This window comes from Indicator indicator, chromosome 2 (genome assembly GCF_027791375.1).
Source record: "Indicator indicator isolate 239-I01 chromosome 2, UM_Iind_1.1, whole genome shotgun sequence".
Classification (NCBI taxonomy): Eukaryota; Metazoa; Chordata; class Aves; order Piciformes; family Indicatoridae; genus Indicator; species Indicator indicator.
The window spans coordinates 59,506,599-59,571,018 of record NC_072011.1 but is presented as its reverse complement, the minus strand read 5'-3'; the positions used below and the strand labels follow the sequence as shown (position 1 = coordinate 59,571,018).

Here is a 64,420-nt window from a genome sequence, read left to right as displayed (position 1 = left end):
TACAAACAGAAGGAAAAAAAAAATGATGTTCCCAGTGCTCCCGTGTGAGGGCAACAGATGGCTATCATGGATGGCTGTGATCCACCACATTCAGATGTGCTACAGCTGGAGGACTTCAGCCTTTTGGGGCACTTTTAGCCTGTAACACTTTAAACCAAACTTTCCCCTGGCTGCCGTGGAGCAGCAGACCTCAAAGATTATCCAGTCCAACCCTTAACCCAGCACTGAAGGGTCAACACTAAACCATGTCCCTAGGCATCAGGTCCACAGGCTGCTTAAACACCTCCAGGGATGGTGACTCCACCACTGCCCTGGGCAGACCATTCCAATGCTTGAGAACCCTCTCTGTGAAGAAATATTTCCTAACATCCAGCCTGAACCTCCATTGGCACAACTTGAAACCGTTTCCTCTGGTCCTGTTGCTTGCCACCAAGGAGAAGAGGCTGCCCCCTCCTCGCTCCAACCTCCTTTCAGGTAGTTGTAGAGAGCAAGGAGGTCTCCCCTCAACCTCCTCTTCTCCAGACTGAACTACTCCATGATCTTTGCCTCAAAACCAGGCTGGGAGCTTAGAAGAGCTGGAGAGCAGTTGCTGTGAGGGGATGGCAGGGTCACGTCCCCAGCTCCCTCCAGAATGGAAGAAGAAACCCAAAGGTGTGAAGCCAATCCCTCCTCGCTATCATCCCTTTCATCTCTCTGCTGAATGCAGGCGATTAAAATGAAAGGTGAAATTAGTGGGGATGATAATATTTCAATTGAGTCTAATAGTTCTGCTCACATTGGTGTGTTTGCTGTTATTAAGACTTCTGCATCAGAGCTTGTAACGCGTCCAGGGCCACTGGAGTGCCAAGAACAGGGCTGAGCCAGATGTGCGGCGGATGTGAGCCAGCACCAGCGCCCTTGGCACGGTGGAAGGGTGCAGCTCACGCTGGCTGGAAGCCAAGCACTTCTACCCAAACCTGGCATGAATCATTTGAGGGGCTAAAACCCCAGGTGGGGAATATTCAGGCTGTGTTTTCACAGCCTGAGTTTATTCCAAGTGTTGCTGTTGCCTCTCCTCTCTTCCCTCCCAAGGTCTTGCTGAACTGTTCACCTTCCCTGCCATGGCCCTGCTCTTAGAGTCATAGAAGCATGGAATTGTTTCAGTTGGAAAAGACCTCCAAGATCATTGAGTCCAACCATCAACCTAAGACCACCGTGGCCATTAATCCATGCCCCAAAATGCCATGGCCACACATTTCTTGAACACCACGAGGAATGGTGACTCTGCTGCCTCCCTGTTCCAATGCCTGACCACTCTTGCAGGAAATAAATTTTTCCTATTATCCAACCTAAACCTCCCCTGGCACAATTTCAAGGCCATTTTCTCTCATTCTATCGCCTGATGCAGGGTGAGAGACTGAACCCCACCTCACTCCAGCCTCCTTTTGGGGAGTTGTAGAGAGCAATGAGGTTTCCCTGGAGCTTCCTTTTCTCCAGACTAAACAATCCCAGTTCCCTCAGCTGCTCCTCACAAGACCTGTTCTCCAGGCCATTGACCAGCTTTGCTGCCACCCTCTGTAGCAGCATCAGTGTGGAAAAACCCATGAAACTGATCAGGGGATTGGAGCACCTCTGCTATGAAGACAGGCTGAGGGAGCTGGGGGTGTTCAGACTGGAGAAGAGAAGGCTCTGGGGGCACCTGATAGCAACCTTCCAGTAGCTGAAGGTGGCCTGCAAGAAGGATGGAGAGAGACTGTTTACAAAGGCCTGCAGTGATAGGATGAGGAGCAATGGTTTGAAATTAGAGAAGAGTAGATTTAGATTGGATGTTAGGAACAAGTTCTTTACCATGAGGGTAGTGGAACACTGGAACAGGTTGCCCAGGGAGGTGGTTGGGGACCCATCCCCAGAGATATTCCAGGTGAGGTTTGACAGGGTTCTGGGCAACCTGATCTGGTTGAGGATGTCCCTACTGACTGCAGAGGGGGTTGGAATAGATGACCTTCAGAGGTCTGTTTCAACCCAGACCATTCTATGAGTCTATGATTTTCCTTTTTCTGAGACACTTTTCCATCTGGATTAGGTAAACCCAGCCAGTGGTGTGCTGCAGAGGCAGGGAAGTGGAGGTGACAGATGAGAGAGGCAGGAGCACCCAGCAGTGATGATGTTGGGGAAAGCCTTTTTTTAGCTAGGGGTTGGCAAAAGGAGCAAGAGAGGAAATTTTGGAGTTTCCCCCCCCCTGCAACAAATAACCTTGACTGCCCCAGAGCTGTTGCAGAGAGGTCTCATGGGGGCAATGGGGTGTGTGCTACTGGCAGAGCCATGGTTATTTCTTGCAAGGAGATGAATAAGGTTGCTGATGCTCTCAGAGAGTGAAGCAGAGGGTGAGCTTATGCTGAGGGAAATGTGGCTCAGGAGGGCCTTTACCATGAGAGTGGTGGAACACTGGAACAGTTGCCCAGGGAGGTAGTTGAGGCTCCATCCCTGAAGATATTCAAGGTGAGGCTCAACAGGGCTCTGGACAACCTGATCTAGTTGAGGATGTCCCTGCTGACTGCAGAGGGGTTGGACTGGATGACCTTTGGAGACCTCTTCAAACCCAAACCATTCTGTGATTCTCTCCACTGGTTCTCCACCTGAGATTTCCTCAGCCAAATGCCTTGTCTCCCCATAGCTGGTTCCTGGTTGTGTTATGGCCATACCTTTCTTTGATGCTCTCTTTCCTATGCCTTGGTTCCTGCTTTGCTGGCCTGGGCATAGCAGTACATGTCATCTCCTGGAGAAGGCATTGAACACCACTTAGGGAAGGGCTGACTCATGTGAAGGAGACTGTGAGAAGCTGAAGGCCATTTTTCCCCTGGGCAAACAGCTCACATCTCTATAGTGATCTCGGATAACATATCTGAAGTCAGTCCTTGGGGGGTGTTTTTTATCCTGGTTTCCAAGGAAAATGAAGCTTGTGCAACCTCTGTGCCTCATCCAATCCCTGCCTCCCCTCTGTGCTCTCACATTAGTGTCTGCCAGCCTCTCTGGTAAGGGTGCTTTTCAATTCCTGTCTCACTAAGATTCCCGCCTCATTTGCCTGTTTCAGCCATTTTGGTGAATGTGGAAGAGCTATGGCTCAGCTCTTTGTGATGGGTGGTTACACCAAGCAAGGGAGCACCCCATGAAAGGAAGGGGTGGCAGTGTCAGCTCAACCCTATGTTAGCCACCAGAGAATCCACAAAACAAGGAGTTCAGTTATGGCTTGGCTTAGTGGGGCACCAGTAGCAGGAAAGTGTAAGGAAGACCCCATAAAATACAGAATCATAGAATGGTTTGGGTTGGAAAGGACCTTAAAGATCACGAGCAGGGGACAACTCTCACTAGATTAGGTTGCTCAAGGCCCTGTCCAGTCTGGCCTGGAACACCTCCAGGGAAGGGGCATCCACAGCCTCCCTGGGCAACCTGTTCCAGTGTCTCACCACCCTCACTGCAAAGAATTTCATCCTGATCTCCAGTCTAAATCTCCCCTCTTCCATCTTAAATCTATTCCGTCTCATCCTATCACTTCAAACCCTTGTCAAAAGTCCCTCCCCAGCTTTCTTGTAGCCCCCTTCAGGTACTGGAATACTGCTATAAGGTCTCCCTGGAGCCTTCTCTTCTCCAGGCTGAACAGCCCCAACTCTCTCAGCCTGTCCCCATAGGGGAGGTGCTCCAGCCCTCTGATCATCTTCGTGGCCCTCCTCTGGACCCACTTCAGCAGTTCAATGTCCTTCTTGTGCTGGGGGCTCCAAACTGGATGCAGTACTCCAGGCAAGGGTCTCACAAGAGCAGAGCAGAGCAGAGGGGCAGAACATCCTCCCTCATCCTGCCAGTCACACTTCTCTTGATGCATCTCAATCACTGTTGGCCTTCTGGGCTGCAAGCGACCATTGCTGGCTCATGTTGAGTTTTTCATCAGCTGACACCCCCAGGTCCTTCTCCTCAGGGCTGCTCTCAAGCCATTCATTGCCCAGCCTGTGTTTGTGTTTGGGATTGCCCTGACCCAGGTGCAAGATCTTGCACTTGGCCATGAGTCTGGAACGGGGCTACCTCTGAAGTCTGTCCCAAGTCCCTGTGGAGGGCATCTCTTCCTCTCCAGCAGGGGATAGAGGCATTTATATGGGGGCTCCAGTAACCTTTGAGCTACTCTCACCAGCACTTTGCATGAATTTTGTTGCTCTCCCATGTAGACAGGCTCTGCTCAGTTGTACCCTGTGACAGGACAAGGGGTAATGGATAGAAACTACAGCACACAAGGTTCCACCTCAACATGAGGAGGAACTTCTTCACTGTGAGGGTCACAGACCACTGGAACAGGCTGCCCAGAGAGGTTGTGGAGTCTCCTTCTCTGGAGGCTTTCAAGACCCATTTGGATGTGTTCCTGTGTGACCTGCGCTGGATTCTATGGTCCTGCTCTGGCAGGGGGGTTGGACTCATGATCTCTGGAGGTCCCTTCCAACCCATAACATCCTGTGATCCCAGGGATCCTGATAAGCCTTCCCAGCTTGGTGGAGGGAAGCAAGTACAATTGTCCTGAGATTTTAATGACAGAGAACAGAAAGAAGTGAAGTGGGGAACTTCAAGTTCCTGGTGAGCAAGGCAGCATGGAAGCTTTCCTTCCCCTCTGCAGGGTAGCCTGCAAGGACAGTTACTTTGCATTTTCATTTCCTCAGGCACCTCCTCCTCGCCAGGCAGGAGGAGGGCAGAAAGGCAGCGCAGCCGCTAGGTGAGCCCCGCTGGGTTTATGGCTGGGCATGTGTGGTTACACGTTAGCCAGCCAACCCCGGGCGGGGGCCCACACCAGCAGGTCACCTCCAGCTAAATCAACTAAGGTGTGGACTCCCTCGCTGCACTCTGCCACTCGTGGCTGTGTTTTGCCTGGGCTGGAGGGTGCGAAGGAGGCCTGGGATGAGGGGGAATGGCTTTAAGCTGGAAGAAGGTGGATTTAGACTGGATATTAGAATGAAATTCTTGACAGTGGGCAGGGCGGGGGAGAGATACTGGAACAGGCTGCCCAGAGGGGTTGTGGAGTCTCCCTCTCTGGAGACTTTCAAGACCCATCTGGATGTGTTCCTGTGCGACCTGTGCTAGGTTCTATGATCCTGCTCTGGCAGGGGGGTTGGACTTGATGATCTCCAGAGGTTCCTTCCAACCCCTAACATCCTATGATCCTGTGCCCAGGGAGGCTGTGGGTGCCCCCTCCCTGGAGGCATTGAAGGCCAGGCTGGACAAGCCCTTGAGAGTGATAGTCTTGTGGAAAGTGTCCCTGTCTGTGGCAGGGGGATTGGAACTAGATGATCTTTAAGGTCCCTTCCAACATACAGTGTTCTATGACTCCTTCCCCCAGTAGCCCCATGCCAGGAGGAAGAAAGCAAGGCAGAGTGGATGTTGCCTCCTTCTCCCCATCACATCCTGCCCTGCTTTCCCCACGTCGCAGCTCCTCGTTTTGGGGTGCCGCAGCAGGTCCTCAAGGCAGGGAGCTGTACCCCCACTGCATAAGCTCCCCCTGAAGAGGGCCAGGAGGTTGAAATGCAAGGTGGAGGCCAAAGTCTACCTCCGTGGTAAGCGAGGGGAGGGTACAAACCCAGCAGTTTATAATTATATTGGTGGCAATCGATCAGACCCTTGCCCGCAGACAGAGTGAGGTGAGATACTGCTGGGAGCTGAGGGCAGAGACATTCATGGGCGTGGGTTTGGGTGGTTGGTTGGTTTGTGGGTTTTGTTTTTTTTCTTGCCTGGCAAACATTGTAAAAGGCACCAGGAGATAAAAACCCTTGTGGAGAAAAAAAATAAATTAAAAACACAACAACAACAAACAATTGGGCCAAGTAATTCTGCAAGCAATCAGCTCACAGCTTGCATGGCAACGGGAACCCTGTCAGGTGGGGGGATGGGGAGGTCCCCAGCTACCAAGGGGGTGAGTCCTGTGGGGTGCAGCCCTTAGGGTGGGTGGATGGGTGAGACCCTCCTGAGGGACTGAGGGGGGAATCTAATTAATGCTGATCAGTATCTAAAGGGCAAGTGTGAGGAGGGTGGAGCCAGGCTCTTCTCAGTGGTGTCCAGGGACAGGACAAGGCGCAGTGGACACAAGCACAGGGGGTTCCGTGTAGACATCAAGAAAAACTTCTTCCCTTTGAGGGTGGCAGAGCAATGGAGCAGGCTGCAGAGTCTCCATCTGTGGAGGCATTCCAAACCCAACTGGACCTGTTCCTGTGTGACTGACTCTGGGTGAACTTTCTTTAGCAGGGGGGTTGGACTAGGTGCTCTTCAGAGTTGCCTTCCACCCCCTACCATCCTGTGAGGAGGAGGAGGACTCCTTGGGCTGCAGTAGTGCAGCTGGGTGCAGAGCAAACTTACTAGCCTGGAATTCAAGAGAGCAGGCTTTGAACTCCTCAAGGACCTGCTTAGTAGGGTACCATGGGATAAAGCCCTGGAGGGGAGAGGGACCCAAGAAGGCTGGATAGTGGTGTGGGGAGCAGGGAGAGGAGGGTGGATATCAGGGTTTGGCCTCAGCTGAGTGGATGGAGGGGGGGGGGGGAAGCAGAGGCACCCATGGGTGCTGTAGCTGGCACCAAGCCCATCCCCCACCCTGAGGTGTCAAACCACAGGGGTAGGTGAAGGAGCTCAGCTGGAAGGAGCACTGCTGAGCTCCCCAGGCCATTTTGCAGTCAGTGAGTGAGTGTCCTGCTGCTTAACTCATCCTGGGCGTGCTGGAACACAGCTCTGCTGTACTGCAGGCAGGACAGGCAGGGGCTCTAGGTCTCCAGTGGGAGCTAACCTTCCTTCTGCACCTGTGGCACCAGAATAGGGGACAGGCTGCAAGAGTTGGGACTGTTCAGCCTGGAGAAGAGAAGGCTCTGGGGAGACCTTGTAGTGGCAAAGGGGGCCTGCAAGAAAGCTTTGGAAGAACTTTTTACAAAGGCTTGTAGTGATAGGATGAGGGGGAGTGGCTTTGAGCTGGAAGAGGGGAGATTTAGACTGGAGATTAGGAAAAAATTCTTTCTAGTGAAGGTGGTGAGACACTGGAACAGGTTGCCCAGGGAAGCTGTGGATGCCCCTTCCCTGGAGGTGTTCAAAGCCACCTTGGATGAGGCCTTGAGCAACCTGGTCTAGTGGGAGGTGTCCTTGCCCATGGCAAGGGGTTTGGAACGTGATAATCTTTAAGGCCCCTTCCAACCCACCCCATTCTGTGACTCTATGATGGAGTACAGGAAAGGACCACCTCTAACACAACAGCATATAAACGGGTTGGGACATCACAAACCATCCTCTGCCACAGCTCAGAGCAGGCCTGTTCTTGGGCTGGCATGGACAGCACAGGGCCCATGACCAGGGCTGCCCTGGTAGTCCTCCTTGAAGCTGAGAGGAGTCCAGATGGACCTCATCTTCATTTTGTACTGCTACCAAGACCCCCAGGGAGCTGCAGTGCAAGGGTGGCAGTGGTGAGACTGTACCCAAAGCACCCAGCCCAAGATGGCTATTCCTGCTTGCTTCAGTCAGTTTCTGCCCTTATCACAGCTCCTCGTGCTTTTAATCTTCTCACTCCTCCCCCAAACGGAGAGGGATGGCAGGGACAGCCTTCACTGGCCACTCAGAGGGGTTTTATATGGTCAAGAAAGGTGTGAACTCCCTATGCATACAATGGGCTAGATGGTGGATGTCATCCAGCAGGAATGATGAAGCCTTTGGGGGCCCTGGAGCCACCATCTGTCCTTGGGGAGGAGGGGACAGGGGATTTTCTACTGCCAAGGTTTGAGCTTGGAGCTGAGAGGGCCTGCAGGAGGGGGAAGCGTGGCTCCCCCAGCTCCCTGGGCAGTGCAGCAGCTTGCCAGCCCGTGCCAGCTGAGGGAGGCACAGATTTCAAAGGTGTTTTGAGAGCCCTCTCCTTATTTTTAGCATCCTGGGGAAGGACTGATTGGGTCAGACCCCAGTCATGGTTCAGCTAGCACCAGCTGACACCCACCTTTTCAGGGAGAGCTTTCCCAAGCAAGCTGGGTGACTTCCAGCTGCCTCCCTCCCCAGTAAAAAGCTATGGTCCCAGTCAGCTGATGGGACAGGCTGGCCTTGCCCAGCAGCCAGGCTTCACGCTCCTCACTTGAATTCTCTGCCTCCATGAGCATCCTTGAGGTGTTGCCCCCTCCCTGGAGGTATTCAAGGCCAGGTTGGACAGGGCCTTGAGCAAGCTGGTCTAGTGAAACATGCCCCTGCCCAAGGCAGGGGGGTTGGAACTAAATGATCTTTAAGGTCCCTTCCAACCTAAACCATTCTATGATCCTGATGTGCACTGCATCCTGATGGGCAGTACATCCCAACAGCAGCACATCCTGATGCCAGGGAAAATGTGTCTGTTCTGGGGCAATGCTTTCAGCTTGCATGGATCAATCCACTGAAGCCCACACTGGCTTGGAAGTGAAATGGGAACATGGAGATGTGGTGATGCTGAGAGTTTTGAGTAAATGGAAAAGGGAGAAATAGGGACAGGAGGAAATGGCCTCAAGTTGCACCAGACGAGGTTTAGGCTGGATATCAGAAGAAACTTCTTGACTGAAAGGGTTCTCAAAGACTGGAACAGGCTGCCCAGGGAAGTGGCTGAATTTCCATCACTGGAGGTGTTTCAAAGACACAGAGAGGTGGTGCTGAGTGAGATGGTTTAGCCTTGGTAGAGAATGGTTGGACTGGGTGATCTTAAGGGCCTTTTCCAACCAAAATGATTCTGTGATTGTTCTTAAGGATAAAACCAGGGCATGGGGTTTTGGCAATCCACCTTCCCACTAGATTCAACCTAGGGCCTGAGGCCTAAGGGCCTCCTTGGGTGATGGATTCAGGCTCAGATGGTAAAGCCACTCATCTTTGCTGATATCAACACCTTCTCTGGCTGGACCTAGAATCGTACATTCATCAAATCATTTTGGTTGGAAAAAGACCTTTAAGATCATCAAGTCCAACAGTTCTCTAACTCTACAACCTGCCTGGCCAAAGCTGTCTGTAACCTTCTGTTAGAGAGAAACTCTGGGGACTGAGGACCATCAACAACTGGTTGCTAGAGGGGCTCTGACTTATGAGAAGGTGGGTTTTGGAGGTTAGCACCCATGTGGTGTCTAATAAAGGATGTACAGAGGATGTAAGCACAGCAGGAACATGAAGAGGGAGCTTTCTGCCCTCTGTTTTCATGGAATCATAAAACTGTTGAGGTTGGAAGAGACCTTTGAGCTCATCAAGCCCAACCCCATGCCTAGAGCTCACAATCCCACCACTACTGCTGAGCTACTACCACTAAACCACATCCCTCACATCCATGCATCTTTTAAATACCTCCAGGGATGGTGACTCCACCACCTCCCTGGGCAGTCTGCTCCAATGCCTGAGAACCCTTTCTGGGAACAAACTGTTCCTAATATCCAACCTGAACCTCCCTTGGCACAACTTGAGGCCATTTCCTCTTATCCTGTAACTTGTTGCATGTGAGATGAGACTGACTCCCACCTGGTTCCAACTTCCTTTCAGAGAGTTGTAGAGGGCAATGAGGTCTCCCCTCAGCCTCCTCTTCTCCGTACTAAACAACCCCAGTTCCCTCAGGCTCTCCTCGCAAGACTTGTGTTCAAAGCCTTTCACCAGCTGGATTGCTGTTCTTTGGACAAGCTCCAGCACCTCAATGTCCTTCTTGTAGTGAGGGGCCCAAAACACTATTCAAGGTGTGGCCTCACCAGTGCCAAGTGGAGGGGGACAACCACATCCCTAGACCTGTTGCCCACACTATTCCTGATGTAAGCCAGGATGCCACTGGCTTTCTTGGCCACCTGAGCACACTGCTGGCTCATCTTCAGCTGGCCATCAGTCAACACCCCCAGGTCCTTCTCCAGTGAGCAGCTCTCCAGCCACTCATCCCCAAGCCTGTAATGTTGTATGGGGTTGTTGTGGCCCAAATTTTGCCACCAGTTCACAGGAAAACTCCTGGGATTTTACCACCTTTGCAACCTCTGCAGCTGCTGCATCAGGCTTGGTGGGAATGCACTGAAATTCCAAGGGAGGAAAAATTGGGCAGACAATGGGATCACAGGAATCCAAGCAACCAAATGAAATCTGGCACTGCAGGCAAAGCTGGGGAAAGGACTACAGAGAACCAGAGAGAGATGCTCATGTGGTCATGCTTCTGTATCAGAGCTCACGGCTGTACTCATCACCCTCTGAGGGTGGACACCTTTCCAAAGTGGTCACTCCATAATCCCAGAGTGGTGCTGGACCAGATGTGGGGGATGAAGGGGCATGGGGGTGCTCTGGAAGCCTCTTCCTCCAAGCATTCCTGGAGCACAGAAGGGTCCATGTGAACAGAAGGAAAAACTTTTTCACTCTGAGGGTGACTAAACACTGGAGCCCAGAGAGGTTGTGGAGTCTCCTTCTCTGGAGACTTTCAAAACCCACCTGGATGCATTTCTGTGCAGACTACCCTAAGTGATCCTGCTCTGGCAGGGGTTTGGACTTGATCTCTATAGGTCCCTTCCAATCCTTACCATTCTGTGATTCTATAATTCTGAGGGTGCCACTGAGGAGGAGGAGAATGTTTGAGGGATGCTGCTGGGGTCCAACAGCCAGCAAGGGTTTTGTGAGGACAGCTAAGTGTCCTTTCCACAGGGAGCAGGACACTTGAGGCTTGGTGGGGAGTGGCCATGCAACCTAGGCTGCTGCTGGGCACCCTGAGGGAGCGGAGCTGCAGCGAGTGGGTGGCCAGAGAGACAGCGCCAGGCTGGCGGAGGGGAGTGGGAAGGAAACGGAGGCATCGGTGGAGAAAGACAGAGAGATGCTGGGAGTGGCAGGGGCCGTGGGAGGCAGGGAGACAGGAGCCCAGTGAGTCAGCCTGGTGGGGTGCTTTGAAACCCGTCAGGGAAGCACAGGCAGGGCAGGTTCTGCCACAGCCTGGGGAGCCATCTTCCCCTGCCTGGCACCTTCTCCATCCCTCCTGCCCTGCTCAGCCAAGGAAAGCAGAAAGCAGGTGGTGATTCAAACCAGGGCAGCTTGAGGAGCTGATGCTCTCTCTTTATGAGATAGGTTGGAGCAGATCAAAGAATCACAGAACATTAGGGGTTGGAAAGAACCTCGAAAGATCACCCAGTCCAACCCCCCTGCCAGAGCAGGATCACCTAGGGCAGGTCACACAGGAACACGTCCAGGCGGGTTTTGAATGTCTCTGGAGGAGACTCCACAACCTCTCTGGGCTCCAGTGTTTTGTCACCCTCACAGTGAAAAAGTTTTTCCTAATGCTCACATGGAGCCCTCTATGCCCCAGCTTGCACCCAGATGATCCTTGGAGTCCTTTCCTACTTAACAATTTTGTGATTCTGAGATACCACTGCTGCGGAGCTGCTCTGGCTCCATCCCCTACAGGGAGGTGTCTCCTCACCTAACCAGGAGAGCTGCCAAAACCTGCTTTAGAAGCAGAGCTTCCCAGTGGTCTGGCTTGGCCCCACAGCCAAGCAGCACACTGGAGTCTGTGGTGCAGCACGGTGTGAACTGTGCCACTCCCAGCAACCCCCACATCCAGCTGACCTCCAAGGGGTCACAGGCTGCTGCTCACCCAAATGTTGGCATGGAGATGCCATGCTTTTGGGTGGGAAGGTGCCCTCAGATGCAACAGCAAGCCCTCTGGCAGTGCACGGTGTATGCGTGCAGGCAGCTGCTGAAATCCACATGAGTCACCCATGGTGCAGCAGGGGTGCACTGGGGGTGTGGGGTGTAGGGGAAGGGAACATTCCCTGAGAGCACTTTGGCTCTTCAACAGGTAGATGCTGAGCTGCAGAACCAATGGCAGGCATCCAGGGTGGAGGAGAGCTGGGGCTGGAAACAGCATGTGCCCCAGGCAAGGTTTGTGTTCAGAGCAAGGGCACCTGTGAGCTCTTCTGTGGGCTTTCTGGCTGTGGTCCTCAAAGGTCATGGAATCATAGCATGGTTTATGTTGGAAGGGACCAGAAAGATCATCAAGTTCCAACCCCCCTGCCATGGGCAAGGACACCTTCCACTAGCCCAGGCTGCTCAAGGCCCTGTCCAACCTGGCCTTGAACAATTCCAAGGGAGGGGGTATCCACAACCTCCCTGGGCAACCTGTTCCAGTGTCTCACCACTCTCACTGGAAAGAATTTCTTCCTAATCTCCACTCTAAATCTCCACTCTTCCCTCATGATCCATCTGGGAAGACGCTGTAGTGTGCCGGATACCATCAGATAATCCAGGGAAGGTGTCCCCTCTTGTTCTGATCTTGCCTTGGGTGCAACAAAAGTGTCTTCCTTCTGCAGACCTTTTCCCAGTGGCCTTGTGGTGGCTGTTACTGGGGGCTGGTATGGGATCCATGCTCACCATCCCACCTCATGTGGGGATGCATGGAGCGTTTCAAGGAAGGGTTGTCACACCTTGCAGGGATGCCTCTCACAGAAGACTGGGAAATGTTTGGACAGTCAAACTCCACCAGGTCTGCCCCAGAATACCTCTGGGAGCAGGGTGCAGGGTTCCTCAGCTGAGAGAGTGTCACCTCAGTGTTGGAGTAACTTGCAGCAGCCCAGATGTTTCAGACACACTGCAGACTCCAGAAGATGCAGGCTCATCTTTCCAAGGATATGAAGCTGTGGCCTCTCTCTTGCATGGTCAGTAGATTTGCACAGATGCCCCAGATCTGAGCTCTGCTAGGAACCTCATCTCCTAGGTCAACCCATTTAGGGTTTTATCTCCGCCCAGCCTGCTTCAGCTCAAAATCATGAGAAACTGCCAGGAAAGGAGCACCGGATGGCTGTGCTCTCAGCCTCATGGGCAGAGCAGCCCCAGCACAGGGAGATGATGGAGTCACCATCCCTGGAGGTGTTCAAAAATTGTGTGGACATAGCACTTTGGGACATGGATTGATGGCCATGGTGGTATTGGGTTGATGGTTGGACTCGATGATCTTAAAGTTCTTTTCCAACCAAAGCAATTCTACTATTCTATGGTGAAAAGCAGCCCAGGCAAGAAGAAGAAGAACAAAGAACATGGCTCCCTGAGGTCACAGCTAAAATATTACCTGCTCACCACCAAAACCAAGTCATCCTACCCCAAGTAGTGGACATGAGGTTTTGCTTATACCTCCTTTGCTGGGCTTCTCTTCTCCACTTCTTCTCCTCCTCTTCTCATTTTCTTCTTCTTCTCCTCTTGTCTTCTCCTTTAGGGTTGGAAGGGACCTCAAGGATCATCAGGGGCAGGGACATCTCCCACTAGACCAGGTTGCTCAGGGCCCTGTTCAACCTGGCTTTGAACACCTCCACAGAGGGGGCATCCACAACTTCCTTGGGCAACCTGTTCCGGTGTCTCACCACCCTCATGGGGAAAAATTTCTTCCTAACATCCAATCAGAATCTACCTACTTCTAGTGGATAGATTCTTCTCTTCTTCTGCTGTTCTTCTTCTCCTCTTCTGTTCTTCTTCTTCTCTTGTTCTTATGGTCTTCTTCTCCTCTTCTTCTTCTGTTCTTCTCCTCTTCTTCTTCTGTTCTTCTCTTCTCCTTCTGTTCTTCTCCTCTTCTTTTCCTCTTTTAAGCCCAGCTCTTTTCCTTACTCCCTATGCCCAGGCCCTTGCCCCCAAGCACACTTTCCCCACTCCCTTTAAAGGGAAGGAATCTCCCCTGCCCCTCTCATGGCACCATGGACCCAGCCCCACCCAGGGCTGGTTTGGGAAGGAGCTGGTTGCGATCACAAGAGGGCACTTGGCCGATGCCTTGTGTGATCCAACCTCTCCCTTCCTCACTCCCCAAAACCGATTTGAGTCAAACTAAGCATATTTTACTAGTCAAATCTCTAAGGGTGGGGTCCCATTCTGCTCTGACCCTACAGGGCATTTTGTGCATTTAATTGGATTTACACCCCAAGAAAATGTTAATTTTAATGGGCTGGATTTTTCTCCCACACCCAGCTAAACACTGACAACGAAACAAGATCCTACAGAAAGGTTTCTGTGCCATTATCTCCTTGCTGTGGTAATTTATTAATGACAAAGGCTTTGGGGCTGTACATTGCAGCACTGCTGCAGCAGGCAGAGGGAGAAGGATGCTGGCTGCCTGCTGAGGTGACCATGGGCTGCCTTGCTGGAGGTGACATGGCCCCAAGGGTGACACTTTGCACTTTGTGGTGCTGCAGTGGTGTTGGTGGGGCCGTGCTGTGAGCCTGCTTCCCAGGCTCCTCTGGGTTAAAAAGTACCAAAGGCAAGTGTAGCATCCTGCACCTGTGGAAGAACAACCCCGTGGATCAGTACTGGTTGGGAGCTGACCAGCTGGAGAGCAGCTCTGGGGAAAAGGAGCTGAGAGTGCTGGTGGACAAGTTCACTATGAGCCAGCAATGAGCCCTCATAGCCAAGGAGGCCAATGGCATCCTGGGGTGCATTAAGAAGAGTGGGGCTAGCAGGTTGAGGACAGTTCTCCTCCCTCTCTATTATGCCCTGGGGAAGCCTCATTTGAATACTGAATCTAGTTCTGGGCTCCCCAGACACAACATTGGAAAGGATGTGCCATGACATTTGAAGGCACATCCTTTCCAAAAGCTACAGATGCAGCTTCTGAAGAGAAATCTTCATCTCAGCGAAACCAATGGGGAGACTCCTACTGATCCTCACTGGCTTGTTGCTTTGTTCTTGGAAAGGAAAGCATCAGCCTTAGAGTGATGTCATTCGAAAAGCCTTTTCCCTTGGGGAAACAGCTCTTGGTGTCAGTCTCATCAGCCTGCACAACCACACCATGATGATGTTGGTTCTGCTGCAAGGATGTACTTGGGGAGGAAAGCACCAAGTGGGTTTCCAGTGCATGGAATAAAAAGGCAGATGGGGTTATGGGCATGAGGCAGGAGAAGGCATCCTGAATGCCACACAAAAGCTTTGCTGTGCTCAGAGACTAATTTTAGAGTCATAGAATCACTTCAGTTGGAAAAGACCTTTAAGATCATCGAGCCCAGCCGTTACCTAACTCTACCAAGGCTGGTGCTAAGCCATGTCCCTTAAGACCACATTTCTGCCTTTTTAAGAAATCTCCAGGGATGAAGATTCAGCCACCTCCCTGGGAAGCCTATTCCAGTCTTTGAGAATCTTTTCAGGGAAGAAAATCTTCTATCTCCAACCTAAACCTCCTCTGGTGCAACTTGAGACCACTTCTTCTTGTTCTATCACAACAGACCAATCCCCACCTCACTACAACTTCCTTTCAGGGAGTTGCAGAAAGGGAGAAGGTCTCCCCTCAGTCTCCTTTTCTCCAGGGTAACAATCCCAGCTTCCTCAGCTACTCCTCACCAGACCTGTTCTCCAGACCCTTCATCAGCTTTATTGCCCTTCTCTGGACCTGCTCCAGCACCTCAATATCTTTCTTGTAGCAAGGGCCCTGGAACTGAACCCAGGATTCCAGGTGTGGCCTCAGCACTGCTGAGTTCAGGGGACAATCACTTCCCTGGTCCTGCTGGTCACACTATTGCTGATCCAGGACAGGATGCTGTTGGCCTTCTTGGCCACCCGGGCAGGTGTTGGCTCATCTTTGGCTGGCTGTAGATCAACACCCCCAGGTCTTTCTCTGCTGGGCAGTTTCCAGCCACCCTTCCCCAAGCCTGGAGTGTTCACAGGGTTGTTGTGACCCAAGTGCAAGACTCAGCACTTGGCCTTGTTGAATCACCTACAACTGGCCTCAGCACTTTGATCCAGCCTGTCCAGGTCCCTCTGTAGAGCCTCCCTGCCCTCGAGCACATCAACACTCCCACCCAACTTGGTGTCATCTGCAAGCTTACAGAGGGTGCCCCAAATCTCCTCCTCCAGATTGTTGATAAAGATATTAAAGAGAGCTGGTCCCAGCACTGAGCCCTGGGGAACACCGCTTATGACCATCCAGCTTTAACTTCATTCCCCACCACTCTTAGCACCTGGCCATCCAGCCAGTTATTTACCCAGCAAAACATCCACCAACCCAAGCCATGAGCAGCCAGTTTCTCCAGGAGGATGCTGTGTGGGAGACAAGTTTTGTGGGTTTCTTTCAGTGCACTTTTGTGGGTTTTCTTCTGTGTTTCTTTTGCTTCCTTCCCCTCACCCCATCCTCTTGCCTTTTGTTTCATTTCCACTTCGGGGAAGAAAGGGGAGAGGACCAAGTAACAAACTGAAAGAAAGAAGCAACGGGGGTGGGGTGGGGAGGAAAGTCTGTGACACGTTTTTCATTTTAAATCAACGACGGAGACAGAATAAAAATATAAAATATAAATATATAAATATATATATAACAGAACAAAGGTTTGTCATTAGGCAAAAAAAAAAAAAAAAGCAAACTTTTTTTTGCCTGCTGAAGGTGGGCAGTGGGTCCAGCCCCACCAGGCAGTGGGACCTCTTTTTTTTTTTTTTTTTTTTCTTCCCTTTAATTTTCAGACGTTAAATTCTTTTGCAAACATTTCATGCCTTAGGAAGGGCTGGAACAAAGCTCAGCTGCTCCAACCGGTCGGACAGGTAAGCAGACTTGTTGACACCGTTATGTTTGCAGCACGCATGCTCCTTCCTAAGTTTCCTGGTGCATTTTTCTATTCCACCTTATGAAACTTTCCTTCCCCCCACCCCACCCCACCAACCCCATCCACCTCCTTTCCCTCCTTCCCTTCCCCTCCCCTTCCCCTCCCCGCTCCTCGGCGGCTCTGCCCGGTGCGTACGGTCCCCGCTCCCCGCCGGGCAGCGGGCGGGCGGGCGGGTGGCGGGGGTTGAACCGCCGCTCCGCTCCGCTTTGCTCCGTGCGGAGCCGTCCCTGTGCCGTGTTCCCTTTGCCCTCGCCATGCCCAGAGCCTTCCTGGTGAAACGGCGGAGCCCGCAGCCGGCGGTGCGCAGCTGGGATGGGCTGCCCGACGAGGAGAGAGCCGACACCTACATCCCAGGTACGGCAGCGCCCACCGGCTCCCTTCCCCCGGGCACCGGGAGGAAGGAAGGAGAGACCTCACCAGACCCCGCGGGCTGCGGAGGGAAGCGGGTTGGGGAAGGGGTTTTTACCGTGCCAGGTGGGAAGCTCTGAGGGAGCGGGAGGTGGCGGGGGGCAGGACGGACATGTACCCTACCGCGGTGCCGGCCCTATTGCCTGGCACCATCTCGCACCCTCCCGGGCATGGGGGATGGACGTGTGTGAGTCTGTGTGTCCGGGAAGGTGGGAAACGTCGTTTGCATGAGAAAGGTGGGGTGGGGGGGAAGGAGAAGAAAGGACCTGAGGCGGGGGGGTGGGGGGTGGTGATGTACTCCTGGCCTCTCTCTCCCCTCCTCCTCCTTCTCCTCCTCCTCCTGCCCTTGCCCGGGGTATAACGGGAAGGCGGCGGAGCTGGCTTGTTTGAACTTTGGGACCGTTCGTGTTTGAGTTTCCGATTGCAGCGGGAGCCGGGGATCCTCCCCCGCCGCCCGCCCGCAGGTTAAACACTCAGGGCTCGGTGGCTGCCGGCCGGTGGCCACCTCCTCTGCCCTGCTCCATGTCTTCTCTGATGTTCCCCCCACCTCAAAATCCACTGCCTTTCCCCCACCGCTGCAGGCGGGATCGGCTGCGTGCTTCTGGGCTACGAGGACAGCCTGGAGAGCAGCGGGAGCAGCGGGACCCGCGACGCTGAGCCCAGCGACCCCCCGACGCCCCAGCCTGGCCCTGGCGACTTGGGCACGGCTGAGGGAATGCTGCTGGACCTGGCCGTCAAGCGCCCCGTTGTCAGGTCAAAAATCAAGGTAAACCACCGACAGTCCCACCGTCCGCTTACCCAGCGATGGGGGTGACACCCTGCTGCTGGACGGGTGACAACGGTCCCTCGTGGTTCCCTCTGCTTAGACTTGACAGCCACCATCCCGCACACCGAGGTGACGGCAGCGGTGGGGGGCAGACCTCCTAAGCCATGTCCCGTAATCTTTCAGCGCCCTTTGCCTTCTCTTATCCCTGCCTTGGGACATGCTGCCCCTGACCTGCTTGGCTTAGATCCCGCAGGAGCTCTGAACCCAGCCAGGAAGGACCAGCCCTGGCAGCTGGGAGTCATGCCCCATGCTGCGTGGGTGGATCTCGTTCCTCAACGTGGGGCCTCCTTAAAAAGGCTGCCTTTTAGGTTGTAGTCAAGCCTTTGCCAAGGAGGGGCTGAGCGGAATCTTCCTGCTGCCCTCCTGCCCTCTTGGTTTATCAAGGTAGTAGCTAGGAAATAGTCCTCCGAAGCTGTGAAATGCCATTGCCACCTTGAGGTGGACCCGCAGGCTTGGGCGAAACGAAACAATTATCTGTCCATTAGCTTTGCTGAAGAGCCTCTCTGCTGCATGCGCAGGAGCTCCGGCTGCCTGGATGTTCCCCTGGACAGAGCTAGCAGAGCAAAGAGGTGGCTTTTCCTCCCAAGGTTGAGAAGGCAAATCGCTCGAAGGGTTCCTGGTGGTACCCAAGAACCTAAGACTGAGCATCTGCAGCCACGCTGATGGGGTGGGAGCTCCACAACCGGTCTCTGAACACCCTCCTCAGCAGAGGTGGAGCCAGGCCACCCCAGTGCTAGGAAGGAGGAGATGTGTTTACTGGTGGCTAGTTAGCACCTCGTTAAACCCTGTCTGTTGTTTCTCTGGACGGAGCTGTAAAAATTCCCACTGTCTCTGCTGGGATGGATGCCTTTCAGCCACCCTGTTACTCATCTCCTGATTAACGCTAGGTTTTTACCCCGGATAGATGTAGCCACATGAGGTGGAGTCCTACCTGTTGCCCAAACAGATACTTCCTAACTGGCTCCCCCTCTAGTTTCACATCTGGTGGTTTCACAACCGGCTTTTCTTTTTCAGTCTTCCTTGAAATTTCAGGCAGCACTATTTCAGTAGTAAGCAAAAGAGGAGGGGGGGGGGGGGGGAAAGGAGCTAGCTTTTGAGGAAAGAGACACCCTCAAACGTATTCCTTTGTCAGGAGCTTGCCCAGCTGCTGTTTGATTTTAACCTGCTTTGTACAATTTAACCTGGGCTGTTAGCAACTGTCATGCTGCAACCTCACTTCAGCGGAGCTGGATGTTCTTAGCATGCCTCAGAAAGTCTCTGGAAGCACCAGGAGAGGTGGTGAACGTGTGTGCACGTTAACTCCTGCTCTGCTGACTTTCCCCCCATCCCAAATGGCCAGCAGGGAGCTGGATAATTAAACTAATAGCTAACTATTTGCATCTTCCAGCCACTAAGCATTCCCTCTAAGGAATGTTCTTCACAGAATCACAGAATCAGAATCGTTTGGCTAGGAAAAGACCTTTAAGATCATCGAGTCCAACCATTGTCTAACTCTATCAGGACTGGTGATAAACCATGTCCCTCAGCACCACATCTCTGCCTTTTTTTGACACCTGCAGGGATTCATCTCCCTGGGGAGCCTGGGCCAGTCTTTGAGAACCCTTTCAGGGAAGAAGTTCCTTCTAATCTCCAACCTAAACCTCCCCTGGTGCAACTTGAGACCATTTCCTCTCATTCTATCACTTGTAGATAGGGAGAAGAGACCAACCCCCACCTGGCTCCAACCTCCTTTCAAGAGTGAGAAGTGTCCCCTCAACCTCCTTTTCTCCAAGCTAACAAGCCAAGTTCTGCCAAGTTCTTGCCTCACCAGACCTGTTCTCCAGACCCTTCACATCAGCTTTGTTGCCCTTCCCTGGACCTGCTCCAACACCTCAATGTCTTGGAGTGAGGGTCCCAACACTGAACTCAAGACTCCGACTCCAGGTGTAGCCTGAGCAGTGCTGAGTAGAGGGGGACAATCCCTTCCCTGGTCCTGCTGGCCACACTATTGCTGATCCAGGCCAGGATGCTGGTAGCCTTTTTGGCCACCTGGACACACTGCTGGCTCATCTTCAGCTGGCTGTTGATCAACATTCCCAGGTTCTTTCTCTGGCAGGCAGCTTTCCAGCCACTCTTCCCTGAAATCTGAATCAGCAGTGTCTCCCTTAGTCAAGTTAGGTCACGGTGGTGGCACGATTATTTTTGGTGCTAGGGATGAGAAGACTAATCCCAAATGACACTCTGCTGTTAATTAATGAGCCCAGGAGACCAAAGAGTGCCATTGTTTTGGTCTCTGCTGAGTCAGCACAATGTGCCTTTAAAGGGTTTATGTCACTTAACCTGCCTTCCTTTTGCCACTGCGGCTGCTTTTCCACTTAGCCGTAGCCACTGGGAAGTGTGATTAGAGAAGGCATTGCATGGGTAGAACTTTTTCAGGACAGGGAATGGAGCAAAACTAGAAGTGGGTAGATTCATATTGGATGTTAGGAAGAGATTATTCACCATGAGGGTTGCCCAGGGAGGTGGTGGAAGCCTCATCCCTGGAGGTTTTTAAGGCCAGGCTGGATGCAGCTCTGAGGAACCTGATGTAGTGTGAGGTATCTCTGCTCATGGCAGGGGGGTTGGAACTGGATGATCCTTGAGGTCCCTTCCAACCCTGACAATTCTATGATTCTATGATTCCTTTCTCCATCCAGGACATTAGCTGGGTACAGCAGCACACACAGAGAGGTGCTCATAGCCTAAGCCTGTGTGCTTATGGATCTCTAGCTGGCCAAGAATCATAGAATCATAGAATGGTCCAGCCTGGAAGGGACCTTTAAAGGTCATCTAGTCCAACCCCCCCACAGTCAGCAGGGACATCCTCAACTAGATGAGGATGCCCAGGGCCTTGTTGAGCCTCACCTTGGTTATCTCCAGGGAACGGGCCTCAACCATCTCCCTGGGCAACGTGTTCTAGTGTTCCACCAAGAATCCTTGCCTCTGGAAAGTATCCTCTACACAGGCTTTGCTTTAACCCCTGACACCATGCTGGCCACCATTAGGTCAGTCCTAAACTGTGCACATTAATCACCCTCTTAGAATTATTAAGTTTGGAAAAGACCTCTAAGATCATCAAGTCCAACAGGTTTCACCCAGCAAGAATCTCCTGGTTGCTTTGTCTTGCTGTTTTGAAGAGACTCCAAGAACTTTGTAATGCCATGCAAAGCATACTCCTCAGTATTTTGCTTTGGTCTTTGTCCCCTTCGTTGATGCGTACTCAACCTGGTCCTTCTTTTCTGTTTCTTAGTTCACCACTGGCACCTGTAACGATGCCACAGTGCATAGCTGTGAGCTGTGTGGCAAAGGCTTTCGCCTGCAGCGGATGCTCAACCGTCACATCAAGTGTCACAGCCAGGTGAAGAGACACTTGTGCACATTCTGTGGAAAGGGCTTCAACGACACCTTTGATCTGAAAAGACATGTCCGGACTCACACCGGTGAGAACACCCCTTCAGTGGGGCGGCTCTGGGCAGGGAGAAGGGGGAGAAAGGGTCAGAGGGGACAAGAATGAGGAGAATCCTAGAGTCAGAGAGAGTCATAGAGTTGTAGAGAGTCACAGAATCAGAGTCATAGAATCATAGAATCCTAGAGTCGTTGAATCCTAGAATGGAGGGGTTGCAAGGGACCTCTGGAGACCCTGCTCTCTTCTCTTTTGTATTTCACCTCCCTGATGCTTTGCACTGTATGAAGAATCATTCAGGCCAAGCAGGCCTGCCTAGAATTGTGTTTGAAGTCTGTTGAAACTGTGTTTTGGTGGAGTGATGGAGAGCAGACTGATTTCCTCTGAGGAAACAGCTTCCAAATACTTGAAGTGAATCACAGAATCACAGAATGGTAGGGGTTGAAAGGGACCTCTGAAGATCACTCGAGTCCAAGCCCCTGCCAAAGCAGGATCACCTATGGCAGGTCACGCAGGAACACATCTGAGCAGGTCTTGAAAGTCTCTAGATGAGACTGCATGACCTCTCTGGGCAGCCTGGTCACAGTGCTCTGTCACCCTCACATGCAGGTGAAGTTTTTTCCTCATGTTGAGGTGCACCTTCCCGTGTTCCACTTTGTATCCATTGCCCCACGTTCTATCACAGGGTGCCATCAAAGAGACTGGTCCCTTCTTCTTGAGGAGAAGGTGAGGGTAACTTCACAAAACCCCAGGCAAACATTTGCAAAAAGCCAGTGGGGATGTCCTGGAGGACAGGGAAGGATGTGTGGACAGATAAAAGCCTTGGGACTAAGGAATATGCTGCCCAGGTAGGTGGTGGAGTCACCACCTCTGGAGGTGTTCAAGAAACGTGTGGGCATGGTGCTTTAGGACCTGGTTGAATGGTGGGCTTAGTTTTGATCTTAGAGGTCTCTTCCAACCAAAACAATTCTGTGATCCTAGGATCACAAAATCCACGGGTGCATAAGCTGCCACCCAGATTTGGTGTAGATTGCTACCATGCCCAGGGCAGTGACATTGGGATAATCCATCCGGGATAACCCACCTGGCATAACTCGCAGCACATGCTGGAGAATCCATGTGCATGCCGGTGAATGGAGGCAGGCGGTGGGCGAAAACGCTTTGCCCTCTAGAGGCAATGAGCAGCAATTTCCTGGTTTTCTGCTGCTGCTGCAAACCTCCCCCGCGGCTGTCCCGCAGGATGTTACTTACGGCTTGATTTTGGCACCATCTGCAGAAAGCAGATTGCGGTTCATGCTGTGCCTCCAGCTTCTTCAGGGAAGCTAAGCAGCCTTTGGGCTACTGGTTCCTCCAAATCCCTTCTGGAGCTGTTGCCCTCTGCAAGTCCAGCCACTGGCCTGCACTATCTCTGCTCACTTGTGTGGAGTGCAGCATGAGAATTAGGAGCACTGGGTTGAAAACACTCCTGAGAGTGGTGGCTTTCAGTTCTGGGCCCCTCAATTCAAGAAAGATGTTGAGTTGCTCAAACATGTCGAGAAAAGGGCAACAAAGCTGGTGAGGAGTCTGGAGCACAAGCCCTATGAGGAGAGGCTGAGGGAGCTGGGGGTGTTTAGCCTGGAGAAGAGGAGGCTCAGGGGAGACCTTATTGCTCTCTACAACTACCTGAAGGGAGGTTGTAGCCAGGTGGGGGTTGGTCTCTTCTCCCAGGCAACCAGTGACAGAACAAGAGGACACACTCTCAGGCTGTGCAGGGGGAAGTTTAGGCTGGATGTTAGAAAGAAGTTCTTCACAGGAAGACAGATTGGCCATTGGAATGGGCTGCCCAAGGAGGTGGTGGGGTTGATGTCCCTGGAGGTGTTTAAGACTGGATGAGGCACATAGTGCCATGGGCTAGTTGATTAGTTAGGGTTGGGTAATTTGTTGGACTTGATCTTGGAGGTCTCTTCCAACCTGGTTGATTCTGTCATTCTGGCTTAATCTGGGCCACTTCCCTGCTCACATCTACACTGGGTGTACAGGCACGGCTGAGTGTGCTGTGATTTAACCCTGTGATGGCACTGGAAGGAAGAAGCATCATCCCTTACCCTGCTCTGCTCACTCTTGCTCCTCAGGCTGGAGAGAGGCATTTTCTGTGGCTCTTCCACAGTGGCACTGGTTCTGAGCACACCCCAAATAGCAGTGATTGTGTTTCTTGGAACCAGATTCGTTGGCTCCAGCCCACAGAGGTGCTTATTCTAACTTGGAGCAGAGAGAATGTCACCTTCTTGTTTCTTTCTTTTTACACAGGCTTGTAGTAGTAGGATGAGGGGCAATGGCTTTGAGCTGGAAGAGGGCAGATTCAGACTGGATGTTAGGAAGAAATTCTTGACTATGAGGGTGGTGAGACACTGGAACATGTTGCCCAGGGAGGCTGTGGAGGCCCCCAACCTGGAGGTGTTCAAGGCTAGGTTGGACAGGGCCTTGAGCAACATGGTCTAGTGGAAGGTGTCTCTGCCCATAGCAGGGGGGGTGGAACTAGATGATCTTTAAGGTCCTTTCCAACCCAAAACATTCTATGGTTCTATAACGTTCTAGGTTTTTTCATCCTAAATACATCAACCCATTCCTGAAAACTATAGCCTGAAAGCTGAATGTTTTATTCATCCAGTTCCCAGGCTACTAGCTCACCTCTGCTAAGTATTGAGCAGCTAAGGAACTGGGATTCTTTAGTCTGGAGGAGGCTGAGGGGAGGTCTCATTGCTCCCTACAACTCCCTGAAAGGTGGTTGGTGTGAGGTGAGGATTGGTCTCTTCTTCCTAGTATCAGGTGATAGGATGAGAGGAAATGGCCTGAAATTGTGCCAGGGAGGTTTAGGTTGGGTATTTAGAAAAATTTATTTCCTGAAAGAATAGTCAGGCACTGGACCAGGCTGCCCAGGGAGGTGGTAGAGTCAGCATCCCTGGAGGAGTTCAAGAAATGTGTGGCCAGAGCACTTTGGGACATGGTGGTGTTGGGTTGACAGTTGGACTCAATGCTCTTAGAGGTCTTTTCCAGCCAAAACAATTCTCTATGATTTGCTCCACAACTGGTATGCCAGAGGCTTGCTTGGGCTGCCCAATTCAAGAGAGACAGGGATCTACTGGAAAAGAATCGAACAGAGAGCTACAAGGGCAATTAAGGGATTTGAACATCTCTCCTATGAAGAAAGACTGAGAGACCTGGGGCTGTTTAGTCTTGAGAAGGCTGAGAGGGGATCTTATTAATGTCTATGAATATCTGAAGGGTGGGTGTCAAGATGTAGGTACCAGGCTCTTTTCAGTGGTGCCCAGCAATAGGACAAGGAACAATGGGTATAAGCTGGAGCACAGAAAGTTCCACCTCAACATGAGGAGAAACTGCCTTACTGTGAGGATGACAGAAAACTGGAGCAGGCTGCCCGGAGAAGGTGCGGAGTCTCCTTCACTGGAGACTTTCAAAACCCGCCTGGATGCGTTCCTGTGTGACTTGCTTTGGCAGGCAGGGGTGGGGGTGGACTTAGATGATCTCTAGAGGTCCTTTCCAACCCCTGAGATTCTGCAACTGGATGATCTGTGGCCAATTCCTTAGAGAGGTAAATCAGAGCATCTTTTAACCTTGCAGGAATTCGTCCCTACAAGTGCGAGGTCTGCAACAAAGCCTTCACCCAGCGCTGTTCCCTGGAGTCCCACCTTAAGAAGATCCACGGCGTGCAGCAGCAGTATGCCTACAAACAGAGGCGAGACAAACTGTATGTGTGCGAAGACTGCGGCTACACAGGCCCCACGCAGGAGGACCTCTACCTGCATGTCAGCAACGTTCACCCTGGAAGTGCTTTCCTCAAGAAGACTTCCAAAAAACTGGCAGCTGTTTTGCAGAACAAACTGAGCCCTGTCCTGCAGAGGAACTCCAAAGATGATGACAAAGATGAGTGACACAGTGGATTACAGTGGTCTAAAGCAATGAAGTTTACATGTAGGACTATAAATATATATATATATGGTTGTTTTGGGGCTTTTGTTTGTTTTGTTTTCTTTGGTTTTTTTTTAAACAATGATTTGGAAAGAAATCTGACGTGAAAAGGATGCTTTTGTTAACAGGACTTACAGAATCACAGAAACATTCAGGTTGGAAAAGACCCTCAGGATCACCAAGTCCAATCGAGAACCCTACTCTACAAGGTTCAGCTCTGAACCATATCCCCAAGCACCACATTCAAACCACCATTAAACAAAAAACAGGGTTGGTAACTCAGCCACCTCCTTGTGCAGCCCATTCCAATGCCTGACCACTCTTGCTGTGAAAAAAAAACAAAAAAAAACTTTTCCTCATGTCCAGTCTAAACCTACCCAGTGGTAGCTTGAGGCCTTTCCCTCTTGTTCTATCGCTAATTACCTGTGAGAAAAGACCAGCACCAGCCTCTCCACAATTTCCTTTCAGGTAGTTATAGAGAGCAATGAGGTCTCCCCTCAGCCTCCTCTTTTCCAAAACAGAACCCAATATTCAGGACATAAGTAACAAATGTGAAGTCCATGAGAAAAAATAAATATAAAAAGGCATCTGAGCTAAATTAGAAGATATTTACTTTGCAAAAAGAGCTAAACTTTACACACTGATCCCCAGTTCTTCTAAGATCATGACAGGATGACTGAACAGCAAGAAGGGAAGGTTGTGCACTCTGAGCAAAGCCTCTGTGCTTGCAATTACACTGAGAAAACTGCCTGGCTAAGGGAAGTGTTAACAGCTGCTTCAGCCAGTTATGCTGGTGACACTCCCCTTTAACCCACAGGGTGAGCTCTTAGTCATGAAACTTAACTGTTGAGTTCAGTACTGTCTATATTAGCCAGGTAACCAGGGTTCACCTAAGTGCAAAGGATAAACGTGCTTAGCTCTGCACTGGAGCAGTGGAGGTGTGCCTGAAACCCTCCCAGTCTCACTGGACACATTTTGTGTGTATCTGTGTAGTTTTTCCCTGTCCTGTTGCTCACAGATTCATAGAATGGTTTGGGTTGGAAGGGACCTTAAAAATCATCTAGTTCCAACATCCCTGCCCATGGCAGGGACACCTTCCACTGGTCCAGGTTGCTCAAGGCCTCATCCAACTTGGCCTTGAACACTTTCAGGGAGGTGCTTTGGACTTCCCTCTAACCCCTACTGAAACACATCCCTGCTGAAAGAATTACAGCCATGTTGAGGTGGTGCTACCTACATGATCTCAGTGGGAGCACCAACGGCAACAGAGAAAAGAAGCAGCTACAACACATGGAAGAAAAGCCAAAATGACAAGCTGGACATTGCAGCTGGAGGAACTGCCCTCCTGTTTCTTCTGCAGAGGACAGATACTGCCTGTAGGAGATGCCTTGGGCACCTAAATTTAAGCATGGCCAGTTAGTTTAAATTGGCCACAAGGTGGGTTTGAGCCTGCGTGACAGTAGTGACAGGCATCTGCCAGTTCTGGCAGCACGAGCTTGTACCTCTACAGAAATGTTCCAGAGCTCACTCAGGGATGCCTGAGGCAGACAGACTTTCAGAAGTGCTAGACATGAAGGCTGGACTTGATAATCTTAGATGTTTTTTTCCAGACTTGATGACTCTATGAATAACTGCTACCGCTACAATCTTGTCTTTGAAGGCTGTCTTCTCCTGCCTCTCTGACAGAACAGACTCACCCAAGACTTAAAGACAGGTTTGCAAACAGACACAAGGCTTCTGTTAAACAAATGAACAAGATGAAGCCAACAGGTGCCCTCACTGCCCAGGTGCCTTTGGCAGGATGAGCTGAACTCTTACATGGTTCAGAGGCATCTAAAGGCTGCACAATGCACTGATGAAGGCAATCCCACCCAAACATTGCTCAATTGTTCCATGCTCATTTACCCAATCCCAGTCACCACAGGGAATTCAGTTCCTGCTTCTGCCCACCCTCAGAGCCATCTTCCACAGACAACTGACCATGTTCAGTGACGCTGAGCCACCCACTCACTCAAACGCTGTGATGTGGGATGGGACCTGTAAAACAGGTAGAACTTCTGAGCACTCACGCAGCAGCGTCGTGGTTACTCATCTCTGAACCTTCTCAGTCTCAAGGGCTCATCTTTGTAGATAGAAATCTAATTAAAAGCACAGAGCAACCCTAACATCACCAGACCAGGTTTGAATAAATAAGTACCACCAGAACCAAGCTTCACTGCCCAAGTAGACAGTTTGGTGCTCTGGGGGAGTAGAAGATGAAGAACTTATCACAATCAAAAAATTGTGGTTGGAAAAGACCTCCAAGATCACTGAGTTCAATCATCAACCTAAAACCACCATAGCCATTAAACCATGTCAAGCTTTTTCAGCAGCAAGCTTGCCCCTTGGGTTTTTTCAGGTGTGATTTTCTTCCAAGCTTAGGGGCTGGCCATGTTTTTATTTGTAATCTGCAGTGGTATTATAAAAATTCATAAATGCAATTCAGAAAGAACAAAAAGAACGAGGAAAAAAGCTTTCAAAGCGTGCAGCATACAAAACAATACTGCCTGACATCATCAAGGCTTATTCTGTGTCTTACAGCCTTGATTTCAGAAAGCAAGCTTCCAAAGTAACTTCTGGTGTACATTTAATCACAAACTGAAAAAAAACCCCCAAACACCCACAAAAAGCCAACCGCCCCAGAATGTCTCCTCAGCAAACCTGTTTTCAAAGTCACAGGGCTGCTTTTACAAAGAAAATTCCTCTTGCAGGCAAACACTGAAGATATTTCTACATGGGTAGGCCCCTTGTCATCCTGGACCCAAGGCATAGTCAAGAGAGCTTCCTACCTTTCAGAACACTTGCTGGGAATTACTAAGTGTATGAGTTACAATTCCACTCCTCTTTTGCCAAGCCATTTCTATTAAAATGATTACTTTGCTTCAGGATCTTAAGTAAGTGCTTAAGAGAACTTTGGTTATAATTCTTAGCAGAGTTTTCCCAGTCGTTGCTGTGAGAAAAACCACAAATAGCAACAAGCCTGTCAATAAAATCCCTTTGAGATGAGCAAGAACTAAGCTGACTGAAACTCAGACTTACTATTATTTGCATTTCTCTCAGCCCAGGTGACTTTAGTACACCTTCATTTTCAAAGCCTCAGTTCTGCCACAGGTTGGTTGATTTGTTTGTTTGTTTCCCCTCTCAAAACTAAGAAAGAAAAGAATTATTTCATTGAATCATTTTACTTCAAAATAGAAACCTTTCTATCAATCTCAGGTTGCATAAACAGTGTGGAGAAAAACAGAGATAAGTTGACTTTGCACTGCCTGGTCCACTTAAGAAACCCATAATAAAAGCAAATACACATTTCCTATTCCAAATTTCCTTGGTTGGGTTTTGAGTTTTTTTTTATTTGTTTGTTTTTTTGTGTTTTTTTTTGTTGTTGTTTGTTTGGGTGTTTGTTTTGTTTTGGGTTTTTTGTTCGTTTTTTTTTTAGGGGGTGGGGAGAGAAACTCAGCCAAAGTTACTAAAAAAAAAAAAATACTATGTATTAAAATGGTGGATTTCACAAAGGGTTCTTGCTTTGGCTCTGTGCTCAGACCACTTGCCTCTGCATGGCTTAGTTGGCATCAGTTTTTGTCCATGTACTCTTCGAGGCGCAAAAGCCACTTCTTCCAGTACTGGGAGCACAGCTCAGGACCCATGAAATGTGGATGAGCAGGGGAGCCATCCTTGTAGGCAACCACGATGAGCCCACACCTAACCTACAGTTCAAAACAGAAGGCTGTCAGAAATCCAACATCACTTGAGGAGAAATTCAATAGTAATGAACATGCAGCTTCAGTAATTCTATAAACTAAAACCTCACTGCAAAACTTGTGTCTTAAGAGGGAAGTGTCTTCAATATGAAACATGGAACAATTCAGCATAAAGTACTTGGAGACTAACATTCAAACGCTCCAAAGACTCAGAACAAAGCTCTGACTGACTCTGGAGAAAACTAGAGGACTTGAACTCTTATCATAGAACCACACAATCATTCCAGTTGGAAAAGACCTTTAAGATCATTGAGTCCAACCATTATCTAACTCCACCAAGGCTGGCGCTAACCCACTTCCCACCACACTGATGCATCTCTCAAAGTAAAAGGGTTTATTTAAACCTTGCAGATCACAGAATAATAGAATCACAAAATGTCAGGAGTTGGAAGGGACCTCTAGAGATTATCTAGTCCAGCCCTCCTGCCAAAGCAGGATTAAGTAGGGCAGGTCACACAAGAACACATCCAGGTAGGTTTTGAAAGCCTCCAGAGAAGGAGACTCCACAACCTCTCTGGGCAGCCTGCTCCAGTTCTCTGTCACCCTCACAGTGAGGAAGTTTCTCCTCATTTTGAGGTGGAACTTCCTGTGATCCAGCTTATACCTGTTGTTCCTTGTCCTATTGCTGGGCACTACCAAAAAGAGCCTGGCACTTTTCAGTTTCTCTTCTCCAGGCTAAACACCCCAGGTCTCTTAACCCTTCCTCATAAGAGAGATGTTCCAGTCCGTCAACCATCCTCATAGGCCTCCACTGGACACTTTCTAATGTATATCCCTGTCCCTCTTGAACTGGGGAGCCCAGAACTGAACACAATACTCCAGATGTGGTCTCACTAGGGCAGAGTAGTCATCCCTTAGTCCCTCATTTGCTGGCAGGCTTATAGCAATATATGATGTGAGCAATGCCCTCCCTCTGCATTTCCCTGTTTGCGGTCTCTTTTATTTATTCTTTCTCCTCCATCCTACTCTTGACACAAGCAAAAAGAGCATTAAACCATGTCCTAAAAAGTGCCATGTCCACACGTTTCTCAAATGCTCCAACACCTCCCTGGGCAGCCTGCTCCAATGCCTGACCACTCTTGCAGGAAAGAAATTCCTCCTAATATCCAACCTAAACCTCCCCTGGCACAATTTCAGGCCAATTTCTCTCATACCATCACCTGATATTAGGGAGAAGAGACCAATTCCCACTTCACTCCAATCTCCTTTTGGGGAGTTGTAGACAGCAGTGAGGTATCCTCTCAGCCTGCTCTTCTCCAGACTGAACAATCCTGCTCCTTATAAGACTTACTCTCCGGACCCTTCACTAGGGTGAGGGCAGCTTCAGGAGACCAGCAGAAGTGGTGAAGTTATTATATGTCATCTTAACTTAATCTAAGACTGGGTTACTTGATTACAAAGCCTACCAAAAGTTCCATGATGGACAGCAGATGCTAAAGACATTAGGTGAGGAGAAATGAAAATAACATGAGTGCTGCTGCTTGTCTTGGCAGGTAGCAGGCCTACTGACCTGGAAGTCATAATTAGCATCATGGTTTATGGCTCCAATATATGCTGCAACCTGAAGTGGGTTGTCAAAAGTATTCTTCAGAAATGGCTTTGGTTTCTCTGAAGTTTTCCAGTCAATCACACACAACTGGCCTCTGCATAAGAGAGCAAAATAGGGCAATGATTCATAAGAGAACAATATAGGACAATGTTTTAAACTTAAGTTTAGTCCTAAGTAATAGATGAGATGGCAAAGAAAGCTGTGTCACGCTCAGCTTGTCTCACTTTGATGTCATATTGCTTGTTATTATGTCTAAACAAGTCACCTTCACACTGGTGGTTCAGAGCTCAAAAATCAAAACTTAATACCTGTGCAGTTGCTGGCAACTTCTGAGGATCACTTAAGCTTGCCCTGGCATACTGTGCTTCAGTGAGGATTTCTCCACCAGAAACAACAGCACTTCCATCATCAGATTCATCCGGGGGAGTTCATCCACTTCAGAGAATCACAGAATTGTTTGTGTTGGAAAAGACCTTTAAGGTCGAGTCCAACCATTCTCTAACTACCAATTCTGGTGCTAAACCATGTCCCTCGGCACCACAACTCTGCCTCTCTGAGACACCAGGGATGAGGATTCAGCTACCTCCCTGGGAAGCTTGTTCCAGACTTTGAGAATTCCTTCAGCAAAGAATTTTTTCTAAAATCCAACCTAAACCACCCCGGTGCAATTTGAGGCCATTTCCTCTCGTCCTGTTGCTTGTTACTAGGGAGACCAACCCCTATCTGACTTCAACCTCCGTTCAAGGAGTTGTAGAGGGGAAGGTCTTCCTTCAGGTCCCCTCTTCTTCAGGCTGGTCCCTCAGCCGCTCCTCACCAGACCTGTTCACATGCTTCATCAGCTCTGTTGCCCTTCTCTGGAAAGGGGAAAATGCACCCTAAACCTCCCCTGGTGCAACTTGGGGTTGTTCCTTCTCACCCTAATTTCACTGCCCTTAAAGCTCTGTCCAAGCTCTTTCTGCAAGAGCTCACCAACACCCCAGCTCCCACCTGGGACACCTGCCACAGAGCAGCAGGCAACACTGGCAGTGCCAGGTGTCTCAAAGAACGAGTACCTCACCGATACATAGCCACGCAGTCCACCAGGCCCAGATACTGAAGAGTCTCATGCTGAACAGCACTTTCCAGAGCTTTCACCTCTCCAATATCTTCTAAGACATGCTGCACGCTGGATAAGTAGCCAGAAATTGCAGCATTTTCTCTCTGCTCCTTAGTTGCTGTTTCTTCAGGCAATAAGATGGATTCCAAAGCTGCATGAAAAAGCTCTCCTTGGTGGAAAAGATCTAAGAGAAACGGAAAACATCCCCACATTTTAGACTCTACTTATAATATCTGATGGACTTGTATTCTTGATATTACATAACATGGCTCTCAAACCAGTCCTGGCTTTTTGTACTGAAAGTTTGAGGATGGGGAAAGAGAATGAGACAGAAAAATAAACTGCCAGCAATGAAATGAACATCTCTTATATTAATGCTTACTTTGCTTTGGTCTCACTAATTAGTCAGAAATAAAATATGATTTTTAATTTATTGTTTCCTCAAAGGCATTTGTGAATTTCTATGAGTTATAAATATTTTTCTCAGCTGCTTTTGATGCTTCTGCTGTATTGGTTTATTTGAATAGAACTACAAGTGTGGCAAGCAGGTCAAGCAAGGTTCTCCTTTCCCTCTTCTACTTTGCCCTGGGGAGGCCTCATCTGGAATACTGCATAGTAGTTCTAGGTTCCCAGTTCTCTTGAACAATGAACTACTGGAGAGAGTCCAGCAGAGGGCCACTAAGATAGTGAGGGGACTGGAACATCTACTTTATGGCAGGCTGAGAGAGCTCTAGCTGTTTAGCCTGGAGGAGAGGAGACTGAAGGAAGATCTTGTTAATACAGAACAATATCTAAAGAGTGAGTGTCGGGAGGACAGAGCCAGACTCTTCTCAGTGGTGTCCAGTGAAAGGACAAGAGGCAATAGATGCAAACTGAAATGCTGGAGATTCCATGTAAACATGAGTTAAAAATTCTTCCTTTTCAGGAGGGCAGAGCCCTGGATCAGGCTGCCCAGAGAAGTTGTGGAGTCTCCATCTCTGGAGGCATTCCAAACCCATCTGGACATATTCCCATGTGATTACCTCTAGATGATCCTGCCCTACCAGTGGCATTGGACTAGATGCTCTTCAAAGGTCCCTTCCAACAGCTACCATTCTATGATTCTCTAATCTCCTAAACAGGGTGGGCACAGTTCTAGGAATAAGGGCTTATCTCAGAGAGAAAGAGGAATGTTAAATAGTTGTGTAAGGTTTGCTATGCTACCTCCTTCACTGAAGTGTTTAGTAACTCAAAAAGCATAAAGGATACTCAGGTTTAGAAAGCAGAATAATTCAACCTAAGGAATGCTTGGGCATTTACCAGCCTTTCTACAAGAGGCTGCCTACTATCCCCCAGGTTCTCCTAGATCCCCCTTCAGTCCTATAACTTGGAAGAAATCACCTTTGCAGGTCTTACAAAATTAAAGTCTCTAAATCACCAAATCATATTGAATGGAAAAGACCTTTAAGATCATCAAGTCCAACCATTACCTAACTCTGCCAAGGCTGGTGCTAAACCATGTCCCTCAGCACCACATCTCACATGGCAATTTTGCAGACGGGGCTATATACATTGGATGAAGTGTTAATGAAGAACTTCAACGTAAACAGAAAGACACACAGGTTTTTAAACACTCAAGAAGCTCAGTATGAGCCACCAGTGTGCACCTGCAGCCCAGAAAGCCAATCATATCCTGGGCTGCATCAAGAGAAGTGTGGCCAGCAGGTAGAGGGAGGTGATCCTCCCCCTCTACTCCACTCTGGTGAGATCCCACCTGGAGTACTGCATCCAGTTCTGGAGCCCCTATTACAGAAAGGATCTGGAGGTGCTGCAACATGTTCAGAAAAGGGCCATGAGGATGATCAGAGGGCTGGAGCTCCTCTCCTATGGGGACAGTCTGAGAGAGCTGGGATTGTTCAGTCAGGAGAGGAGAAGGCTCTCAGGAGACCTTATTGTGGCCTTCCAGTATCTGAAGGGGGCCTACAAGAAAGCTGGGGAGGGACTTTTTAGGGTGCCAGGTAGTGATAGGACTAAGGGGAATGGAACAAAACTAGAAGTGGGTAGATTCAGATTGGATGTTAGGAAGAAATTCTTCCCCATGAGGGTGGTGAGACACTGGAACAGGTTGCCCAGGGAGGTGGTAGAAGCCTCATCCCTGGAAGTTTTTAAGGCCAGGCTGGATGTGGCTGTGAGCAACCTGATCTAGTGTGAGGTTTCCCTGCCACCGGCAGGGGGGTTGGAACTAAATGATCCTTGAGGTCCCTTTCAACCCTGACAATTCTGTGAAGATGATCCAATTTCAGAATGCTTACTTCCATTTTTGCTCTGCATCTGCAAACGGCCTCAATAACATCAGCTAGAAAACACCTCTTCACGTATATAAACACTAGCAGAGAAATAAAGGAGAGGCAGGTAGGCTAGAGTAAAGAATGTCTACAGTTTTCCTGTTTCCTGTGTGTTTCTGAATCCATTTTGTTGCTCCTAGAACAAAGATCAGAGCACAGATTCATCAGTAAGAAGTGTGCTCATGCTCTTGCCCCTTGAAATGGAACGAAAGAACTTCCAACACGCTTGACAGCACAAAGGACTTGTAAGTGTTTCCCAAAGCCAGTTATCCACCCTGTGCCTGGACTTACTTTTAGTATACTCTGCAAAACCATCTTTTCCAAGTTCCTGTATCATTCTCTGCTTCCATCTTTCCAGATAAAAGGCTTGCAGTGGAGAAACAGTCTGTTGAAGGATACGGGTAACACTGGGCATTTTCGTTCCTTGCAAAGTGATTTTCACGGGGAGGTTTGAATCACTGCTGAGATGGGAAATTCTCTTGTTGGGGTTTATTAAAGGCATCCAGTTCTTGGGAAGTTTTGTTTCTGCTTTAACTTGAAGGCTGTGTTTTAGTGGTGGCCCATACAACAAATTGTCTTCTTCAAGTATCGTCTCTGGTGTTTGGGCACTGGTTTTGTAAGATGTAACAGAGTAAACCAAGTTCTTGTATTTTTCTTGGTCAACATGTTCATAACTGTTGGTTTTTTTCTTCTTACTATAAAGACAGGTGGAGGTAGCCAGACACATATGTGGGACTTGTTTTTGGTAAATAGGTATTTGAAAAAGCATTTCCAGTTTCTCTGGTTTCCGGTACAGCAGCTGTAAGAATTTCTTTCTGACAGGAAGCATTTTAAGTAGTTAAGAGTTTTCTTTCTTCTGTCAGGAAGAGTCTGTAGGTTACCATATTTTCCCCCTGTCAAAAAAGAAAATAGTGATTTCCAGAATCAGAAAATTCTCCCCATGCTCAATTTTTCAGTTTCTCTGGAGTTGTCATTCAGTAAATCTTGTATGTCTTTACTACCAGCTGTCCTAATAACCTTATTTTTAGAAAGCTCCCTATGCCTTCTCATTTGACTGTCCTAAAGCAGCCCACTTCTACAAAGTTGCCCTACCAGGATTTACAGCAACTCATCCTTCTCAGAAGACTATCACATTTTTAAATAGATTTTTCCAGTGTTGGAATGGGATCAGTTACCTGACAAAACCTATCCCTTGCTGAAAAAAAATAATGAATGATGTTACCACACCACATCAGGTGTCAGTTTCCTGCAGGAAGTAAGAAAACCCAGCAGAAGCAGCAAAGGTCAGGATTGAATATTGTAAGCAAATAGTTTCATCATATTCCTTCATTATAAAAAGCAGTGCAGAAAAATTAAGCTCTTCTCTCTTGGGGTTTACCTCTAAACAGAGCTGCTGAAGCTGTGATTTCAAATAAAACAGGAAAAAAAACCTATTCCTGAACCAACAGCATCTAAGTTCTCAGTTTCTCAGGCTATTGTTTGATGACCATTAACATGCTTACACAAGTGTATTAATCAGAACAGAATAAAAGCTGGGTCAGAGACTGTGTATTTGTGACACCTGCCAGAGTACAAAAGAAAAAAATCATTCTGGCTTTGCATCAGCTGCAGGAAGCAAAATGCTACAGTTTCACATAGAACCATTATTAAAGTTGGAAAAGACCTCTATGATCATCAAGTCCAACATTCATGCAGTTCACTCATAAAAAGCTGCCTCCTCAATATTTTAAAAGGAATTAATTTATACCAAATCAGTGTTTTGAATCACGAGGCTATTAAAATATATCATATGAACCCTAAAGCAAATTTACTATAACACTGCTGCAGTGTCTCACTAACATCTACTATTCATTTCAGATTAACAGCCTAGATTGTTCTTGAGTAGCATCTGTGGAAATGTTTGTACACTCTACGACCTGAACCACCAGGAGAGGGAGAATTTCATAGAATCGTTTCAGTTGGAAGGGACCTCTGAGAGCATCAATTCCAACTGTCAACCTAACATAACACCACCATCGCCATTAAACCATGGCCCAAAGTGCAACACATTTACTGAACTCCTCCAGGGATGGTGACTCCACCACCTCCCTGAGCAGCCTGTTCCAATCCCTGACCACTCTTGCAGCAAAGACTTTTTTCTTTTATCTAATACCCAACCAAAACCTCCCCTGGCACAATTTCAGGCCATTTTCTCTCGTTCTGTCACCTGATACGAGGGAACTAGGGGAAAACAAGGCTGCAACACAAAGCAAAAGCTTTTGGCAAAGACAAATGTGAAAGGGCTGGCCTAACATTGCTGACTAAGTACCCTCTAGAAGCCCGGCACCCTTTCTGCATAGGCACCTGGGTGCCTGAAAAAAATCCCTGATAGCCCTGGCAAGCCTACACTTGTGCAGGGCTTTTCTCCCTCAGGGATAAATCATTCTGGACAAGAAGCTCCCCATTCGATGCCGGGGCACGGCTACCCCAGTCCTGAGCAGCCCCGCCGTGCGGCCCGCTCCAAGTGCCGGCGACAGCCGGGGTGTAGGGGCAGGCCATGGGGAAGGGGGAAGCTGCAGGCCCAGCAGCCGGGACAGGCTGCTGCTCTCCCTCACCTAACTCAGGCCTAGCGGAGAGGCTGGCATTAAAGCAACGCCTTTACCACCACAGCTACCAGCGGCCAGGCAGCTCCAGTCTCAGTCCTGCCTCCCCCTCCACGATGCGAAGCAGCCCGCAGGTGCCCACCAGTCCACCCGCAGCCCCGGCCGCCCTCACGAAAAGCAGCGACAGAGAGCGAAACCCGCGGACGGTAGTTACCTCAGTGCTCCGCTTCCCGCCCTCACGGACACCATTCCCGCGCAGCCGCGCCGCCACCGCGCCCCGCGGCCTCCCGGGATTTGTAGTTCTCCCCGGGGTCGAAAACCGGGTTCTTGTCCCCGGTGTGCAACAAGCCAATCTCCCACACTGAGTGGAGATATCGATTTACTACGGCGTCGTGCAAGTTTGGGTGCTGGGGGTACCCTCACAAAGCTGGCAGACCGGCTGAACTTCACAGCGGGTATTCTACAGTGAGATGTATCAGCTCCACCTCACGACAACACCTCCAGCCTAAACATTGGTTAGTTTTTTTATTGCTTCACCTTAAAGATACAACTTCTTTTAAATTCACTGCACATGCTCAGAGGGTGAGGGCTGTATCTGGGTAAGGGCTTTCTAGTTAGGTGTAGGGTTTAACATTATAACCAGAGTAGTTCACAGAATCTGTACTTTTAATCTCAGTTCTTTTGCCAGACTCCTGATTGATGACACCTTATCTCAGGATGTTCCCCCTCTACTCCACTCTGGTGAGACCCCACCTGAAGTACTGCATCCAGTTCTGGAGCCCCTATTACAACAAGGATCTGGATGTGCTGGAACATGTCCAGAAAAGGGCCACAAGGATGATCAGAGGGCTGGAGCTGGCTGTGGCTGTGAGCAACCCGCTCTAGTGTGAGGTGTCCCTGCCCAGGGCAGTGTGTGTGGGGGAGTTTGGAACTGGATGATCCTTGAGGTACTTTCCAACCCCGACAATCTATGATTCTATGATATGCAAATGCAAGGACTCTCCTTTGGGGACAGTCTGGGAGAGCTGAGATTGTTCAATCTGGAGAGGAGAAGGCTCTGAGGAGACCTTATTGTGGCCTTCCAGTGTCTGAAGGGGGCCTGCAGGAAAGCTGGTGAGGAACTTATTAGGGTGTCAGGTAGTGATAGGACTAGGGGGAAAAGGAATAAAACTAGAAGTGGGTAGATTCATATTGGATGTTAGGAAGAAATTCTTCCCCATGAGGCTGGTGAGACACTGGAACAATTTGCCCAGGGAGGTGGTGGAAGCAGGGCAGGCTGGATGTGGCTGTGAGCAACCTAATCTAGTGTGAAGTGTCCTTGCCCATGGCAGGGAGTTGGAACTGGATGATCCTTGAGGTCCCTTTCAACCCCAACAATCTATGATTCTATGATATGCAAATCCAAGGACTCTCCTTTATTTAAGAGCTTTTCTTGATGCTCAAGGTGTTTTGTTACAGATTTTGGTGGGAACTTCCAGCACAAGCTAGCATCTTCAATCTGTCAGCTCCTTCTCAAGGATGTAGTCCCTAACGAGACATGCATTAGTTACTCAAAGTGATCAAATTTACACCATAAACCCCTAAATCAATAATCTTTCCTTAGAAGACTAAAGCAGTATGCTCAACTCAAAGAGCATGGCCAAACAGTTTCACTTGGGTAACACTGGGGCTGTGGGGAGGTAGAGCCCCTGAGAGCAGTGGTGAGGAGCAGGAGGAGTGCATTCTCCCTTTCGAGTTCTCCAATATCCCTAAAATCTTTAAAAAGAAACACACACACAAAACCAAACCCAAGCGACAGAAAACAAATCTTTAAGAATAGAGAGGAAAAAAAAAAAAAAGGAAAAAAAAAATCAAACATCCTCCCGCCACCTTTCCCCAGTAACGCCACCATCTTGGATGAAGGCGACCAAGCACTCTGCCCTCACTCAAGATGGCCGCCTCCGTCCCGTTGCTGGGCACCGCGGGGGCGGGAGGTGTGGCGCTGTTGGCGGGAGGCGGCCGGCGCCGCGGCTCCACCCCGGGCTATATGAGGCGGCGGCGACGACGACGGAGGCGGTGCTGGTGGTGGTGAGTGGTTGGTTGTGTCTGGGTGAAATGGCTTTGCTGCGGGAGGACGCGCAGAGCAAGGTGAGGCTGGTGGATGGGGTTCGGTTTGAGGCGGGCTGTGGGAGCGCGGCCGGGCTGAGGGCTGTGCTCAGCTCTGGGCTTGCTCAGCAAGGGGTGAGAGAGCTCCCTGTATTCTCTCTCCCTATCTCAGGCAGTACGAGAGTGACCGGTTTTGGTTTTGTTTGTTAAAAAAAAAAAAAATTTTTTTTTTTTTTTTTAGTCGCTGTGCTGCCTGCTTCTTGTATTCAAGGTCCTCTGAGGGCAGGTGGTCAAGGTTTAGCAGCCCAGGGTGAGTGTGGAGCGCTGTCCCTGAAGGGAGAAGTGTCTGGGGAAAGATGAAGAGGAGGGGGGAAAGAGAAGGGAAGAGCGTGGAGGAGGAGGGAAGGGCTCTGCTCAGGTAGTGCAGGCTGTGAGCAGAGCACCTAGACCGTGCTGGAAGCAGGATGGTCAGCAGGGCCTTTGAGCTGCAGGAGCTGAGCCTGCCGAGAGAGCGCAGGAGCTGGATGTGCTGGTCAGGACCTGTGGCTGGGCATTAACAATGAAGTCCTGTAGGCACCTCTGCTAGAGGTGTTTAAACTTGCTGTTCCTCAGTGGGTGTGTGACCAGCCTTCCTGGTCGTGTGGCCTGTGTTAATTATGTTGTCAGCTGTCACTTCAGCTGTGGTGCCTCTTTCCTTTGGTTTTCCTTTCTCTGATGTAAAGTTGAAACTTTGAAGTGCCAGGGAGCCTTATGCCTTGTCTTTGAGGGGGAGGGTGGAGTGCTACCCACTGTTAAAACTCTCAGATGTCTCAGAGGAAATGCAGATTAAATGCTGAAAGAGGAACTTTGTGAACGAACATATATGTACATAGACAGTGCTTGAAATTATTTCTCCTACTGGACAAGATGTGTGGAGTAACTTACTTAGTCTTACCTGGCTTAATAACTAACTTCAACACATCTTAAATGAAAGGTAGTACAGCCCTGTAACAGTTTAAGAGCTACCTATTTGACTTTCACTCTGCTGCATCTGAATGTAGTTTGCATTGTGATTAAGCTTAACCTCCATGCAGGAAGACGTTAAGGATGCCCAAGTCTTTTCAGTTTGTGTTTTCTCCAGCTTTCTTTGGAAAATACATATTAGCTGACTTCAGAGTTAGAAACATGCTTGCCTTTTAATAACTTAAGATAATTTCATTTTTTGTCTCTTTCTCTTGTATAGAAATCTCTTAAAACAGTCTTGATCCAGTAAGACAGGCAAAAAGTTTGTTGTACAAGTGGTTTCCAGTTCTTCACTTTGAACTGTGAACCATCCAGTGCTTTAGCCTTCTGCTGCTGCATTTGAATCTATCAGTATTAAAACATTTGTTATTTGAGGGTAGTGAGTGCAAGCCTTCATAGGTGATGCCTGGAAGGGAAGGTAGAATATCAACTCATGCAGTCATTGGTAACTTCGAGTGTTTGTAGGCCCTTTCTGATTTAGCAGACAGGAATAGTGGGGGAAGGGGAAAATGTTCCTACAGCAAAGGCTGAAGTAGCTTTAAAACTCTACTGCTCAATGGACAAAGATTAACTAGCTTGTTTCAGGTAGTAGAGCTGCCTTGGGATTCCAGCAATAAGGAGGAGGATAGAAATGCTCTTATCTTGTCTGTTCCTGTTTAGGTAAGAAAGCAGCAACATGGAACTGGTGTGTGGCCAGTAGATAAAGCCTATGCCTAGAAAGGAAGCTTTGTTAGATGTTAACCTTGAATAGCAATCATTGGTAAGCATAAACTAGAAACTGACCCTGTGGTGGAGAGGATCAGGATGTGTAGGAAGAGGAAGGGAGGGTAGGATAAGGGTGATTGGAAGTGCAGTGGGAAAGATGGTGTAATCTGTCGCAGAGAGGAAAAGGCACTTCAGAAAGTGAAGCCTTCACAAAGTAGTGGGGATTGCCAAACAAAACTTGGGCATCTGCTCTGATATTTCTTAATGTCAATGGTTTGACAGTGTTTTAAATGCTTCAGTCAGCAGCTAAGTTGTTCTAGATCAAAATGCTGAGGATATTGTAACCCCTCTTTCTCAGAACAGTCAGATGACAAAATGATGTGTCATAGCTGGGGATTTGCTGTTAGCATTTGTCATCAGTGGTTCTCAGTGCCTGACAACTTCTGCATGCTCAGGAAGGAATGAGGGCCTATTAGATCCTGCTTGTGCTTTGCAAGAAAACTGCTGCTGCAAGCTGCTGGGCCCAAAGGCAAGTACAGAGATGGACTGCAAGGAGAGAGAGTGACTGGATATATTGTCAAGGACACATAGCCTTTGGGAAGCTGCCCAGCAGCAGCTGATCAGTGTGAGGTGGAAAGAGTATAGTGAAGCTGTATTGCTGAGACTCCCTACCACCAGCTCCAGCATTGCTGCAGGAGGTCAGCAAATCATTCTTCTAGATGTTGCCTATGGCTTAGGGGTTTGCTTCTATTTAACAATTTCTGGTTTAGCTGGGTGTGCTTCATGTTACAGATGGCCTGCAGATGGGCTAAGAGTGTTTTGCCCAGCATTCTGCTCTTCAGGCGGACTGCTGGAGTGGGGTCAATTTTGCCTATTTGACTCTTCAAGCTGAGGAGGCAGTGGACTGGGTGGAGGTGTCCAGTTTGCTGGGAGGTGGAGCAAGGTGGGCTAGAGAGGCTTTTATGCAAAATATGGGATTCTTGAGCATTGGTAGTGCCCTTCTCTCTTTCAGGAGGTGTGTAACTGCTTGATTTTTGCAGAGAGTGATGCAGAGATCCCTGTGACAGGAGAGCTAAGTGAGCAGGCCAGCTTACTGTGCAGCCAGTGGTGTTCTGGCTACAGAGGCTGCCTTCTGCTCACTTGGCAAGCACTACACTTGATGAGGAATGCCATTTCAAAGCAACTAAATCGAGCTGTTATTTCTTCTTTATCTTTGTTTTAAGCAAAATAGTGAAACCATTGCATCATTGGAGCTTAACACTCCAAAGATACAAATCTGGGAAGGCATTTTCTTAAGTAGTGATATCAAAGCTGTGCACGGTGACTGCTTCAGTTTTCTTGGTTCTCTGTGACTCAGACTATTTCAGGACTATTTCAGAGTCAGAGCTAACAGAAAGCTTGTCAGGAAGGCTGCAAAATCAAAGATTCATGCCTACTATAACAACTCTTCGCTGCTGCATGGGTGAAGCATATTTTCACTGCCTTAATTAAAGGGAAGCTTAAGCTTCCCTTTGCTGAATGTGACTGAAACGTAGTTCCAGCAACTAATGCTACAAATATCTGCTGGCCAGATACTCTGAAAGTCTGCTGGTTAACTGCTGGCTGTTGAAACAAGGCCCTTTGAAACTGAGGACTTTGTATAAACTGCCAGAAAACATCATGATCTTTTACTGATCTCTGGAGAGCACTTAAACTGGTTTAATTAGGAAGACTACTCTCTAAAAAGTAATGGCTTCTGGGTAGTGGCAGATGTAATTACTACTGAAGTCTTAGAATGGTAGAATCAGGAAACATTTTGGTTGGAAAAGATCTTTAAGAGCATCAGGACTAACCATATTACCTAACTCTATCAATCCTGGTGCTAAACCATGCCCCTCAGCACCACATCTCTGCCTCTTTGAAACACCTCCAGGGATGGGGATTCAACCACCTCCCTGGGGAGCCTGTTCCAGTCTTTGAGAAACCTTTCAATCAAGAAGCTTCTTCTAAAATCCAACCTAAACCTTCCCTGGTGCAACTTAAGGCCATTTCCTCTTGTCTTATCACTTCTTACTAGGGAGAAGAGACCAACACTCACCTGGTTCCAATCTTTTTCCAGGGAGTTGCAGAGAGAGAGAGAAGGTCTCTCCTCAGCCTCCTTCTCTCCAGGATAAACAACCCTAGTTCCCTCAGCTGCTTCTCACCAGACCCATTCTCTAGACCCTTCACCAGTTTTGTTGCCCTTCTCTGGACATGCTGCACCACTTCAGTGTCCTTCTTGGAGAAAGAGGCCCAAAACTGAACCCAGGATTCAAGGTGTGGCCTCAGCAGTACTGAATACTGGCATACAATCACTTCCCTGGTTCTTGCGGTCACAGTATTCCTGATGCAGGCCAGGAGATGCTGTTGGCCGCCTTGGCCATCTGGGCAGGTGCTGGCTCATCTTTGGCTGGCTGTTGATCAACACCCCCAGGTCTTTCTCTGCTGAGCAGTTTTCCAGCCACTCTGTCCTAAGCCTGTAGCATTCATGGGGTTATTGTTACCCAAGGGGGGACCTGGTGCTTGGCCTTGTTTGTGGCTGTTGCTTGAGTGATGACAAGGAGGTGATCAGTTTGGTAGTGGTTTTTTTTCTTTCTAAGGTAGCTGATAATAGGCAGAGAAAGGTTTATGACATGTAAATCCTTGTGGAAGGGCTCCTTGCTCTTCCTAGTTGAAAACCCTGGATTTACCTGACAGCAAGCACAGGTTCCTATTTCACTAGGAATTGGATGTTGCATAGGGTTGCTTGCACTGGCAGATTCTTTTGTTAGAATGCAGAAGTAACACCAAGTCCTCCAGAACTGATGCTAAAACTGCAGAGGTTGTTATTTTAGCATCAGCAGTTCAGGCCACTCAACAGAATTAAAGAGTTTCCACTGCTGAGGGCATTTCCTTCACTGGCGGTCTGCAAGTGTGAAGATGTCTTTGTATTAGATGAGGCCTGAGCAGAAACTTCTGTCAAGCTGAAGCCTGGGTAGCTGGTGGTCATCACTGGATTATTGTGCTTAAGTCTTCATCTCTCTTTTTAATATCTCTAAGCAATGGAAAGAAGGCAAGTGCTGTAAAACGCTACCTGAATTGGTCATAGGAGTGCTCTCTTCTGTCTCTTCCAGGTTCCAAGAGCTTCCAGATCAGGTGACTGTCACGCTGTCCTAATTAGTGCTATGATACCTATTTTTAGTCTTCTGTTCCTAAAGCCCAGAAACATTAGTCTATGATGACTGTTGTTCTGGAGGACTCTTGTTCTAATGTCCAGGTCAGGCAGTTTTGGTGTACTGCATCTTTGAACAGGGAGAACTTGCCTTGAATCCTCAAGGAACCAAATAAGTGACTTGAATTAGGAGGCATCAGAGTAGCTCTAGCAGTTGCTGTGGTCACTGGAAACTAGAAGCCTCTAGACTGTTTCTGACAAAAAAGAGAGAATGAGATGTGAAAGCAGAGGCACTGCTGGGTTTGGGTTGAGTTTCAGTTTGTAGCCCAACTCTGTGCTGTTCCAATTCTCTGTACTTCTTTAGGAATGTTCTGCAAGTAAGGAGTAATCTCCTGGTAGATGCTGATTTTTTTTTTTTTTTTTCAATTACCTCCTTGATGTGGGGTGGCAGACTGTTTTCTGGTAACTGGGATAGGAAAATTTCAGTTGTCTTGCCCACTGCCTGGATGGAGTGCAGTGAAGAAGCAGTGAAGTCCTAGCAGAGAAATGCCTCCAGGCATGAAGCAGTTGCCAGGTATGGCAGGCCAGAGAGCTAAGATGGAGTGATTTTCTGGGAATGCCTTGAGCTGGATGCCTGCTATGATCAAGCAACAAGCCTGGGGCGTAGAGATAAAAGCTGAATTCTTTTGCTCTGCACAGCCTTCATGTGACCATAAGCAAGTTGGTCCTCATTCCTGTTTGTAGGATGGGTGTTGGCGGGATGGTGAAATGAAAGGTCCTGAATGATGAGCTTGGCTGGTGGTGGTGATGCTTGTATTGATCAAGGGTTGGTGTGAAACATGTGCTTTAGGTATTCATTGGGCTAGTGCTTTATGAGAGCTGTGGTAATGAAGGCAGGGTGGGGGTGTCTTGCTTCCATTTCAGTGGGGAAATGCTGCTCTAGCACATTAGGTAGGAAAACACAGCATTGTGTCCTCCTGAAGTCAGTGTGAATGCTGTCTTTGTAGTCTGAGCCTTGCTGCCATGATTGTGTAATCCTAAAGGTCTCTGGCCTGGAGTTAGGAGTCCACAGTGACCTTCACAGGATTAGAGCAGACCAGTGGTTTTATGATCCTCTGTTTCATATGACTCCAGGTTCTTTACTGAAGACCAGACTCTGGCAGGGTAGAGGTGATAATCCTGTGCTGTCTTCAAATAGTGATATGCTTGATGTTTGAGAATGCAGTGGCCTTTAAGTATAGGCTGAATCATGTACAGATGTTCAGGGTGGGAGAGGTACAAGCTGTTCTTTTTCTTCTAGCAGTTGACTTCATGTAGTGCTGAGGGACAGAGTCCTTTCACTTTATATTCATAGAATGGTTTGAGTTGGAAGTGACCTTAAAGATTGTCTAGTTTCAACCCCCCCTGCCTTGGGCAGGGACACCTTCTGCTAGACCAGGTTGCTTGAGGCCTTATCCAACTTGGCTTTGAACATCTCCAGGGAGGGGGTATCCACAACCTTTGTGGCCAACCTCTTTCAGTGTCTTGCCACCCTTACTGTAAAGTTCTTGGTTTGTGTCCTGTTCTTGGGCTGGTTTCACACTTGGGACTGTGTGTATGGTACAAGGGATCTCAAATGCTTATAAATACTTAAACGATGGGTGTCAGGAGGATGGGACCAGTCTGTTCTCAGTGGTGCCCAGTGACAGAACAAGGGGTAATGGGTGCACACTCAAACATAAGCTCCATCTAAACATGAGGAGGAACTTCTGTAAGAGTGATGGAGCACTGGAACAGTCTGCCTGGAGAGGTGGTGGAGTCTCTGTCTCTGGAGGCATTCACAACTTGCCTGGATGTGTTCCTGTGTGACCACCTTCAGGTGAACCTGCCTTGGCAGGGGGATTGGGCTCCGCCTCCAAGAGGTCCCTTCCAACCCCTACCATTCTGTGATTCTGTAATACTTCTCTAGAGTGCACTGAGCACTGCTGCTGCTTGCCAGTTGCTTTTGTGTAAATAAAGCTCTGCTGTGACAAGTTCTCCTGCAGTAGCATGCCTGAGGATTGTTGAAGTTGTGGGTTGTGTCCTTGATCCACTGCCTCTGCACTTTATGGTGCTAGTGCATGGGAGAAATGCCCACAACAGCTGTGATCCAACAGAGCAGTAACATCTTGTGTCCATACCTGCTCATCTCTCCTGCAAGCAGCTACTAGGTGTGGAGGAGTGTGTATACAGCATCTGATTGTGGGTTACTTTGTCTACAAGTCTTAAAGAAAGTTCACAAATTCAGGACTGGCTGATTTGTGTCATCTTCCCCTCGGTTTAGCTGAGAGGAAGCGGTTTCCTTGAGCTTATCATGCTTTCCAGACTCAGCAGTTTGTATTGTTAGCACTACTGATCCTGTTTGGACAGTGGAGATAAGTAAGCAGGATGCACAGCTCCAGGATCTGCTTCTTGCTGCTTTGGCTGCTGGTGCTCAGAGGCTGGGAAATGCTGTGACTTTTGCCTTTCATTCCATTGGCAGCAGACAGTGAGCTGTGCTCCCAATGAAACCAGTGCCTGAATGGTGGCCTTCTACCCATCCTCCTAGTGGGCCAACTTCTGCCTACGTGAGTGTCAGTGACATCTGAACTATGCACCTTTGTGCTGTTTGGTCTGTGCCTTCCTAGCAAGGACCAGAATCCCATGCCTGTAGGGGAGGATAATAATCTGTCTCATAAGGTGACTGAAGAGAAATGACTATGTACTGTTGAGAGTCACTGTAGTGCTTGGAGTTCTACCACATCCATTCCAAGGTGAGCTGTGCTGGGACAAGGCCAGGTTGGACGGGGTCTTGAGCAACCTGGTCTAGTGGAAGGTGTCCCTGTCCCTGGCAGGGGGATTGGAACTAGATGATCCTTAAGGTCCCTTCTAATCCAAACCATTCTATGAACTCTTGTTCCAGGGCATGCTCTGTAAGCTCAACGTCCTTGCTTGCTTCCAGGGCAATAGCCAAGCTTCGATAAAAACATTCTGTCCTACAGAAGTTAGAATGGGAAGTGCAATGCTACATCCAGGGTCTTTCCATGGTTACAAGGCTTAAAAAGGTCTCTTACCTACCTCCTCCTAACTTTAGCTAACAGCTGATACGCAGCAGATAGAGGTGTATCTTGCATGGCTGGAAAAATGAGGGTACTGGGGGTACCTGAGAGCCTGGGCATAGATGATGGCAGTACGTGGTGATGCCCTGTTCATAGATAAAGGTGTAGACGGTGGCAGGGGCAAGCTGGATGGGGACAGATGCCTGCTGGCTTGACAGCTGTGTTCTCTGCAGGCAACCAGACTTGTTATCTACCAGATTTGGACTGCAGTACACAGATGGCCAGACTAGGGGGAGGGATTTTCCAAAGCTTTTGGAAGCAAAGCTTCCCCTCAAAGGGCAACCTCTCAAAACAGTTCTGCAGCTTTGCAGAAATGTAAGGCAGTGTTCATGCTATCTGTGATATGACAGGCAATTTTTCAGATGCTGTCTGGCACTGTTTTCTTCTGGGCTTTGGTGTTGAGATTTCATGTGCTTAGCAGGTGGAAGGAGCAACCTCCTGTCTGGCAGTGTCTGTACACTACTAGTATGCTGCAGGGAAATGAAGCAACATGAGCTGTAGCCCAGTTTTCTAGCTAGCTTGCTTTCCTGAGAAGCCTTGCTCTGAAGGACACTCTTTGGTTGGACTTGATTTTTTTTTTTTTTTTTAATTAAAGGTCTTTTCCAACCAAAATGATTCCACAATTCTTCAGCAAACTTCTCATGTTACAACCTTGGTGTCCATCACTTTCTCCCTTACTCATAAAACAGAGTGCATGGAAGGAAGGAACTTAAGCTCAGACCTGGAGCTACCAGGCCTTCTTTCCTCTCCTTTGTTTGGAAGGGAAAGCATGTCACAGTGATGTGCACAGGTAGTATCAAGGCCATCATGCTTGTCTATATGTATAGTTGCTGGAGGCAATGGTTTTGTTTACTGATGACCAGTCTAGTTTCACTAAATGTACTTGGTGCTGGCTCAAGGCTTATGCTGTGAATTCTGTTGCAGCTGAGGTCTGTATCTGTAGACCTGAATTTTGATCCTTCTCTCCAAATTGATATACCTGATGCCCTAAGTGAAAAGGACAGAGTGAAGTTCACTGTGCATACTAAGGTAAGATCATGGGGTAGAAAGATAGCTTCACAGATGTTGTGTAAGTCATCTGTCTTTGCAGTACACCTACTTGTAAATATGTGGTTGACAGAGGAGAGAATCTCATTAGAGCAAAGTTTTCCACTTACAGGGTGGCATGATGGTGCCAGGCATTGGAATAGGCTGCCCAAATAGGAGGTGGAGTCACCATCCCTGGAGGTTTTCAAGAAATGTGTGGTCATGGCACTTTGAGACATAGTTTAGTGGCCATGGTGGTGTTAGTTTGAAGGTTGGACTTGGTGATCTTAGAGGTCTTTTCCAACCAAATTGATCCTATGATTATATATGCAGAAACTCCCAGATTTCCTGAGACTTGAGCACTCCCTAAATAGAGACAAGATAGCTGATGCACTAGATTGGATTTGCTTAAGGAATCCTAGCTTGGCACCAGAAGGCTGGGAAGTAGAGATGGGAGAAACCAGCTACTGTGAAACTTCACAAAATAAACTGCTTGGATGCTGTTCCACAACAGTGCCTTCTCTTTAAATAGTAATAAGGCTCTCAAATGAATGCCAGCTCAGCTAAAAGGGAGTAGGCGAGGTTCTTACTAGGCGAAACAGCTTCCTTTGAAAACAGACAGAACTCTTTCTTTCTAAAAGCACTGATTTACAAAACAGTAGGGCTTCTATCTGTCTTCTTCCAGACTACACTGCCAGCTTTTCAAAGCCCTGAGTTTTCAGTTACGAGGCAGCATGAAGACTTTGTGTGGCTGCATGATACGCTCAGTGAAACTGAAGAGTATGCAGGACTCATTGTAAGTATTCCCTAAAATAAATGGAGTTCTAGTAGATACGGTGATTTAAAGTGCATACCAGTAGACTAGAAGTCTGCTTTACTCAGGTTACTCGTGTTTCATGACTTGAGTATTCCCTATGCTTCCTTTTGCTTTAATTCCCAAACAACATGAGTGTTGTAGTGCTAACTTAGCTTTCCGTATATCTTGGTGCAGCAAAAATCCCCACAAACCTGAGTCCCTGACACCTTCCCTGGACATGCTCAAGGCCAGGTTGGACAAGGCTGTGAGCAGCCTGGTCTAGTGGAAGGTGTTCTTGCCCATGGGGGTGGGTGGGGGGTTGGAACTAGGTCATCCGTGAAGCCTCTTCCACCCCAAACCATTTTATGACATTCTGGTGGTGTTAATGTCTTCCTAAAGATGACACAGTGCAATGGTCTACTAAATAGTCTTTCTTTTCTATCATGGTTCTTTAGGGGGTCCTGTGGGCCACAGAAGATGGCTGGTTATGGGATGGGTTATAGAAGTTGTTCCTCTTGCTTGGTTTCTGTCCTGGAGAGGAGGTAGCACAGAGCTGGGAGGGACAAACAGGCACCTAGACATCAGTGTGCCTCTAGAATTCCCTGGTGTAGAGCGTTGCTGGCTTGTCATAACCAGGCAAAAGGGCTTCCTTCCAGAGAATGCTAGAAAGAACTTTGGAAACTTTGATTTGCTAGCATCTGTCACTAACCAGTTCCTTGGCTAGATACCTCCAGCACCTTCGAAGCCTGACTTTGATGGACCCAGAGAGAAGATGCAGAAGCTAGGGGAAGGAGAAGTATCTATGACAAAAGAAGAGTTTGCCAAAATGAAGCAAGAGCTTGAAGCGTAAGTAGAATTGGTCTGCTGTTAAAAGCTGTACTTGGAGAAGCCTCCTGGGAGAGCAACTTGTTTGTTGACAACAGATCTTGACTGTGACTGTTTAAAAGGCTGTCTGCTGCTGCATATTCTTTAAAATTATGGAACTGTGGAGTTGCCAAAAGTTTCTCTCAAACTGGGAAACTTCCTAGCTAAAGAGATTGAAAGTAGCTTCTCTCTCACTAGTGAGCTATTTAGAATCACAGAAATGTTTTGGTTGGGAAAAACCTTTGATCAAGTCCAGCCATTCTCTAACTCTACCAAGGTCCTTCAGTACCACATCTCTGCATCTTTGAAACACCTCTAGGGATGGGCATTCAGCCACCTCCCTGGTAAGCTTATTCCAGTCTTTGAGAACCCTTTCAGTCAAGAAGTTTCTTCTAGTATCCAACCTAAACAATCCCAGAAGGTTTTGGGAGTATGCTGTTGAATATTTTCACTGGATGATACTAAAGCAATTCTGTCTGAAGGTGGTACAAGAGAGGATCTCAGTCTGTTCTTTCCTTGCAGTGAATACCTCGCTGTCTTCAAGAAAACTGTGTCATCACATGAAATCTTCCTTCAGCGTATTTCTTCTCATCCTGTGCTCAGCAAGGATCACAATTTTCATGTTTTCCTGGAGTATGACCAGGATGTAAGACACTTTTTATCTTTTCACCTTTCTGAGGGAGGCAAGATGTTAGTGTTATCACTCTTTCTGGTCAGTCAGAATGTTACGTAAGTCTGTGTGCAGCATCAGCAAGCAGATGTTGCCAGTGCTTCTGTGAGATGATTAAACGATGAAAGCCTGACCTTTTAGACCTTTTTCTGCTCTAAATCTCAGTGTTTCTTAATCCTAGTCAAATTGGTTAGGAAGACAGCTTTCTATCTTAGAAACAGGCATGGATCAAGTATACCTGTGCTGTTTTTCCTGCTTCTAAAATGGAAGACTGGAGGTGTTAGTATTGCATCTGTTATGCCGTATTTAATTGAGTGATAGGTGCTGATCCAAGATGTGAGGAAAAACTGAGCCATTTCTGGGAATGGGGAAACACCTTTGGCCCAGAAGAGTTGAACAACTTCTAGTCAAGCCACCTTTATACAGCTTATATGGGTATTATGGAGAGCCTGGAAATCAGCCTGCTCTGTCATATGAGAGATGTAAATGATGCTACTCTATTGCAAATGTCAAAATACTTGCCTCCCCCCCACCTTGGGATAGTTTTAAAGCTGTCTTGGCCTCTGTTGCAGCTGAGTGTTCGGAGGAAAAACACAAAGGAGATGTTTGGTGGCTTTCTAAAAAGTGTAGTAAAGAGTGCAGATGAAGTCCTCTTCTCTGGAGTCAAGGTAAGGCAGTTGGTTTACCTCTTACCCTAATCTGGATTTTTTTTTTCTTGCTTCCTGAGCTGGTGAAGTTGTCTGCTTCAGGTTTAATGTGTGTGAGGCTCAGCTATTGATGCTAACCTTCCTTGTTACTGCTGTCCCAAGTTGGGTGGTGTAGCCTGCATTAATTTTGACTTCTATAGAAATAAGATGTTGAAGCTGCAGGCTGTTAAATTCAAGTGTGTATTTGAAGTTTCTAGTGGGTACGGAAGAGCTGCCTTAACACCTGGTACTGGTAGGGAGGAAGGATCTCTGGAGGTCCCTTCCAACCCCTAACATCCTGTGATTCAACAAATGTACTCATGGCTTTGGTCTATTCAGAGCTCTGCCAGACATGATTTATGGGTTTGTGCTTGCACTGGATCAGATCAAATCCCAAAGACTCCTGCAACTAGTCCAGCTTCAGCTTTTCTATAATATTGTCACGGTAGATCTCTCTAACAGACTTAGTGTCTTAAACAGTGTCACAAAACATGACCACGCATATAATGTTTGGTGTAGATGTGAAGCAAACTTGAAAGATGTTTACTGCTCAGTTCCAGTGCTGCAGCAGGCCTAGCACTGCCAGTACCAACTTACTGGTTGCTTCAGACCACCCACAGTGTTGAGTATCAAGAGTCAAGTCCATCTTCCCTTCATTGCTAGGATGGAAAAAACTTGTCCCAAACAGCTTGGTTTGACAAACCATTGACTCAGGATTTTGTCTTGAACTCTGCTCTTCAGTAGAGGTTGGTGGGCATAATGCTTAGGTGGCTGTGGTTATTGTGTAGGGAAGAACTTGTTCTGCAGTAATTTATTCAACAGGTCATGTTCTGTTTCAGGAAGTGGAAGACTTTTTTGAGCAAGAGAAGATTTTTCTTGTAAACTACTGCAACAAAATCAAGGATGCGTGTGCAAAGGCAGATAAGATGACAAGATCTCATAAAAGTGAATCTTTTTCAAAGACCTTTCTAAAGGCCTTGCAGTCTTGCTGACTTCAGCCTGAAAACCTTGTCTTGTTCTTGCAGATGTTGCAGATGACTATATTTATACTTCAGCTCGCTTGAACAGCCTGGCATTAGAAGAACCCACAGTTGTCAAAAGGTAAGCAATTTTAATTGTTTATAAACATACTCAGTCTGTGAATATCAACTTCCTTCTATAAAGGAATATCCACAGGATTGAGTCATAGCTGGTTTGAATTTCTTGAATTGCAAGCAAGTGGTGTTTGAAACTTTCTTTTTTTCCCCCTCTGACACTCTTGGTGCAGCAGACTTAAATCAGTTTCATCTGACACTAAACTAGCTGATCTTTTGCCATTTATGCCCTAGAGCTGGATTCTGCTGGCCATCAAAGGTCCTACTAAACAACAGTCTCCTTGAATTTTGTGTTTTGCTTTTTTTTTTAAGTCACAAACTCCCAGAGAATATGGGAGGAGTTATGCAGCTGTGTTCTAATGTACTGTCAAGCACAACACAATTTACACTAGGCCTTGATTACCTTCTGGATGTTTTTAGTTCCAGAATAGCATGGGGTTTTTCAGCTATGAAAACCTTTTCTGAGGAGACTTCTTCCACCTCTTTTGAACTTTGCTATCAATTTACCAAGACTTTGGTAAAACAGAAAAACAGTATATAGCTGAATAAACAAGAAGGTTCATTCCTCTTGGAAGGTGGCAAGTAGGGAAAGTCTCCACAAGACCTTTATTGTAGAATGGTTTGGATTGGAAGGGAACCTTAAGGATCATCTAGTTCCAACACCCTTGCAATGGGCAAAGACACCTTCTACTAGATCAGGTTGTTCAAGGCCCCATCCCACCTGGCTTTGAACATCTCCAGGGAGAGGGCATCTACAGCTTCTCTGGGCAATCTGTTCTAGTGTCTCACCAGCCTCACTGTAAAGAATTGCTTCCAAATATCCAGTCTAAATCCACTTTAATCCTATCATCCTATCACTACAAGCCCTTACAAGTTCTTCCCCAGTTGTCCTGTAGGCTGCTTTCAAATGCTAGATGGCCACTATAAGGTCTCCCTGGAGCTTTCTCCATGCTGAACAGCCCCAACTCTCACAATCTGTCCCCACAGAGAGATCATTTTCATGGCCCTCCTCTGGCCCTTCTTGTGTTGGGGGTGCCAGAACTGGGATGCAGTACTCCAGGTGGGGTATTGTGAGAGCAGAGCAGAGGGGCAGATTCAGCTCCCTCATCCTGCTGGTCACACTTCTTTTGATGCAGCGCAGAACAGGTTTGGCCTTCTGGGCTGCAAGTGTACATTATCAGCTGTAGAGATCAGTGTTGCTGCTTTACATGGTGTCAGCTGCTCAGCATGACTAGTCTGTTAGGCTGGAATTCAAAACCTCTTGTATTGAACCTTTTAATCCAGGTCTCTGCCTAGACCTGAGTTCTTTTCAAACCTTTGACTGGGTCTGCTTGCAGGAGTGATTTGCAGCCTTCAGCTTTTCCATTTCCTGCCAGTTGATGCCAGCACTTGTCAGACTTAAGTATCTAAAAGTTATTTATGCTGGTGTGTTGTTTTTTTTTTCTCCCTCTCGTAGGTACTTGTTGAAAGTTGCTGAACTCTTTGAGAAACTTGGGGTAAGAGAAGCTTTTAGGAGGGAGGGGAAAGAATCCCTGAATGTTGATGGTGTTATTTCCCACTCCATGCCCACTATCTGTTCTTTTCTGCAGAAGGTAGAAGGTAGAGTGTCATCTGATAAAGACTTGAAGCTCTCTGAACTGTTGCGGTACTACATGCTCAATATAAAAGCTGCCAAGGTGAGAAGAATTTTTTTCTTCTTTTTTGAAGCTTTTATTATGGATATCATCACTTGTTCAGTGCAGTCTTTATGCTTGAAGAATACAGGAAGGTAGATCCTTGTTCTCCCAAAGAAACCAGAACTCCTAAGCCACAGCCATACACTGGTTAGCTGCAGTCCCAGCCCACTTAGAAGGTATCTTGACTAGTTTGTCTTTGGCATGTAACAGGAAAAACGTTTTAGATTTTAGAATCATAGAATTGTCTGGGTTGGAAAGGACCTCCAAAGGTCATATAATCCAACCCCCTCTGCATTTAGCAGGGGTATCCTCGACTAGATCAGGCTGTCCCAGAGCCCTGTTGAGCCTCACCTTGAATATCACCAGGGATGGGGCCTCAACCACCTCCCCGGGCAACCTGTTCCAGTGTTCCACCACCCTCATGGTAAAGAACTTGTTCCTAACGTCCCATCTAAATCTACTAAATGGCTTTAGTTTGAAGCCATTGCCTCTCAGCTTGTCACTATAGACCTTTGTAAACAATGTCTTTCCATCATTCTTGTAGGCCCCCTTCAGGGACTGGAGTTAAACTGGATTTGAGTCTGCAGCAGTGTTTTAACCCTTCCCCTTTGAGTGCTTTTGACTTGTCAGTAAACCCAACGATGATTAATGACATCCTGAAATAAATCCCAGCTACTCAAGCTCTTCATCATGAATCTGCAGTAACATATAAAGGCTGTTGGAGTCTAGATTTCCAGGAGGGGTTTGGTAGATTGATGTAACTGCAAAAGCCTTGCCAGTGACTCTTTCTTGCTGAATACTTGCAACTGAATACTTGCCTTGGCCAGGAGATGACTGCTGAGAAATGGTACCTAGGTATATCCCGTTGGGCCTTTTCTAGTGCTATGCCTTTTAATGTCATGTAGCCTGGAACATTCCCTCCAGGCATCCTGTGTCATGTACTGCTGTTTAGATATCAACACTATGGTGCTGCTAGATTAGAAAGGAGTTGGTGCTAAGAGCTATGCTGCTTCTCCTGTCTAGGTTAGTGTAGTGCTTCAGCCAAACTGTCAGGTCTCCAAATTAAATGATAGTGTATCCCTCACTAGAAATAGTCATAGTCAGTATTCAGGAAGGACTGTTCCTCCTTGGTGGGGAGGCCCACCTTTTAGAAGGATAAAGCATCTGTAAGGGAAGAAGCAATGCCCTACAGTAGCCCTCAGACTACTCTAACTAAGGCATAAGTGGCTGTCTGGAAATCTTGACACTGCACTGGCTAAAGGCTTGTGTTGCTATGCTGAGCTTTGGGGAAAACAACCCAAATCTGGTTTAGAGAAATGAAACTTCCTTGATGCTAAGGTGATTGTAACTTCAATTTGGGAAGCAGTCCTCTTAAAGCTTTGATACACTATTCTTGTCTTTCAGGATCTTCTGTACAGACGTACAAGGGCTCTTGTTGACTATGAAAACTCCAACAAAGCTCTAGATAAAGCCAGACTAAAGAGCAAGGATGTCAGGCTGGCTGAGGCACATCAACAGGATTGTTGTCAGAAGTTTGAAAAGATTTCAGAATCTGCCAAACAAGGTAAATTGGGCTTTGCTCTATTTATACTGAAGGGAGGAAACCTTAATGTATTCCAGGTCTCCATCTGACCTTCAGGTACTGAAGGCTTCTGAACACTCCTGAAGCTGGTAGTCTGGACTTCCCCAAGGACAGTATAGGTGCCTGAAAAATTAATGCGCTAAATAGTTTTAAGAAGGACTGTCTGAAACACAGCAGTGTCAGCACTAGAGCAACCTTAACTCTAAGACCTCAGCACTTGCTTTCACAGAATGCATTGGTTTGGAAGGGACCCTCGCAGGTCATCTTGTCCAAACACCATGCAGTGAGCAGGGACAACCATAACTAGATCAGGTTGCTTAGGGCCCCATCAAGTGTGACCATGAATGTCTCTGGGGATGGGACCTGCACCACATCTCTGGGCAACCTGTTCCAGTATTTCACGACTCTCATTGTAGAGATCTTCCTCCTTATGTCCAACCTAAATCTACCCTGCTCTAGTTTCAAACTTGTTGTCCCTTGTCCTATCGCTACAGTCCTTCCCCTGCTTCCTGTAGGTGCCCTTCATATATGCTACTATAAGGTCTTCCTGGAGTTTCTCCAGGCTGAACAGCCCCAACTCTTGAAGCCTGTCCCTACAGGGAAGGTGCTCCAGTCCTCTTATCTGTCTCCTCTGGACCTGACACAGCAGGTCCATGTCCTTTTGTTGAGGACACTAGAGCTGGATGCAGTACTCCAGGTGAGGTCTCACCAGAACGTAGTGGCAGAGTCATCTCTCTTGGTCTGCTGACCACACTTCTTTTGATGCATCCCAGGGTGCAGTTTCCTTTCTGGACTGCTAGTGCACATTGTTGGCTTATGTCCAGCTTCTCATGCACCAGTAAGCCCAAGTAATTTTCAGTTCCAGACTGAACTCTTGTTCTCAGCCTCCACCTGAAGGCTTCCACACCTCAGGCTTCTGATTTAATCTCCATGAGAACTGTGCAAATAGGCTTTTTGCACTGTTCCAGTACAGCTTCTTAGCCAGATGTCTTTAGACAGTATAAATCAGAAGAAACCCACTTTAACAGCACACATGCCACTCCTTTCAATGTTCCTGGGTTTTAAATGCTCTGTGTTCTCACAGAGCTTGTGGAGCTGTTTTATGCCAGTTGTTGTCTCCCTACAAAACCTTTTTGTCTTGAGGCAAGATGTCATATGAATGCATCTCTGATTAGCAACAGCAAGACTAACTCTTGAACCTTCTTTGTGCTCAAACACACTTAACTTGAGCTGTACAATAGAATTCATGCAACATAAGGGGCACTGCTGAAACTTCAGTCAGTTTGTCTTACCTTGCTTTGTCCTTTTTCCTTCCAGAACTGGTGAGCTTCAAAGAGAAGAGAATAGCAGCATTCCGCAAAAACCTCATTGAAATGGCAGAACTGGAAATAAAACATGCAAAGGTGTGTTCTTTTGGGAATTTATCAGGGATAGCTTTAGAGAAGTGAATATTATATAATGCAGAGAGCTTGCGAGGCTCCCTTTGAAACAAGGAAGTTTAAACCAGAACAGCCAGGCTCTTCAGCTGAGATCTGAGGAGGGGAAGGGAAGGAAGTAAAAAGCTAGAGACCAAGTGCATATGAAAGAACAAATGCTGACAGTCTTTGTCCTATGCAGAAAGTCTCTTTTCAACCTATCACTCCTGGGACACCAGCAGCCTGTTGTACTGGCAGTGAGAAGTCTGTTTTGCAGGTAGTACACAACAGCTCACATAACTGCCCACCCATGGACCTCATCTGTGGGCTTTGGACCCCTACCCCTTTTGCATCTAGAGGCGGCTGCTGCTTCAGGCATTGCTGTGAGGGCACATCCTGCAGCTTGTGATCTGGCTGCCAACCCTCCCTTGGCTTGTCAGTGGAGGGGGAATCATAGAATGGTTTGGGTCAGAAGTGACCTTTAAAGATCATCTAGTTCTAACCCTGCCTTGCCCTGGGCAGGGACACCTTCCACTAGACTAGGTTGCTCAAGGCAACAGCTTTGTCATAGCTTTGAAAGCCATGCTGACTTCAGCAGGTTCTGCCAGGCTTGTTTCACTGAGCAGATCTGAAGTAGGCTGTAAAGACCATGCCATCTATTGCCATCCTAAACATGGAAAGTGTGCACAGTTTATAGGGTCTATTTAAATTACAGAACAAAACTGAGAGACTCAAGCTGAGGTAATTGTGCACCCTCAACTTCTTTTGAAGAAGGAAAGTCTAATTTCCCACTCCCTGAGATTCCTGGGGTTTATCCCAGGTAGCTGCTTAACTGCTGAGCTTGAATGTGACTGAGCACCAGGTAGTGGTTGGACTTGATGACGTTAAAGGTCTTTTCCAACTGAAGCAATTCCATGAATCTATATAAGAGGCTTGACAGTACTGCTTGGTTTAGCCCACTTATGTGCTACTGTGTCTTGCCCTTCTCTTTCCCACAAACTGAGTCATGGCTGCAGGCCTGCAGGAGGAGGCAGGTTGCAGTCTGTATAGAATCATAGAGTCTTAACTGTCAACCTAAGACCATTATGGCCATTAAACCATGTCCTGAAGTGCCATGTCCACATTTCTTGAATACCTCCAGGGATGGTAATTCCATCTTCCTGGGTAACCTGTTCCAATGCCTGACTACTCTGTCAGTAAAGAAGTTTTTCCTAATATCTAACCTAAACCTCCCCTGGCACAATTCAAGCCATGTTCTCTATCACCTGATACTAGGGAGATGAGACCAACCTCCACCTCAGTCCATCCTCCTTTCAGGAAGTTGTAGAGTGAGATCATCTTCCCCTCAGCCTCCTTTTCTTCAGACTAAACAACCTCAGTTGCCTCAGCAGCTCACCAGACCTGTTCTTCAGACCCTTCATCAGCTTCGCCCTTCTCTGGACACACTCAATCACCTCAGTGTCCTTCCTGTAGTAAGGTGCCCAAAACCGAACCCAGTATTCGAGGTGCAGCCTCACCAGTGCAGAGTACAGGGACAGAATCACTCCTCTGCTGAATTGATTGATCAGAAATTAATTCTTTTCTTTTCCAGAACAACGTCTCTCTCCTGCAGAGCTGCATTGACTTGTTCAACAATTAAGGCACCTTTATCCTGAAAATGTGAAAGAAGCATCAGTTGCACTCACTGGCCAGGGACAATTTATTGCCTTGACTTCATTAGCTTAATATAAAGATCCTCACTGAGATTGTTAGACTAATACTTGTTGATAGTGATACATTGACTTTCTTGGTATAAATGGGAACTGAACTGTGTGTGAATTGGCTAGATGGAGCTAATGTCCTGTTGGCTGATAACTCAAAATGAGTTAAATGTAAAGAAATCAGTTTGCTGCTGCCTGACTTCACTTAGCAGAAAATGTTTTCTGAGGACAACTCTCTATTTCTTTGCAGGATCATCAAGTAATCTGTCTCTTCATATCCCTGATATATTTAAAACTTGCAAGTGGGACAGACTTAGTGTAGCCATTTTCTAAAAGAAATACCTTAACATTCCACTTCCCAGGCAGATTTCTACTGCAATATATTTTGAATTTCTATAACTGTTTGGTATTTGTACACTTTGGGCAATACAGCAAATAAAGGTCTGACAAAACCAGCTGTTGGATGGCAAGACTTTGTGTGGGATGTGAAGTGACAAACTGAGGTGCCAGGCACAGAACTCACAATCACTCATCACCTGGAGCTCTTCAATAGAGAAACATTTGACTCAGTGGGATTGTTCTTGGAATGGATGCTGACATGAAAAGTAGGGACTTGAGGTCATGTTGGTGTTTCAGTAGCTCTTAAACTTCTCTGCTGCATAGGAAGGAGACCAAGCATTGATATGTAGACTCCTTCGGACTGCTCCACTGTGCTTCATGTTTTCATAGAATGATTTGTGTTGGAAGGGACCTTAAAGAAGGGGCAGGGACACCTTCCACGAGAGCAGGTTCCTCAAGGCTTTGTCCAATCTGGATGTATTTTGTCACAATGCTTTATATTTTCTTAATCTTTACACCTCCTGCTAGAAACAGGAGGTTGTTTTTAAAACTTTAGGGCTTCTGGAAGCACAGTTCCTAGAAGACTTCTGTCAGAACCTTGTTTCATTTCTTCTGACTATACTTCTGATCATGCTTGCATAGCTGTGCTCTGGGCAGACTGCCTGAAGCACCTTCAACCAGAGAAGCTCTAAGAATAGGCAGCTCAATGGCAGTATCTATAGAGATTGTTCAAGAGTGTGCTTTTCTGTGACCTATCATGAAAACTGAACAGCTCAACCACACCATCCTGAAGTAGTCTAGCTGTGGAACATGTAAATTCTCTCTCGACTTTCTTTGGTAAGAGTTTCAACCTCAGGATCAGGGATGTCAGAAGAAATTTCTTCACTGAAGGGGTTCTTAAACTCTGGCATAGGCTTGTCAGGCTCAACTCGAAAGCCTTTATTTTCCCCAGAGAAAGGTTGTAGCTAGTATGGCAAACACCATCACACCCCAACTCCAGAAGCACTCTAAACTCAGGAAAGAAGTTTCCTAATATCTGACCTAATCCTCTCCTACCACAATTTCAGGCCATTTCCTCGTTCTATCACCAGATACTAGGGAGAAGAAGCTGACCCCTGCCTCACTACAACCTCCTGTCAGGGAGAAGGTCTCCCCTCAGGCTCTTTTTCTCCAGACTAAACCCCGGTTCCTTCAGCCTGCTCTTCACCAGACCTGTTCTCCAGACCCTTCATCAGCTTTGCCCTTCTCTGGACACACTCTGTCACCTCAGTGTCTGTCTTGTGAGGGCTTCACACACTACCAGTAACAGTGTGTTTGAAGCTAAGTGAGGCACTTTCGAGTTTGTTAATTTTTTTTCCTTATTTTGGAACTTGGAGGTGCTTTGCTCTTGTATGGTTTGTGTTCTTGACATGGTTTGACTTGGGTTATGATCTGATCAGATAAAAAGCATTTGAAAGACTTGGAGAGGATGCAAATTACAGCTCTATACTGATGATATAGTTAATTGTGCAGCAAGTGCAAGGAAGTGTAGCCACTGAGCAGCCTGCCAAAAACGGTGTTCTGAAAGGAACTGTTGTGCTTTATCCAGGCCAGTAGAGTGCGTTGCAGTCAGCTTCAAGTGTTGACTTGGAAAATGCTGGTCCCAGCACGGATCTTATGCCTGTGGGTGGCAGGCTGGTACAGCTGCTGAGAAGCACTTTTACCACGTGTACCCTCAGACTGAGTTGTAAGGAAGTACCCAAAAGGCTGCTACTTACCCTTGTTTCTTCTCTGGCAACTGGACTTATGTTAATAAATGAGAGAAATTAGCTGCCTGTGTGGTTGGTCTGCTAATAAAGAAGGAGAGAAATCTGTTTTTAACATGATACAGATTGGTTGTTAGGAAGAAATTCTTTCCAGTGAGGGTGGTCAGACACTGGAACAGTTTGCCCAGGGAGGTTATGAATGATCCCCCCCACACACACCTTGGAAGTGTTCAAGGTCAAGCTGGGTAAGGCCTTGAGCGACTTGGTCTAGTGGAAGGTGTCCCTGGACAGAGATGATCTTTAAGGTCCCTTCCAACCTAAACCATTCACTGTATGATTTAATGGCTGGACCTGAATTGTAGCAGGGCCTTGAATAAAGCCTTAGCTGAGCAAAATCAGCACAGGCAAGTTGGCATTGTAAGATTATCAAGATGAAAAGAAGTTGTGGGGTTTTTCGGTGGTCGTTTTGTTTGTGGTTTTGGTGTTTGTTTTTTCAAAGAAATATTACTGAGATCTCATCCTGCCCAACCAGACTGTTAAATGAAAGCAGTGTTTCAGAGATGTTCCAAACAGGGATAGACTCTAGTCTGCATTTGCTGATCACATCTATAAAGCATGTTACCTTTTACAGGCTTTTACTTCTCTCTATGGGTTGCAAGTTGGCTTTTGAGAGAATGAAAAAGCCTCATCACTTGTAATAATTGATGTGCAGAGCCACACAACACTGATCTCTTATCTGTCATAGAATGGTAGGGTTGTTTTATTTGGAAAAGATCTCTAAGATTAAGTCCAACTTTCAACCTAAGACCACCATGGCCATTAGACTGTCTCCCAAAGTGCCATGTCCATATCCTTCTTGAACACTTCCAGGGATGGTGACTCCACTACCTCCCTGGGCAGCCTCTCCCAATGCCTGACCACTCTTGCAGCAAAGAACTTCTTCCTAATACCCAACCTGCACCACCCCGGGCACACTTTCAGGCCGTTTCCTCTTGTTCTATCACCTGAGGCTCCCAGCACCTTGATATCTTTTTTGTAGTGAGGGCCCCAAAACTGAACCCAGGATTCAAGGTGTGGCCTGAGCAGTGCTGAGTACAGGAGGACAATCACTGTCCTGGTCCTGCTGGTCACACTATGGTTGTTCTAGGCCAGGATGGTGTTGGCTTTCTTGGGCACATGCTGGTTTGTATTCAGCTGGCTGTTAACCAGTACACTCAGGTCTTTCTCCACTGGGCAGCTTTCCAGCCACTCTGCCCTAAGCCTGGAGTATCTTTGAGGTGGTTGAAACAGCTGGAGGTGGTACTTAGGGAGGTAGATGAGAGCTAGCCTGGTCACATCAGAGAAGCTCCTTAAATGAGTCCTGTTGCACAGGATGTGGAGTGCTAGCCATGCAATAAAGTAGAGCTTTGTAGCCACAGAAAAGGAGAAGCTCACCATGATGAGCCACCAGTATGCACTTGCAGCCCAGAAAGCCGGTCACATCCTGGGCTGCATCAAGAGAAGTGTGGCCAGCAGGTCAAGGGAGGTGATTCTCCCACTCTACACTGCTCTGGTGAGACCCCACCTGGAGTACTGTGTCCAGTTCTGGAGCCCCTATTACAGGAAGGATCTGGATATGCTGGAATGTGTCCAGAGGAGAGCCACAAGGCTTATCAAAGGGCTGGAGCTCCTCTGCTATGGAGATGGACTGAGAGAGTTGGGGATGTTCAGTCTGGAGAAGAGAGGGCCTGGAGCTGTCCTTCTTGTGGCCTTCCAGTATCTGAAGGGGACCTACAAGAAAGCTGGGGAGGGACTTTTTAGGGTGTTGGGTAGTGATAGGACTGGGGGGAATGGAACAAAACTAGAAATGGGTAGATTCAGATTGGATGTTAGGAAGAAATTCTTCCCCATGAGGGTGGTGAGACACTGGAACAGGTTGCCCAGGGAGGTGGTGGAAGCCTCATCCCTGGAGGTTTTTAAGGCCAGGCTGGATGTGGCTGTGAGCAACCTGATCTAGTGTGAGGTGTCCCTGCCCGTGGCAGGGGGTTGGAACTGGATGATCCTTGAGGTCCCTTCTAACCCTGACAATTCTATTGAGGCCCGAGTGTACTTCAAGAAAGAGCTGGTTTGCCTTGGTTTATGCAAGCGTTCTTGGTTCTAGGAAGACATGTGACTAAAGCTGGTAAGCCAAGCAGGGAATGGTTCCTGTGTCTTTAGGGTACAGGAAGCCTGGAAGAGCTGGGAGCATTGACTCTTCACGCTAGTTGCTGTTGGGTTTGTGCTTCCTTCATAAACCTGAGAAGCTGTTACAAACACCCTGGCTTGAGTGGGGGTCGAAATTCAGCTGCAGTTTGACTTATCTTAGGATGATTACTGGTGTTTTAATTAGAGATTCATCATGACAAGTTGGTTTGTTTTTTATTTTAACACTCCCAATTTATTCAGCTTCTCTTCATTCCATCCTGTTTCTGTTGGACTGCACGCTCTAGAGAAGCTGTGATATGAGGCCCTTACCTTTAGCCATTTTCAAGCTTTGGACTGTACTTCTGGCAGCAACAAATGTGCATTTCTCAAAACATGGATCTGGGAAGACTTTCTGAGGAGGTATTGATAGTTTCTGGCACTTGCAGACTCTCTCAAAAGATCAGGAGAAGCCGCTTGTTTATGCTGTGAAGCAGAGAGCTCTGCAGAGTTCCCATTCTTGGAGGTACTTTCAGTACTTTCCTGCTACCCCAGCACTTGCTGCTGTGTCTGAGAGTGCAGTTAGGAGTTATTTCAACTTGTGCTCTTGAAACATCTCCCTCTTTGCTTTATGATAGTGGAACATCTGAAATGGATTTGAAATCTGTTCCACGTGCAGCTCGCCAGTGAATGAATGCAGACCCTGGTGATCCATTTTAATCCCACAGCCTGACTTCAGTTTTGGACCCGTAGTTCGTTGTTTTCTGAAGCTTGCGCTTCATCTGCTATCAAAATCCTGTCCAGTGGCCAAGCTCTGGTGTGGGCTCAGCTTTGCTTTTTGTTTGTGTTGTGGGGTTTTGTTCTGTGTGCTTTGGGTTTGTGTTTTTGTTGGGTTTTGTTGCTGTTGTTGTTTTGGTTTTGTTTGTTTGGATGTAATTTTTTTGGGGAGGGTTGTTTGTTCTTTGGATGTTTTTGTTGTTTTTTGGGGTTGTGAGGGTTTGGTTTTGTTCATTGTTTTTTGTTTTCAGTTTTCATTTTCCAAAGCCAATGAGAAGCCTCAGTTGAGATCAGAGTCCAGCTCAGGTGGGTTTTTTGTGCTTGCACGCTAAAAGCAGTTGTTGTTAGGAATGCTTTGTAACTTGAACAGTCAAGCAAGAATGCTGCCTGTTTTAGAGGGGAGGGAATTCAGGTAGAGTGTGGAAAAGGTAACTCGCCAATTGTTCCACAGGAAGTTTTTGTCAGAGCCAGATGTTTAGTTTGGATCTGAAATTCCACTCTGAGACTCCTGTCTCAATCTGCTGCTGTTGGAAGCAGTCAGCTGAGTGCTTGTGATTTTAGTTTGGCTGGCCCTTGTCTGTGGTTTGCTGCTCTTCTGTCAAGCCTCCACTCCAGTGCAGTGAAGTGTGTTGTTTCAAATAGCTTCTGGTGCTCTCTTCTGTGGGTCAGTTTCACTTGGTGGTAGAATTGCAAGATCCCTTTCTGCAGGAGAAGGGTGGTGGAGGCCTAGGTAAGTGGAAATGTGTTGTGAGTGCTTCCCTGCTGGCGCTTTAGCTTCTTGTTGGTGCACAAATGAGAGTGCAGTGGATGGGTTGTATGCATGAAACACTAATTTTTTTAGGTGAAGTTGTAGAAGTCTTCCCCAGCAGTTAAAGGATTCTCATTTTGTTCCTGTCTATCATAGAATGGTAGGAATTGAAAGGTACCTTCAGAGGTCATCAAGTCCAACCCTCCTACCAAAGCAGGATCACATCCAGATGGGTCTTGAAAGTTTCTGGAGAAGGAGACTCCACAATCTTCTTGGGCAGCCTGTTCCAGTGCTCCATCACCCTTACAGTGAATACATTTTTCCTTATGTTGAGATAGAACTTTCTGTGTTCCAGTTTGTGTCCATTATCCCTTGTCCTATTACAGGACACCACTGAAAAGAGCCTGGCCCCTTCTTGACCACCACTGTTTATATATTTGTAAACATTAATATAATCTCCTCTCAGTCTTCTCCAGACTAAACAGCCCCAGGTCTCTCAGCCTTTCTTCATCAGACAGATGTTCCAGTCCCTAAATCATCCTCATAGCCTCCCTTGGA

At 47.8% G+C, this 64,420-nt stretch overlaps 3 protein-coding genes across 4 annotated transcripts; 2 read left to right on the top strand and 1 right to left on the bottom strand.

Annotated features, from left to right (window-relative positions):
* Window positions 1–16,789: 16,789 nt before the first annotated feature.
* Window positions 16,790–25,122, top strand: OVOL2 (ovo like zinc finger 2). 2 transcript variants are annotated; one of them, XM_054399117.1, is made up of 4 exons: window positions 16,790–16,892; window positions 17,528–17,712; window positions 21,041–21,230; window positions 24,812–25,122. In XM_054399117.1, the coding sequence occupies exons 1-4, from the start codon at window positions 16,793–16,795 to the stop codon at window positions 25,120–25,122; spliced, it is 786 nt and encodes a 261-aa protein (XP_054255092.1). In that variant the 5' UTR covers window positions 16,790–16,792. The 2 variants fall into 2 exon arrangements, with proteins under 2 accessions (XP_054255092.1, XP_054255091.1); XM_054399116.1 differs by having other exon boundaries at window positions 16,793–16,980; window positions 17,574–17,712.
* Window positions 25,123–28,761: 3,639 nt separating this feature from the next.
* Window positions 28,762–34,754, bottom strand: MGME1 (mitochondrial genome maintenance exonuclease 1). Its single transcript, XM_054399135.1, has 4 exons — window positions 34,217–34,754; window positions 31,563–31,785; window positions 30,467–30,599; window positions 28,762–28,902 (listed from the first exon to the last, which is right to left on the bottom strand). Exons 1-4 carry the CDS (start codon window positions 34,752–34,754, stop codon window positions 28,768–28,770), a joined length of 1,029 nt encoding a protein of 342 aa, XP_054255110.1. The 3' UTR covers window positions 28,762–28,767.
* Window positions 34,755–38,601: 3,847 nt separating this feature from the next.
* On the top strand, window positions 38,602–58,032 carry SNX5 (sorting nexin 5). Its single transcript, XM_054394514.1, has 13 exons — window positions 38,602–38,634; window positions 47,509–47,613; window positions 48,296–48,406; window positions 49,131–49,252; window positions 49,793–49,916; window positions 50,513–50,608; window positions 51,466–51,571; window positions 51,652–51,727; window positions 53,177–53,216; window positions 53,310–53,396; window positions 54,801–54,960; window positions 56,296–56,381; window positions 57,985–58,032. Exons 1-13 carry the CDS (start codon window positions 38,602–38,604, stop codon window positions 58,030–58,032), a joined length of 1,194 nt encoding a protein of 397 aa, XP_054250489.1.
* The last annotated feature ends 6,388 nt before the right edge of the window (window positions 58,033–64,420 follow it).

What these genes read in the sequence shown, in the direction of transcription:
- OVOL2 (XM_054399116.1), top strand. Translation starts at nt 16,793, where the DNA reads ATGCCCAGAGCCTTCCTGGTGAAACGGCGGAGCCCGCAGCCGGCGGTG. An exon ending in TTGTCAGGTCAAAAATCAAG is followed by an intron (nt 17,713 to 21,040) that starts GTAAACCACCGA and finishes TCTGTTTCTTAG; the next exon opens with TTCACCACTGGCACCTGTAA. An exon ending in ACATGTCCGGACTCACACCG is followed by an intron (nt 21,231 to 24,811) that starts GTGAGAACACCC and finishes TTAACCTTGCAG; the next exon opens with GAATTCGTCCCTACAAGTGC.
- MGME1 (XM_054399135.1), bottom strand. Translation starts at nt 34,754, where the DNA reads ATGCTTCCTGTCAGAAAGAAATTCTTACAGCTGCTGTACCGGAAACCA. An exon ending in TTTTGCAGAGTATACTAAAA is followed by an intron (nt 31,786 to 34,216) that starts GTAAGTCCAGGC and finishes CGTTTCTCTTAG; the next exon opens with ATCTTTTCCACCAAGGAGAG. An exon ending in GACTGCGTGGCTATGTATCG is followed by an intron (nt 30,600 to 31,562) that starts GTGAGGTACTCG and finishes TCTCTTATGCAG; the next exon opens with AGGCCAGTTGTGTGTGATTG.
- SNX5 (XM_054394514.1), top strand. Translation starts at nt 38,602, where the DNA reads ATGGCTTTGCTGCGGGAGGACGCGCAGAGCAAG. An exon ending in TCCTCTTCTCTGGAGTCAAG is followed by an intron (nt 50,609 to 51,465) that starts GTAAGGCAGTTG and finishes GTTCTGTTTCAG; the next exon opens with GAAGTGGAAGACTTTTTTGA. An exon ending in TCAATATAAAAGCTGCCAAG is followed by an intron (nt 53,397 to 54,800) that starts GTGAGAAGAATT and finishes CTTGTCTTTCAG; the next exon opens with GATCTTCTGTACAGACGTAC.